Below are 71,610 nucleotides of genomic sequence, written 5' to 3'. Positions count from 1 at the left end.
AGTGAGTGTACTCAGTCTCTGTTTTGGTTCTTAGGGTCGTGTGAACACGAAAGAGGTCTTTGGATTGCCTAACTCGGATTTGGTTCCTGGAGTCTATGAAGGTAATCTATCATCTTCTTGATATGGTTTATGTGATCTGCATCATTGCAGTATCCTCAAATTCGATTTGATAAAGGTGGGCTTAAGCTTTGGGAAGGATCTATAGATCTTGTCAAAGCTCTTGAGAAAGAAACACAAACTGGGAACGTTTCATTCCCCAGAAAACGGGTCCTCGAGGTAACCCTCATTGCTTCTTCATCCTGTTTTTGTTTCCCATGGAGTAGGCTGTATCACATGTTCATGTTTATTGTAATTCACACATAAGTCGTTTAATGTATGGTTTCAGCTTGGATGTGGTCATGCACTTCCAGGAATCTATGCGTGTCTCAAGGTAAGCTGATGCTTTAGAGCTCTGTTTCTAAAACTACCTTCTTAGATCTTTCTAAATTATTTTTTCTATTTGGTGTCCAGGGTGCAGATGCAGTTCATTTGCAGGACTTCAATGCTGAGGTCCTTCGATGTCTCACCATTCCCAATCTGAATGCTAATCTGTCCGAGAAGCCTCCGTCTGTCTCAGTAGGTGATAAAGAAGTACGCTTCTTTGCGGGTGAGTGGAGTGAAGTTCATCAGCTTCTTCCGCTAGTTAATGATGGCGAGACTGGTAAGAAGGGTGGTTATGACATCATTCTAATGGCTGAGACAATATATTCTATCTCCGCTCAGAAAAGTCTCTATGAACTGATTAAAAGGGTACAATCTCGTTTTCTTCTAGATAGCAAAACTTTTATGATCACTCCTTAAAGATTCGTTGAAGGTTTAATTCTTGATTCTCGTTGCAGTGCTTGGCCAATCCTAATGGAGCAGTGTACATGGCTGCAAAGAAGTACTATTTCGGGGTTGGTGGAGGGACAAGGCAGTTCCTGTCTATGGTTGAGAAAGACGGTAAGAATGATCTGGGTTGTGTTTGTTAATCTTCTGCAATGGTAATACACCCGTTTACTAATACTGCATCAATTTAACTTCATTGTAGGCGTTCTTGCTTCAACCTTAGTGTCTGAAGTCACAGATGGCTCTTCCAATGTCAGAGAGGTATGGAAGCTTTCGTACAAGTAAGTCAAAGTTCTACCGGGATGCAATGTCGCCTTCTGATCCAAAGATTCATCGAGTTTAGTGGGTTTTGTGTTCAAGAAAAACAAGAAAACTCAATATCTCATTTATGTTAACCTTACAGATTATGTTGACTTTATCATCAACTTGGCATCGCCTTAGTTTTGTACTTTGATGCAGGCTCTGGCTAAACAAAACGCTTATGTGTTTATGCCCTTGATTTCAACCGGATCAAAGTACCAAATTATGGGTCCAAGGACCAAGCTAAGGATAGTTGGTATTGATGGGGTTTACTCATATTATCTAATTTTGGTCACTCCAATTGAACTTGAGATAAGAGGCGTAGCAGTTGGCGTCGACTATGTCAAAAAGGCATCCTCCCGACACAAATATGGCAAAATCTTAAATCAGAAATTTGTTTTTTCACCCAACACTTACTTTTATCTAACAAAGGAAACCCCAATTTCTTAAATTACACTTGAAACCAAAACGATTCAAACTGACAAACATCAGATTAAAAGAACATAAAGAGTCATCATAATGATGGTGAGTGGTCAAGAATCACCCCTGCAACGGTAGTGCTTAGAGCAGCCTCTACTGTAAGGATTAGACGGCGGAGGAAGACATCTGTTGGAGTAAGACTCGCCGCGGTTGCCACCGTCGCAAGCAGGCTGATTCCTCCTCAAAGCTTTGTATGAAAGCGTCTGCGTCTGCTCCTCCGTCAGTCTCTGGCTTGACCATGACTCCATTATCACCGTCCTTTCCTCAGTCTCCTCCAAGCTGCTGCACTCTCGCACCGAACCATTGCACAGAGATCGTGATGCTGATGATGATTCCTTTGACATGACGTGTCCAAGAAGGTAGAGGAAGATGATGGTAATGGTCAAGAAGATCTTTAAAGGTTGTGTCTCCATTTCTTTGAATAGAGAAGAGAGTGAACCCTGCAGGCGGATCTTGGCTTATATGAGTACTAAATAAGCATGGAATGCCACATTGGGACTATTCTTCATAAATAGTATTTCAAGATAAAACTTAGTGGGAGTAGCACTGGTGAGGGACCGCACTTCACCTAACACACTGCTTTACTTAATTGAGTACCAAGTATTATTTATGTCGGATCAGTGTATCTCTATGCATATGTTATAATTATTCAGACTTATGCATCTCTTGTTTTTCTTGTATCTTATAATGTTTTTTGTTTAAAAAGTTTGAATCCGGATTATTAGTGGACACACTTTTCTCAGTAGAGACAAAATAAAAGGTACTATATGACAATGTAAACACCACATGTATAAAGAAATCTAATCACGAATATAGGGAATTTTGTGATAGGATTTTTTTTTTTGAAACACAACTTTCATTAAAATAAAAAAAGTTTTAAGTAAGAGCGAAATCCTCACTAGACACATTCAATACATGTTTTGCAAGCATATCAATTGCACTGTTATCTTTCCTAGAGATCCAACCAAAAGAGATAAATTCAAAATAGTTCGCAGTGCAGAGAATATCTGCCACCACTCCACACAACTCTAGTACAGTGTTTCCATTCTTGATGCTATTGATAAGAAAAGATGAACCAGCTTCACATTTCAAGTTTCGGATACCCAAGTCTTTGCATTTTAGAAGAGTTGATCTTAGTGCCAAGTTTTCTCCCATCAGAGATGAAAACACATGCTGCTCCAGTATCGCAAATTGTAGCACTTTTTTCTGTCTTGTGATGGTCCATTCTAATTCAGCCGACGACGATCCAGGGCGCCAAGCTGCATCAGTTCTTAGTACCATTGATGCCAACATCTGAACATGAACATCAATCTTCTTTTCTTGGTATACCCGGTAGTGGAAATTCTTCGAAGACAAGTTTGCTTCGGGCCGTCCAAAACTGCCATACAATCGCCGGTGCCAGATAACATGTAGTAATACCTGTGGGTGGTAAACAAGGTAAAGAAACCACATTTGACCAGAAAACTACCAAAATCTACCCAATCCACTATTATCAGAACCAACAACAAACAGGGCTGTGCGCCAAACGTCTTGAGCATATTGGCAGTGAACAAATAGGTGATTGATAGATTCGGGACTACCGCATCGTTTACATTTTGGATCAGCATCGATGTGCCTATCCTCTAATCTTGTCCCCACTGTTAGAGTTCTCTTTAGAGCCTTCCACACGAGCATTTTAACCTTAGGTGCAGTTTTAAGGCTCCATACTTGTTGGTTTCAGTTGATTGTTTTTTCTTCCAATTCTTCTACGATATTTTCAGAGACTGTAGTGATATATCTGGACCGTACTATGTATTCCCATGTTTTTGTTCCCATCCAGCAGCGTCTATCTGGAGCCTCGGAAAGACTACGACGAATTTTCAGGATTTAATCTTCATGAGCTGGACAAATAAGCCTTATCTTTTCTACATCCCACTCAGTGGTGTCGAGGTGCATGAGGCTTGAAACCTTAAACGCTGACGTTTGCTCAGTAGATGGTCCAACCAGCAATTCACAGCTAGAGCTGCTCAGCCAAGGGTCAGACCATAAGTCCGCTGCATTGCCATCACCTATTAGCCACCCTGTGTTTTTCTTCAAGAGCTATATACCTATTAAAACTCCTTTCCAGCCATTACATTCTGACCCTCTATTCGGCCTAAGAGGATGTCCGGATTGTTGCTCAGTCCCCATGCCAGTTTAGCCAAGAAAGCCTCATTAAAGCAGTCGAAATCCAGAAATTCGAGACCTCCTTTACTCTTCGGCTGAGTTAGTTTTGTCCAAGAACTCCAAGCCAACTTTTTGTGCCTAAGCGATCATCCCAATAAAACCTTGTCATCGCTGACTGGATCCTTGTTTGTACGAGATTCAGTTGATTAGAATGATGAACTTCAAGATGGGGTGACTAAAGACGTTTTTATTAGAATCAGACAAGGGATTATAAGGGACTTAGGCAGTTTAAAACAAGTCATAGCGTGAGATGGGATTGCCGAGAGTACACTTTTCAGCATAATTCTAACTTCCCGGCTAGGGAAAGACGTCTTGTTGACCAGCTAACTGCATTTTTCTTGATCCACTCCACTATAGAAGTAATTAGGTCTATTTTTTTCTTCCCGAAGTTTTTCGGTAATTCCAAATACTTATCCAATCCTCTTTCGTTTTGGATTTGCAGGACTTCTTTAACCGCTAATTTCAGAGAATAGTCCAGGTCAAAGACCGAGAGCCCTAGATCCTAACATGTGCCACCATATGAGGGCTGGAAACATTATGCTTTCAAATGATCACACTGTGGAATCTTATATAAGTGGATAAAATACGCATAATCATAACTTCTTAATTATATGAAAAAAATCTGCAAAATTGAATACTACATTTGTATTTGGTAAGATCTTGCAAAAGGTTATGCATTAAAAAATCTTGCAAAAAGTTATAACTATTGTTATGATTGGCTGAAGTTTTAATTAGTAATTATGCAAAATTGTAGAAATAATGACGTAAAAGTTGAAAATTTTGGGGTTTGTAAACTACTATTCTCTCTGTTTCATATTAAGTGTCACATTAGTTTTTTTTTATTACATAAAAAGTGTCGTTCTACAATTTCAATGCAATTTATACACTTACTTTTACCTCAATATTAATTGTAAAATGCCTTGATTTTATAAATAAACGTATTTATTAGTTAAATAGATAACATTAATGAAAACATAAATATATTTCAATCAGTTTCTTAATATATGTGAAAAAATTTAAGTGACACTATCTTTAAAGTTTTGTTATCCTTGATTATTTGGAGTATTCACTAGTTCATTTAGTTAAGTTTTTGTGCAATCTACAGAGGTAAATCTATGATTCACTAGTCCAATCAGTTAATTTGTAATGAGTATGTAGAGGTGACAATCTATGATTTATTAGTCCAATTAGTTATTTGTAATGTAATGTTTGTAGCTATGAATATGATGCATGGAATAAGAACGGGTATTTTTAATGTAAGGTGACACTACATGTGTTCACTCGAAATGTAGAAAGTTTTTATTACAAACCATAGCAACAAGGGATCTCTTATTATTGGCTTTCTATTCAACTCGCAAATAACAACTTTTTTTTTTGAGAAACACACAACAACTTAAAACATTCAATTTAAACGTAACACAACAAACTCACTCTTCCAAATTTAAATCCAGATATCGGAAGTGCAGTCACCACCTGGATATCTCATCTCATGGGCAAGCGCAGGACCATCTGGTTCATCACCAAAGTCCACAAAGAAATCAGGGTTTATGGATAGACCACCTTTCTCTGTATCAACATCAATCTGAATAATGTGTGATCCTTTATCCATGAGTTCCGGGTAAAACTGACGGTCCCACGCACTGAAGAGCGAGTTTGTTGCATACAATCTTTTCCCATCGAGGCTCAACTGGATCATCTGAGGTCCTCCTCTTAGAGATTTCCCCTGCAAACATCGACATTTTAAAAGAAGAGGTTGTATAGAGTTCATATAAAATGAAACTCAAATGCTCTTTCCGCGGGTACAACATACCTTGATCTGAGGAACATCGAACTGGTAAGTGCTACCATCTTCTCTAACAGCCTTAACAGGACTGCCCTTCTGTAGCAGTCCTCCCACCCAAATCTGTCCGGTTAAGACAGGGTTCTTAGGGTCTTCGATGTTGTACTGGCGAACGTCTCCATGAAGCCAGTTCACAAAGTACATGAACCGGTCATCTAGTGAGATCAAGAAGTCAGTGATAAGCCCTGGCATTTCTGGCAGAAACCAGTTCTCTACTTTGAGGGGTTTAACATATATAACCACCTACAAAAATAAATAAAAAACAGATCAAATTGCAGATAAATTAGAGAACAGAAAGGGTTAAATGAAGAAGATTACGAAGCTACACTTGCCTCATGGCTCCAGGTGTCATCACTGTTCTTGAAAAATCTTATCATATTACTTGATAAAGCACCCCCAACAAATCCTGTGTCTTTAGAGGGATCGTGCAAGTATCTAATCTGTACAACAAAAGTATATATCCCTTCTAGAAAAAGACAGATCAAATATTCACATTTAAGTTAGATGTTTGGTTATGTTACCTCCAAAGGTAAGAGACCAGTCTCTCCAAGGTCAATTAATTGTTTCATTTCACCTCCTGGCCAACTATAAACATGTAGATGGCTTCCGTACAAGCCATCAGCAACGTCTTGGAGATCAAAACCTTTGGTGAAGGCTTTAGGTGCTCCCCAAGAGGTGCTGATCATTGTCTTGTGACGCGGTTGGTACCAGAAATCATAACCAAACAAGGGACTATGTCCTTCTTTCTCCCACCTAACCATACAAATCAAAGTCCATTAATGAAAAGCTTCTAACATTTACTGCATTGTATATGTTCACTCTCCTTGTCTATCCCTTACTTCATTTTTTCTTACAATTTGTATATGACTGATAACTGATTGGAAACTAAAGCATGATGATTTAGTTTTGTAATAAGATACCTAGTCTTGATGTTGAAATCAGAGTCAAGGAGGAGAAACCCATTTCCCTTGGCGTTTCCCTCTTCGTCTCCAAGACAGGACACCATGATTTCACCAGAGGCAAGACAATGAGCTGTGTGTGGATACGCCAACCCAGTCTTTTCAGCAATCTCTTTAGGATCAACATACTTATACAAAGACGGTGCCCTCGGGTCTGCCTTTGTGTCAATCGCATAGATGCGACCAGATCTTCAGAAACAGCAAAAAAAAAACCATCATCAAGACAGAGAAACATATTAGAGATATGACTAAGAAAAATGTACAGGATGAAGGATTCTTACACAAGGGATGGTAACACGAGATAGCGTCTATCAGCAGAAGCATCACCATGGCAAGAGCTGCATGAGTTCCAACCAGAATGATGAAGCTCATCCCCCACAAAAGGCATTGGCAGTCTGTGAATGACGCTTGAATACGTTGGTGAGTTTGGATCAACATCCACCGTTGCCAAGTAATCCGGCTTCTCTCGTCCCGTTCCTTCAAACCAAATTACAAATGAATAAATCAGAGGAGACAGGATGTTTTGTCAACTAAATGAATATTATACAACCAACACAAAGATTTTCACTACCAACTTCTGGTTAACGGATCTAATGCGGAAAATGAAAACAGAGAATCTCAAGGGTATTGTAATTTCTATCTAGAATCTTTGAGAGTCTATTCCCTACCAAATCTTGAACCAAAGTTATAAGAAGTAAGGATTCTGTCTGAAAGTACCTTTCAAAACATTTGATCTGGACTCTATAACTTTAGAAAGAGATTAAAAACATACAAACTAACACATATACGATCAAAAGTGTACCATTGTAGACGGCAGTGACGTAGATGAGCTTTTCCGATGGTCCGGACATGGCGGCCAGTGGCGTAGCATAACCGGGACCTGACTTGCAACATCCCCTGCTTCTATTAAGGGATATGTATCCCACATTGGAAAATCAATGGGACATTAAGTAATATATAAAATGTTAGGGCCAATCCACTAATTGCCAATTGGTTTTGAGTTGGAAGCCTATAATAAACCCGAATCTAACATGGTATCAGAGCGATAAGATCCTTTGACCTAATTTACTACAACTACTACTACTATACCGATGGTGGGCCCTCTGTGGATGTTATTCCCACATTATCCACGCTTCAGACCTAGATGTCTGAGCGTGAGGGAGGGTATTGATGAGAAACATCCCACATCGGATATATAAGAATTAATCTACTATTATATAAAGGGTTAGGGCCAATCCACTAATTGCCAATTGGTTTTGAGTTGGAAGCCCATAATAAACCCGAATCTAACATGTCTAACAGCTTCCGCCCTTGCTCACCGGAGCTATAACTTCAGCTTCCGTCGCCATTTCTCTTTCCGTCTCTTGAAATCAAATACCGTAGTTATATTTATATGGTAGTCGTTATCGCAAAGACATGTGATTTTGGTTTATAAGTGAGAAGTTTTTGGGTGTACTAAAATGCTGACTTATCGTTCATTATATTTTATTTAGAAGTCTGTGCCAGGTGAGGTATACGTGAAGGAAACCAAAATTTTAAAATATACATCTACTTTGGCTGTTAATAAGCGTTGACCAAAATATGGAGGGATGTATTTGAAACAAAGGATGAACTAGAGGAATAAAACATATTAGGGGAAAAATTCACAAAGTAATTAGGGAGTTTTTAACAAATAATTCACAATTTGATGTCAAACACAAAACTAACTCTTATTTTGTCAATACTATTTAGCCATGAACATTTCATACCCTCCTTAATTTTTTGAAATATTTACAAAATTACCACTATAATTCAACTTCATTTTAATTTCGAAAATGGCAAAAAACCTAAAACATCCTAAACATTTCTTTTTATTTACAACAATGCCACAATCTTCAAATTTTTTTCAACCACGATGAACAACCATTTTTTGAGCTTTTAAAACGTAAGAACTCAATTTATATCTACTATTTTTTTTCTCATTCTACACCAACAAATCTTCATTTCCTTTCCATTTTCATCTTAAAAACTCTCATAAGTTTCATTTTCACAAACACAAGTTTCATATTTTCGTGATTCTTTAGTAAAGAATCGTCAAACCTGTTTCTTTTTGCTCATATTTGGATTTTGGACAGCGGAATAGGTTGGAAACACGCTTTACACAAGAAAATGTAACTATTTAAATAGTTTTCGTCAATTTTCAAATCTATGTCGCGATAGTAGACTGTTTTGTATGTCTACGTATATGTGTAAACTTACGATGTGGTATTCTTGTCAATGCACATGTTAGTTTTGCAATTGACCAAAATTATTTTTTGCAACGAAGTCTACGTCTTAACCTTTGAAAAAAAATCGGTAGACTTACGAAGAAATCTACATAAAAGAGGTTAGTTTTGAAACTGACCAAACTTTTGACTTTAACAAAAGACTTCATCAGAATTCTGCATCAAGTAGGCTAAGTCTGCAAAATGGCAGTTTTGCATTTGACCAAAATTTTGACTTCTCTGAATAGATTAATTTTGTGTTTGACTAAAAAGTTAAGAGATTAATCAAAAATTAATTAAAGTGTAGACTTCATATGAAGTTTACTAATCTTAAAAAAATGTATACTTCATATGAAGTCTACAATTTTATTTTGGTCAAACACAAGACTAACCCATCGGATTTGAGAATAGACTTCATATGAAGTCAACACATTCGTAGACGTCCATTTAAATCTACTCTAGAAGGTCAAACTTGTTCCATTGCAAAACTAACCTCTTTCAAAAAAAAAAAAAAATGTAGACTGAAAAAAATTAAAAAAAAAACTTATACTGCATATGAAGTCGACTATTATTATTCATCATGTTTTTCATGATTCTATTGTTTTACAATGTACGTTAATGAATCTTAATGGTCTTGAATAAATTTCAAAATTAAACGTGTTACAATTATGGAACTAACAAACTTCTTGTTTAATTAGTTTCTTAACTAATAAGTGTAATTACTTAGGAGTCTGCTTCTGTATTTTTATTGTTTGAAGTATACACTTGAAATATATTGGAAAGTTTTTATGATTAATTTTACTCATGAAACTTCTTGAGAAGTTTATATAGATTTTTTTCTTACACATGTGTGCTAGTTATTGTTTTACCTTATGGTGGATTTAATTGTTTGGTTGATTTGAATATCTTGTGAAAAAAATTGATAGCTAACAAAAATTAATAATATCATACAAATGAAACACAACTAAAAATGAATATAATGTTTATAGATTATGCATCAAAACAATGATTTACAAATGAATATTTTATAATGATAAATTATTAAAAGAAATTTATTAAAATATAGAGTTTGTTTATTATTCATAATTTTGATGGCTAAAATGAAGTCTTGGAAAAGAGTACCTGCAAAATAAGATTAAATTATGAGAAAAACATAAGATAAAAATTTAAATAATATTTCAGTAGACTTCTTATCAAGTCTACTAAACTTTTATGGATTATTAGACTTTATTTAAAGTCTATTAGCCTTAATTTCTAAGAAGTCTACACTAACGAAAAAAAAAACAGATCTAAAAATGTATATTTATAAAATTTGAAAATAGTTTCTTTTAAAAAATTTCAAAATATCTTTTAACCTAAAATAGTAGCAAAAAAAACATATAGTTTTAATCTATAAATTTAGTTCAATATAAACACAAAATATAGATTTAAAATTGATAGATGTAAATTTTACATTTTTGAGAAGATAAATTGAAAACTTTAGAAGATAATACCTGCAAAAAAGATAAAATTACTAGGATAATATATGAAAAAAAAATTAAAAAATATTTGAGTAGACCTCATTTGAAGTCTACTTTATTGGATAATATTTAATCTGAAAATATGTATATTAAAAACATGAAAATAAGTTTAAATCTGAAAAGAAATAGAAAATATAATTTATAAGATAAAATAGTAGTAAGGTAAACACATAGAGTTTTAATATGTAACTTTTATTAAATATAAATATAAAATACACATTTATATATATATATATAAATATATATATATATATATTACATTTTTGGGAGGATGATTCATTGAAGAAAATATCTGAAAAATAAAATAAAATTATGAAAAAACATAAGACAAAAAAATAAACTCATATTTTTGTAGACTTCTAATGAAGTTTGCTTAAACTTTCTGGTTTAGTAGACTTTGTTTGAAATCTACTAGATTTAACTTATAAGCAGACTTCATTAGAAGTCTACTCTATCATATTCAGACATTACATTTAGAAAAGAGAAAATAGTTATAAATTTGAAAACAATTCAAAATATAATTTATAAGATAAAATTGTAGCAAAATAAATGCACACAGTTGAATCTATAACTCTATTTGAATATAAACATAAAATATACATTTAAAATCTATAGATCTACAACTTACATTTTTTTCTTTATTGTTTTAGAAAAATTAATATATAAATTTAAATTTTTCAATCTTTATTCTTCTTATAATTTTAATATATGATTTCAAAATTTTTATAAAAAAACTAAATTTAATTTAAAAATATTTTTTGTACTCTCAAATCCTAATAGACTACAAAATACATCTACTATACCATAAAACTGAGTAAACTCCATTATGCATCTACTATACCCTAAACCACAAACTCCAAAACCTAAATGTGTACTTGATAAGAAAAAAATCTCAATTAATCATTGTATCAAATACCAAAATATCTAAAATATAGACTACTCAACACTGGTATGTAAATTTACGTCAATAAAGTAAAAAACCATCTAAATTAGAAATATAACCCTAAGAATCTAACCCAAAGAGACCTTACATGTTAGAACCTTTTGTAACTAAACCATAAGTATTGTCCAATACATGGTTAGCAAATTAATATATATATATATATATTAATTTTTTCAGTTATATTAAATTTTAATTTATATACCTCGTATTAGTTTTTATGTTGATATTTATAAAAAAATATTCACAGAAAATATTTTTACACATTTTAAAATTAAATTATTAGTTTAAATTATGATATAAACTTCAGAATAAGTCTACGGAGTAGACTTCTTACGAGGTATACACCGTATAGATTTCTATATATGAAAACTTAACTTTTGAAAGATGGAATCGTACAATTTTCTAGTTTTTTGTTTGATCATAAGGAGTAAATAGCAATTTTGCTATCATTGTATGTTAATTTTGCATTTGATTGAATAGGAAGTATAATTTTATGTGTCACATGAATATATAGGCTATATTTTGCAAATCCCCAAATAATCATGTAACAAAATAATTTTTAGATATGATAATTTCTCATGAAAACATACATAATTCTCTTTCTCCACGTGTGGCCGTAAATAAATTGGGAGGTCTATAATCTACCAAATTATAATATAGTATATTTATTAGAAAATAGTACCAAATAATCAAATTTTATTAATGAGCTACCAAATTATAATATACTATATTTATTATAAAATAGTATAAAATAATTGATTTTTATTAATAACATGACAACAAATATAATATATATTAAAATTAAAAAATATTATTTCTTAAAATTATTTAAGGCCAGTGGCATTCAAATGTAAATATTAGAAAAAATTAAGGTTAATTTTTATTTGTACTTCACTTTTAATAGATTAGAAGTATCACTACAAGAAAACAGTGGTATACTGAGGGAAAAAATCGTCGGTATGTCGTCGGAATAACGCTATTCCGAGGACATACCGACGAAACAAGTCGTCGGAAATATCTCCTTGGAAAATCATATTTCCTCGGAATTCCGTCGGAAATATCCGACGGAATTCCGAGGAAACAAAATTCCGAGGAAACTCCGAGGACACAGAGTTCGTCGGAAGGTTCCTCGGAATATACCGAGGGACGTCTTCCTCGGAATATTTCGATGGAATTCCGATGGCCCAATCCTCGGAAGTTTCGACGAAATATTCCTCGGAATGTATATCGGAAAATTCCGAAGAACTTTTGTCCCTCGGAAAATTCCGAGGAACTTTAGTCCCTCGGAATATTCCGAGGAATTTCAGTTCCTCGGAAAATTCCGAGGAACTTTAGTCCCTCGGAATATTCCGAGGAATTTCAGTTCATCGGAAAATTCCGAGGGACTAGAGTTCCTCGGAATTTTCCGAGGATCTGCTTTCCCTCGGAATTTCGAAAAAATTAATTTTTTTAAAAATTATTTTTATTTTTAAAAATTAAAAATTTTAAAATTTAAATTTGAAATTTTAAAATTAAAATTTAAATTGAATAAAACATAAAACATTAAAACATAGTAGATAATATTCAAAGTTAAATAAAACATTCAGAGTTTTTGGTAAAAAAAAAAAACTACTGGTCTGGAATGTTCGGGAACACCTCGTTCGGGTACATCCTCTTCATCATCTCCATCATCTGCTCGTTCAGCCTCTTCTGGGTCTCATAGCCCGCCTGTTGAGCTGCCATCTGGGTCTCCAACGCAGATATCCGATCATCCTTGTCCTTCAGCTGAGCCGTAAGAACTTCTGGATCAACATATGCCGGTGGTGCAGAAGAAGGAGCAGCCGACCGGGAGCGACGACCCAAACCGACCAAACGTCCCTTTTTCTTTGGAACCGACTGAAATATAAATAACCAAATTTAGATAATATAAATTGATGATAAAATAAAAATCAAGAAATAATTAAATTGAACTTTAAAAAAAAAAAACTTACCGATTCAACGATTTCGTTGATTCGAACCCGGGACAAGTTGGTCGAGGCCGTCGAATCGTCATCATCGGTTTGAAGCTGAGACACTTCGTCATACACCTGAGTTTGGACCAGGTCGGCCACGTCCCTCACAAGACCATCATCAATCTGGCCGGTCTTCTTGTTGGTATACGCCCTTTTCATAAGGGCGAGATCATCAACCGGGTTGCCCTCATTTTCTTCCGCCTTGAAAAAAATAAATTAAACAAACATTAGAAATATTGAAAAAATGTACAAAAAATAAAATTCTGAAACTTAAATAATTGAAGAAAAAGCGGTTGAACTTACCATGCGATCCGCCAGAGTGGCAATAGATTGAGCACCCAAGTTATGCTTGTAGATGCCCTTTCCTTTACGGTCGCTCCTGCGGTTGTTGGAGTTGGTGGAAGAAGTTTCTTTCGTCTCTTCTTTATCCCAATGCGCACACAACTCCTTCCAGACCGTGTCGTTCATCGACTTTGGGACCTTTTAATTTAAAAAAAAGTTTAATAATTTTAAAAATAATTTAATAAATTAAAAATTGTTAATAAATTAAAAACCAACTTGTTTACTTCCCACTTCTTCTTCCACTCGTACATCTGCTTCCCATAGTTGTCCATAACTTTATGGACAAAATGGTGATAGATAGAGAGCGTATCATCGGAATTCCAGTTGAATTCTTGCTGAAATAGTTTAAAAATAGTTTTTAAGCACAAAAATATAAATAGTTTAATAATTACAAAAAAAAGTTTTAATAAATAAAAAATAGTTTAATAATATAGAAAATAGTTTAATAATTACAAAAATAAGTTTTAATAAATAAAAATAGTTTAATAATTAAAAAAATAGTTTAATAATTAAAAAAATAGTTTTAATAATATTTAAAATGTCTAATAAATATAGAAAATAGTTTAATAATTACAAAAAATAGTTTAAATAATATTTAAAATGTCTAATAAATATAGAAAATAGTTTAATAATTACAAAAAATAGTTTTAATAAATAAAAAATATAAGTTAAAAATTTGAATACTTACCGCAAACTGACGAAACCACAGATGCTGCTTCTCGAGAGGGAAGTGAGTAAAAGTCGGATGTCCCCTGTCGAGGGCCGAGTACATCATACGGTTGATCCATGCGCTGATCCCGTTCCCGGATCGGTTGAACCTAATAAAAAAAACAAATTATTAATAAAAAAACAGTTTAAATAAAAAATAGTTACAAAAATAAAAGTTAAATTACCATGTTTGACCATGTCCATGTGGATACTCAGTGAGATAGGGAAGATGGTCACGACCGGGTTGTCGAACCAACTCCGCAACACTCATCACTCCCGGAGGACCCGGAGGAGCAGGAGCGGGTGCAGCAGCGGGAGCGGGAGCAGCAGGAGCGAGTAATGGAGAGGGAGATGTATGGTATGAGCTGTGGGGCGAAACGGAATCCTGAACATGGCTGGAAGAACCCCGAGACTGGCTCCCCATACCACCCCGGCTACGACGCTGGCGAGGCCGGATCTGATCATCATTAGACCTGTAAATTAAAAAAAAACATATTTAAAAATTAGTTCCAATAATTTTAATTAAAAAATAACAGTTTAAATAAAAAATAGTTAAAAAAATAGTTTTTAATCACAAAAATATAAATAGTTTAATAATTAATAAAAAAAAATTTAATAAATAAAAAATAGTTTAAAAGTTTAAAAAATAGTTTAAATAAATCCCAAAAACAGTTAATAATTACGAAAAATAGTTTTAAAAATATTTAAAATGTTAAATAATTACAAAAAATAGTTTTCATAATATTAAAAATGTTTAATAAATATAGAAATTTATATTTTATATATAAAATACATAAAACGTTTTATAACCACAAAAAAATGATTTTAAATATTATATATATGATTTTTAATCTTAAAAAAAGTTTTATAGATTTTAAAAATGTTTAATAAATATATAAATGAATTTAAAATGCAAAAATAGATTTTATATACAAAAAACGTTTTCAATATATATATATAATTACAAATTCGATTTTTATAACCACAAAATTAATAAAAACTAAAAAAAAAATTCAAATCAAGTGAAATACATAATCAAACTCGATTTTACACAAATCTACCATTCACCCTAACAAAATCTATAAATCTCATTCCAAAATCATCAAATCTACTTAAAAACCATACAAATCTAACCTAAAAGAGTGGGATAGGGTTCTTACATGATTATGGGGGAGGATTAGGGGAGATTCGCCGGAAATCGCGAGAGAGAACGGTGGAGTCGCCGGAAATCGCGAGAGGGAGAGACTGTGCGGCGCGGAGAGAAAGAGAGAAATGGGGAAGAAGATCGGGCTCGCCCTAATATTATGATGCGTCCGACGGAAATTATCCGTCGGAATTTCGTCGGAAATATTTTATATTTCCGTCGGAATTTCCTCGGAATTCTTTGATTCAATTTTCCCGAAATATTTGGCGGCTTGGTTTACCCGGTTAAATGAAAATATTCCGAGGAACCAGGATTCCTCGGAATACCCTCGGTAATTACCGAGGAAATTCTGAGGAACCATGGTTTGGGGTTTTAAAACATCGATTATTTTCGCCGTATTTCATTTATTATACAATTATAATGCATACCATTGAGGATTCTTTGTATAGATGATCATAAACCATGAAATAACACAATTTCAAAAATAATTGTAAGTATTCCCTTTACCGTTTATTAAAGTGTATAAGTGTTTCTCTTATGTTGTGTGGTTTTCGTTCATGCAATCGTAAAAGTGTTTGTTATTGGATAAAACACCAAAGTTCCTAGTTCCAAACATCATAATCTGGTTAAGACACTTAATGAAGGTTATATACGTGTTATTCAATCCGTAAAACGTTGTTTTCGATTTAAAACCCCAAGTTCCTCGGAATTTCCTCGGAATTTTTCGAGGGAATTCCGAGGAAATCTTTATGTTCGTCGGCATTTCCTCGGAAAATTCCGAGGAGATTCCGAGGAAAAAGAATCTATAATCAAATCCCCAAGTTCCTCGGAATTTCCTCGGAATTTTCCGAGGAAATGCCGACGAACATAAAGATTTCCTCGGAATTCCCTCGGAAAATTCTGAGGAAATTCCGAGGAACTTGGGGTTTTAAATCGAGAAGATCTATTCCGAGGAAATTCCGAGGAAAACCTATCTGTCCTCGGAATTTCCTCGGTATTTATATTTAAAAAAAAAAAAAAAAGGTCGACGCTAGTCTGTTTCCGAGTCGTCATCACCAGATGAATCTGAATCTGGATCTTGGTGAAACTCTCCAATCACTGGTTCATCCTCTACGTGAACGGCGGCTTCCTCTCCGAAGTCGGTTAAATCGACTACAAGGCCAACTCCACCTAAATCTTCTGCTGCACTTAAGTTGCCGGATGTGCTTGGTTGTAGTGGGTCTTCCAGCTCAGAACTTCCCTGAACTCGGCCTCTCGGGTTGAGTCTTGTAACAGTAACCCATGGATCATCTCTGTTCCTTACCCGGGGGTACTTGATATAACAAACCTGATCGGCCTGAGAAGCAAGAATGAAAGGATCATAATATTGCAGCTTCCGTCTTGAATTTACTGATGTAACACCAAATGCATCTGTTCTCACACCTCGATCTGGAGTGTTGTCGTGCCAATCACAATAGAAAACAGTACAGCGCAATCCAACCATGCCCAAATACTTGATTTCCAAAATCTCATTTATGTGTCCGTAGTATACATCATCTCCTGATGCAGAACAAACACCAGCATCGTAAGTCGTACTCGAACGTCTCCTCTTCTGAGTTGTGAATGCATATCCTCGAGTACAAAATCTCGGATATGACTTCACAACAAAGTTTGGTCCAACGACCATCTCGCGTATCCAATCGTCAAATGTTTCACCTCTGGCCAAACCATCACTCACATAAGTAAACATCCATCCACCAAATTCTCTCTGCTTCATTTCTTCTAGTTCGTCCTCTGTGGCGTATCTATATTCTAACCGCTTTTCTGCCATGAAAATCCTTTCATATTGAAGAACATCTTCGCAGTTGGTGAGTAAATATGTTTGCAAATGACTGCGCTCCTGATCAGTAAGTCGACGGTCCTTTGGTTTTCCGCTAAGTCGTCCAACGTCTGTGAAAATGTCTGGAACCTTCCAATGATATGTTGCCCGTTCGCCTCTATCATCATGCCGAGCAGGTCTTCTGTTTTTGGTCTGAACTTCTGCTGGAAAGTAGTACTCGGCAAAGTTTGAAGTTTCTTCATTGATCATCTGTGCGACTATAGACCCTTCCACCCTACTTAAATTTTTCACCATCTTCTTCAAATGGAACATATACCGCTCATACAGATACATCCATCTATACTGCACAGGACCACCAAGTTCCAATTCTCTTACCAGGTGAATAACAAGATGCTCCATAACATCAAAAAATGAGGGAGGAAATATCTTCTCAAGGTTGCACTGAATCACAGCTATGTTAGTCTTCAAATTTTCAATACCTTCAAGAGTCACTGATCTTGTGCATAAATCGCGGAAGAAACCACTTATCCCTGCAATTGCTTCATGAACATTTCGTGGTAATAGTTCCTTGAAGGCAAACGGAAGGAGGCGCTGCATCATTACATGGCAATCATGGCTTTTCAAGCCAGTAAACTTTCCTTCCTTTCTGTCGATACAGTTACGCAAATTAGATGCGTAACCGTCTGGAAATTCCACATCGTTTGAAATCCAATCAAAGAACGCATCCTTTCCCGCTGCATCAAGTCGGTATATGGGAAAAGGAGCCCTACCACTCTCATCAACATGAAGTTCTGAACGATCACATATATCGACTAAATCCAGTCTTGACTTCAAATTATCCTTTGTTTTACCTTGAACATTAAGGATCGTGTTCATGAGATTGTCAAAAAAGTTCTTCTCAATATGCATGACATCTAAATTATGCCTTAGTAGATGATCCTCCCAGTATGGCAGATCCCAAAAAATACTTTTTTTGTGCCAGTTATGTAGGTTTCCAACACCATCTACCGGAAAATGCTCATGTCCACCGACGTCTGGCGTCCTTTCTGCACCAAAATCTCTAAGTTGTGTCTTCAAATCTTTCCCACGAATTTCCGGAGGTGGACTGTCAAACACCCTCTTGTTCTTCGTAAACAAATTCCTACTTCTACGATATGGATGATCTGGTGGTAGAAATCTCCTGTGACAGTCAAACCAACACGTTTTCCTTCCGTGTTTTAGTTGGAAAGCATCAGTGTTATCTTGACAATATGGACATGATAGCCTTCCATGCGTTGTCCATCCAGATAACATACCATATGCTGGAAAATCACTTATTGTCCACATTAGTACTGCCCGCATTTGAAAGTTTTCTTTATACGAAACATCGTATGTTTCAGCACCTTGAGCCCATAGTTGTTGCAACTCATATATTAGTGGCTGAAGAAACACATCAAGTGATCTCTTAGGATGCTCTGGTCCGGGAACGAGAATCGAGAGAAACAAAAACTCTCGTCGCAAGCACAAGTTTGGGGGTAGGTTGTATGGTGTAAGAATGACTGGCCATAGAGAATACTGTCTTCCACTCTTGCCAAACGGGCTGAAACCATCAGTACATAATCCAAGGTAGACATTTCTTCTCTCATACGCAAAGTCGGGATACTTTGATTGGAAATGCTTCCACGCTTTTGCATCTGAAGGATGTCTGATCTCACCATCTGTTGAGTGCTCCGCATGCCATCTCATTGGTTGCGCTGTGCGTTCAGACAGATACAGCCTCTGCAACCTTTCCGTCAAAGGCAAATACCACATCCTTTTATATGGTACTGGAACTCTTCCACTCGTATCTTTATAACGAGGCTTCCCACAAAATTTGCATGAAACCCGCTGTTCATCCGCCCTCCAATAAATCATGCAGTTGTCTCTGCATACATCTATTACCTGATACGATAAACCAAGACCAGCTACGAGTTTCTGAACCTCGTAGTATGAGCCAGGAGCTACATTATCTTCGGGTAGAATACCTTTTACATAATCAGCAATCGCATCCACACAGTCTTCAGCCAAATTATAATCCGTCTTAATGCCCATCAATCTTGTAGCAGATGATAAAGCTGAATGACCATCTCTGCAACCTTCGTACAATGGTTGCTTTCCAGCATCCAACATATCATAAAATCTCCTAGCTTCGGCATTGGGTAAATCTTCCCCTCTAAAATGATCATTTACCATCTGCTCAGTACCTACACCGTAATCTACATCCGTTCTAATTGGATCTTCTAATCTAACCGCTGGCTGAGGTTCGCTAGTACTACCATGTTCATAATCAGTTTCTCCATGATGATACCAAATTTTGTAACTTCGTGTAAACCCACTCAAATATAGATGAGTCCAAACATCCCATTGTTTAATAACTTTTTTATTTTTATAATTAGAGCAAGGACATCTTAACATACCTGTTTTTGCTTCCGGTTGTCGGTGAACTAACCCCATGAATTCGGTTATACCTTGTTGGTATTCTTCCGTAAGCAATCTCGTGTTCGGATCCAAATGAGGTCGATCGATCCAAGAACGAAAATAATTTGAAGAAGACATGTTTTTTATGAATCAAATTCGTGTGTAAAGAAAGTGAGAGGGAGGATGAAGATATGGAGTGAATGAAGAGGAAGAGGGGTGCTTGTATTTATAGTTGAAATCCTGCCGACGGTCCGAGGAAATTCCGACGGAATTCCGATGCAAACGGCTAGTTCGTCGGAATTTCCTCGGAATTTTTAAAATCTCCCAACGGCTCTCTAACGTCTATAATATTTCCTCGGAATTCATCGGTTTTTTCCGAGGAATACTAGTTTCCTCGGTATTCCGTCGGAATATTCCGACGAGATGAAATTTCCTCGGAATTCCGTCGGAATATTCCGAGGAAATTCCGAGGAAGCCAAATTTTGTGTTTCCTCGGAATTGCCTCGGAAATTCCTCGGTATATTCCGAGGAATTCATTTTCCGTCAGAACGTCCGTCAGAATACCGTTGTTTTCTTGTAGTGTATGAAAAACGAAAACGCAGCTCGGGTTGACGCTATCAACAACAACAATAATATAAGTGAAACAACACCAGCAGCGACCACTCCTACGGCCAACACAAACGCTGCAGGACTCAAATCAAAACTCTTGTCATGGCTCTTTTCCAGAAGAAAAGCGACCAAGACAAGCTCGCAGAAAGCTTATTGTCGAAAAGATGTTGGCTCCCTAATGAGACCAAGATATCACTCACAGAAAAGGCAATGCTAAAATTTATCAAACCCCAAAAAAAATTATCATGTTATCAATCTAGAAAGATCTTGCCGCAACTTCCCATGCTTCCACTGTTGCTCATCGGAGCTATAACTTCAGCTTCTGTTTCTATTTCTGTCTCTTGAAATCAGATACCCTAGTTAGCCTGATTAACGGAAAATCTTATTTGATTACAAGCCCGATTCGAACAAAATTTCTCAATTCATCTGATACATTCCTAAATTTTTTCACCCACTAAACCCGACAAAATCCACTAGTATTTTGAATCCCCAAGAATCGGTTACCGTTCTTACCCATCGATGAGGACCATGGGAAAGTGATGTTCTCCTTGTTGCCTCTTTTTTTTTAACAACAAACATGTATTCTATTACTCAAATTTGAGGTGGTCTGGGTAACCAGATCAAAATAAAATAACCAATATAACAAATCTCACGATAAAAAGATCTTGCAGTCTTAGCTAAAGAGTCAGAAATTCTATTTTGCACTCTCGAGATATGAGATATCTTGGAGTCCGGAAAACATATCAGCAGCGTGTTTATCGTCTCCAGTTCGGTTGCAAAACTTTGCCAAGCGTGAGACTCTTTTATTATCGCGATCATATATTGCAATCTGTTCCGAAGCTCTGGCATGATAAATGTTGAAACATATTCTCCATTGCCCATCACAGTATTTCTATTTTTGAATGCAAAGAAGTCTCTCGCCATCTTAAGTTCCGTGTCCCTATAAGTTAATTTTTTCTCTAAACTAGTCATCCAAACCCAACGACAACCACTGAACTGTATTGTGAAAGTTCGGGAACCATCCATCCTACATATATTATCTAAACATATGACTTGGGATTCCTCAATATTCTGCTCTCGTGGAATGGCGTTACCATTTCATTTCGTTATTCCCTCGGTTACGCTAGGTATATAATATATGGTAGTTTATTGCAAAGACATGTGATTTTGATTTATACATGAGAAGTTATTGGCTGTAAGAAAATGCCGACTTATCGTTCGTTATATTGTATTAAAAGTCTGTGGTGAGGTATACGTGAAGGAAATTTTAAAATATAGATCTACTCTGGATGTTCATAAGCGTTGACTTTTCTATTAAAATAGGATTACATTAAAATTTGCAAGTTTGTTTGACCAAAATATGGAGGGATGTATTTAAAATCAAGGATGAATTAGAGGAATAAACATATCAGGAGAAAATTCACAAAGTAAATAGGGACTAGCATCCGGGCACCCGTTTGACTTCGGGTCTATTCGGATTTCGGTTTTGGGATTTCGGGGTTAAAGATTACAGCCCTATTCAGATATTTATAAATTTTGGTTTTGTTTGGATCATTGTGGGTTCGGTTTGGATTCGAATAACCCGTTTAAATTTTTTTAAAAAAATTTAAGTTCATATATACTTTAAATTTCTAAAAATTTAAAATAAAAATAATAGAGAATATATAAATTTGAATAATGTATACCAAAATACCTAAAGTTAACGTAAAAATTGGTTTGGGTTGAATATTTGGATGTAAAATAAGTAGATATTTCAAGTATTTTTGGTGTTTTGAATATTGCCTAGTTGTTTAAAATATTTACTTTTGATTATTTGATGTTTTCAAGTATTTTGGACAACTTTTAAATATTTTATATATTGTGGATAAATTTTTGGATATTATTGGGATTTTGCAAAAATGACTCAAAACTCAGAGTCAAATGCAAAACTAACCCATGAATGTTTTAGAACTTTCATTTGCCTTATTCACCTCCAAAAGTTTGGATTATTCACGTAAATGCAATACTTTTTTTATTGAAAATGCTTGTTTTACTTAATCATCCACATATTTCTCTTTTATTTACAGATTTTCATTATCATCAATACACCATCCACAATGAACAATTAATTTCAAGTTCTAAATGCAGCTAAAATCAACATCTGCATCTTCATATTCTTATTTCGTACACACAAAACCCCATTTTTCTTTCATTTCCGCGTTTACACAAATAACTATCTAAATAGAAACAAACAATTCATTAAAATCAAAATCAACATAAAAAGAGTTTAATATAAAAAAAAAATAAACATATATATGTCAAATTCTAATTTTTGCAGAAGAAAAAAAAATGTTAAGCTCCAAAATCTAATTAAACCTAAAATTAAAAACAATACTACAACATATGTTATCAGACCCTAAACCAAAGAATACCATGACTCACTACATTCACTTATATATGTTGAATACAATTCAATTTTACTAGATCTTAGTTTATATCACTCATCTATATTGAATACAATTCAGTTTTACTAGATCTTAGTTTATATCATTTACAAATGTTTATAATGACAAGATTTCAATTTTCCCTCATAAAAGTATTTTTTATAAAGTTTATAAATTATTTTTAATATCTACTATATGAAAAGACTTCATGGAAGTCTTCTCGCATAAAAATTACAAAACCACATAAGACTTGTAGGGGTTATATTCGTAAAACTTCATTCTGATTTTTGTTTTATCATAAGGGGTTGATCGTAATTTCACTAGCCTTTTGGATTACTTTTGTATTTGATTGAAGTTGGAATATATTTTTGCATTTAAAATCAAATTTTAGATCATTTTTGACAAATTCTCCTAATATATTTAAGTATATAAATCTGATCGGAGCTATTCAAATACTCAAAATATTTTTGTTCGGTTCAGACTCGGTTCCAGTTCTTTAGAGACTAAAATTTTGAACTAGTTCGGATATTTAACTAGTTTCGATTCGAGTTTGGTACTACTTTTACGAATCGGATTTGGTCCACTTTTTCGGATTCTGGTTTTTTCCGAGCCATGGTAATTATGTAGCAAATTAATTTCTAGATGTGATAATTTCACACTAAATCAGGCATAGTTCTCTTTCTGGTTTCTCCGCGTGACTGTATATCAATTGTGAGGTTTGTAACCTAAAAATATATAATATACTCTATTTATTAGAAATCGTATAAAATGATTGATTTTTATTAATAACATGACAACAAACATAATATACATTAAAAATATATAATTCTTATTTTTTAAATAAATAAAATTTTCAAAGTTACTATCATTATAGAACGTAAGAAATATTATTAAACAAACACGGTAGTATCCTGGATCCGAACTAATTAAGATTTTTTTTTGCACGAGCTAGTCATGCTCGTTAATCATACGCCCAGAAACGCGGAACAAGGTTGAGTTGTACAAGAAAATAGAAAACAAAAACAGCATTACATGTGGGTGACAAATGTAATTAAAAATAAAGAGATTCATCGAGTTCGGCTGCAACTTGCCAGCATTTATAAGTTTTTTAATAAGTGATGTAAGATAATATAGTTTTTAATAAAATACAATCTCGTTTTGCCGGCAATTAGTTTGGGTTAGACATGTGAGGGAAGAAACGGAGAAATAGAGTAGTAGTTAAAGCTCACAGGAACGGTTGTCATCTTTGATTGTTCATCGAGTAAATGGTCCAAGACTCCAAATTATCAGATTTTTATAAATTCTAGAAAAGGAGATAACACATACTGTAGGGTACACTGTACAACTTAATAACGTTTCCACGAAGGCTACAAGAAGTTTATATACAACTCCTTTAATTTAACTAGTCAGAAATTAAATGACTGTCAAGGACACAAGATGCGCCTCGCATCATGCTAAATATTCCTAACTTCTATATATACTGTTGGGTCAAAATCGTTTCCTAGCAAAATCAAAGGCTAAAATCACCCGAGATTTGTATCTAACCATGGACGTTTGGCTACCTATTGGTGCTCGGATCAGATATTTTGGATTTCGATTCTAATTTATTGCACATTCTAATTCTTCTTCGTACGGACCGAGTTCGGATATAACCCAACAGTTTCAGTGATAATTTGTATTACTTCTTTAAACCCATAAGTAACTAAATATCGTTAATACTCGGGTTATATTAGTTTGATTCGGATATACCTGAAACAAAATTTAAAATTTAAAAAAAAAACATAAAAATTTAATATTTTTTTATATATGATTGAGTATTAAAGGTGATTTTTTAATTTTAAATATTTAATTTTAAATAATTATTTTTAATTATCATATCAAAATAAATATGAAATTAAATATTGTAACTACATATTTATATCAAGCTCTCTCTCTCCCAGAAACGCGGAAGAACGTTGAGTTGTACAAGAAAATAGAAAAGAGAAAACAAAAACAGCATTACATGTGGGTGACAAATGTAATTAAAAATAAAGAGATTCATCGAGTTCGGCTGCAACTTGCCAGCATTTATAAGTTTTTTAATAAGTGATGTCAGATAATATAGTTTTTAATAAAATACAATCTCGTTTTGCAGGCAATTAGTTTGGGTTAGACATGTGAGGGAAGAAACGGAGAAAGAGAATAGTAGTTAAAGCTCACATGAACGGTTGTCATCTTTGATTGCTCAAAAAAAAAAAGAACGGTTTTCATCTTTGATTGTTCATAGAGTAAATGGTCCAAGACTCCAAATTATCAGATTTGTACAAATTCTAGAAAAGGAGATAACACACACTGTAAAACTTAATAACGTTTCCACGAAGGCTACAAGAAATTCATGTACAACTCCTTTAACTAGTTGGAAATGACGGTTGAGGACATAACATACGCCTCGCATCAATGCTAAATATTCCCTATTTCTATATATATTGTTGGGTCAAAATCCATCCTAGCGAAATCAAAGACTAAAATCCCCCGAGATTTGTATCTAGACATGGGCGTTTGGATACCCATTGATGTTTGGATCAGATATTTTGTGTTCGGTTGTAATTTGTTGCACATCCTAGTTCTTCTTCGTACGAGCCGGGTTCGGATATAACCCGACAATTTTAGTTCTGATTTGTATTACTTCTTTAAACCCTTAAAGTAACTATATGTCATTCATATTCAGATTATATCAGTTCGGTTCGGATATACCTGAAATAAAATTTAAAAGAAAAACATAAAAAATTAATATTTATTTATATATAATTGAGTATTAATTAAAGGTAGTTTTAAAAATTTTAAACACTTTTATTTAGATATCATATCAAAATAAATATGAAATTGAATATTGTAACAAGGAGCCGTCTCGTCTGCGGTCGTAATGCATTTCCACCAGTTCGGAATCCAGATCCGACGCCTCTCATGTTGCTCACCTATTGTACCCCGCCGGAATGGTTTACCCTTCCCAAGCTTCAGAACTGTGAGTCTTGCAGGAAGAGTCGGCTTCTTTGGGGTTCTCTGTATCGCCTCTTGCTCCTCAACCGTCGACCAACTCTCCACCTCTGGAAACTGTCCCACACCATCCAAATCTCCTCAATCACCATGTGCTATGCATCTTCCCCAGATCTCCCAGCACATTAAGCTCTTTGTGCTCTGCTCCGAAGGCGAGCCTCACCGAACATCAACAGCACATTGCCCCTTCGCTCTAGCAAATCGCCCGAAGGCCCTGATCATTGTTGGGCATTGCCATTATGACTCACAAGGTGTCGGTCCACACCACCCATTATCACGCAAAGTATCAATGGGCACTTAATGATGACGATCGCCACTCCTACTCAGGTACAACACTCACTCGTCTTTTGATATCTTGCATATTTTCATTGTTTTATCCATTCACCCATGTGCATTTTGATCATATAGACTAGGATTTAGCCATGTTTAGGTTGCATTTTGCATACATGAGTCTTTAGTAGGTATTGGAGTACCACATGGAGTTCTTGGAGACATTTGAGTGCATTTGGAGCTCAAAAGAGGTGATAAAGGTGATCATTGGACGAGCAGTGCATGGGAGCGACCTTACCGGAGCGACGCCATGAAGTCGCTGTGCCTTACCTCTTAGAGCGACCTTACCGGAGCGACGCCACGAAGTCGCTCGCCCTTTTATCGTCTGGAGATACAAAAAATGGACCCGGAGCGACCTGCCAGAGCGACCACCCCAGGTCGCTCCCGAAGCCCGGAGCGACGTGTTGGAGCGACCACCCGAGGTCGCTGTGCGTCGTCTATTTGGTCGAACTTATGATTTATTAAGGGCCTTTTGGTCATTTTGTTATGCATGTTTTACACTTTCTAAACCTATGTTTAAGTACCTTTTGTAAGTCATTGGAGGCAGATAATCTTTTATCTTAAGAAAAACCACCAAAAACCTCTTGGAAAGTTCTTCTCCTTGAATCAATTGATCATTTTGTTATTGCAATCCTGTTGTTTTCATATCGATTCTCTGCATTTCTCTACATGATTAATCTGAAATCCAATATGGGTTTAAGAGGAATCATGGAGATTAGTGAGTAATCACCTTTTGAATTCATGGGTTAGGGAGATTAAGGGTGATTAGGTTAGAGTTAGGATGTTTTAGTGTAGATCATTCTTACTCCTTGCTAGTAGTGTATTTATAATGCATCTTCTGAGTTGGCCTCTCAAAAGTTGATCTTTAGGTATTTCCCACCCAAAATGTGTTTGATGAAATGCCTGAGACAACTCTTTTAAGCTTTTAGCATACTTTGCCAAAGACATAAGTTGTTAGAGGTGCTAAGATAGCCATTAGACTTGTTAGTAATGATTGCTTTCATATTATTCAACCAAAGATATTTGATGTTTGAAATGTGTTAGTAAATGAACATTTATCTAGACATAGAGCTTGTTTAGAATTGTGTCTAAGCTTAAGGTTGATAGTTTGATTGATCGTTTGCCATCCTTAGTTCGAAACTTGATCACCCAAGGTCTAATCCCTATGCCCATGAGTTCTCTTTTCCCTTAGTAAAGAAAGTTACTTCATTTATCGCTTTTATTATTCTGCAACTGCATTAGCATTAATCACTAGTTTAGAAATCTTTTAAATCATCGGTTGCACTTAGATTAAGTAAGTACTTGCATTCTCAGTGCTTTGAAATCTCTTAGATTTGGTTCGACAATCTTTTATACTACATCATTTGTCTTAGGAGCCTTGAAAACTCCTAACATCAAATTGGCGCCATTGCCAAATACTGAGTAGATTTGAACATTGAGATTTAGTCACTTGCTTGATACTAAGTCATTTTTATTTTCTTTTGTTACTGATTCTCCTTCTTCACCTCCCTTTAACTTTCAGGTGTATGAACTTGAGGAGCAGGGGTCCATCAAACCTAGTTTCAAGAGTTGCAGACATCAGAGCTTTAGAGAGAGAGTGTGCTAGAAAGAGAAGAGAAGAAGAGCAACAGGCTCACTTGCAGAGATTGGATACTGATATGGGAGACCAACCTCAAAATGATGCGAACGCCAATGGAGCTAACAACGTTCCACAACACCCACAACGAGCAGCTCGACCCATTGGCACTTATGACCGCCCCAACATTCATGGTCATAGATTGGAAATCCGAGCACCTGCTGTGGCTGCCAACAACTTTGAGATCAAATCAGGACTCCTCAACGTGATCGAGAACAAAAAATATCATGGCTTGGCGGTAGAGGACCCGTTTGATCACTTGGACAGGATCGACAGCTACTGTGGGTTGTCAAAAACGAATGGTGTGTCCGAGGATGCCTTAAAGCTCAATATATTCCCTTTTTCTTTGGGGGATAACGCACGTCAGTGGGAGAAGTCTCTACCCAGCAACTCTATCACCACCTGGGATGACTGCAAGAAATCATTTTTGGAGAAGTTTTTCTCTACTTCAAGAACTGCTAAACTAAGAAATGAGATTTCCAGCTTTCAACAGAAGAACTTGGAAGGATTTACTGAAGCCTGGGAGAGATTCAAGGGCTACCAAGCTCAATGCCCACACCATGGTTTCTCTAAGAAAAGCTTGATGAACACATTCAGGGGTGCTCTTCCTAAGTACAGAGCCAGATTAGATACAGGTAGCAATGGGTTCTTCTTGGGAAGAACTGAGGAAGATGCAGAGGAGCTGGTTGACAACATGGTAAAGAGTGACGCAGTCTACAGTGGAGACCACGACAGAGGCAGTAGAACAGATGACAAGCAGACGAGGAAGGAGTTAAAGGCTCTACAGGATAAGATAGACATATTCATTGCTGATAAATCCATCCAAGAGCAGCTGAACTTTGTTGGTAACCCAAACCAAGAGACACTACCTGTTGTCCATGAGGTTGAGGGTTTGGAAGGTCAAGAAGAGCTGTATTTCATTAACAACAATGGTAGCTGGTACAAAAAAAGAGCCCAACTTTCAGTAATTACTTAGGATCCCTTCCAACTACCGATGTGGGACATTTTGTATCTAATACGCCCCCTCGAGATGATGGCTCTTTGAGCGTTAATCTCGGAATGCTCGGGCAAGGATCGATGGACAAACTTTGGGCCAGATCGATGGATCGGGTTGGACTTCGTGGATTGGGCTCTGATACCATGCTAAGCTAGATGGACTTCAAACTTAAAACCAATTGGTAATAAGTGGAGTGACCCATCTATCTTATATATTACTTAGGATCCCTTCCAACTACCGATGTGAGACACTTTCTGTCTAATAAAAGAAAGGTGAGCCCCTGCGTTTTCAAACTTTTTCCACAAGTTTATTCTAGTTTTGTTTGAGGGCAAGCAAAGGGTAAGTATGTGAGAGTTGATATACCTCACTTTTTACCGGTTTTAACCATGGTATACATTCATTTATAGAGTCTTCATGTTTTTTCGTATATGTTTTAAGGTCTTTTGGGTTTAGGTACGTTTTGAAGTATTATGGAGGTTTTGGAGCCATTTGGAGCTTGAAGTGAAGAAAACCCTAAGTGCCGAAGTCGGAGTTGATAATTGGAAGTAGTGTTGATCTATACTCCTGGTGTATTGGTCGACACTCATGCGGTCTAGCAAAACCCGACTCAAGTTTCAAAAATTTCACTTTGGCCTTGAAGTTTTCCTATTTGCAAAGAGACCCCTAGAAGTGTTTAACCTATATTTGTCTATTTTTAACCATTATTTAGGATAAGCATTATTTTATATTAGAGGGATTTTGGAGAGAAGATAATAGAATTTTTCAGAAATTGATTGGAACTCCAGTGTTGCTTTCTCTTATTATTTTATGCAATATAATCAGTTTTTTTATGTTTTGCATGATCATGTCTGAATAGTTCGCTTATTAGATTGAGAAATTTTCTAAGGTTATGAAGAACTTGTGATTTATAAAACTGATTGGGTATCTTATTGTATCCTTCATCGGGTTTGATCTTATTGCTCATTTCTAAAGTAATTAACTAGAAGCTTAATCGTAGGATAGTTGTGAGACACAAGACTGTAATCAACACCAGAACTGAATCTAGCTGAGCTAAGTTGTTAATCGCAACAAGATTTGGTTTAGGACTTAGTGAACAAATCAAATGGTTCTTAATGCTTGTCTAAAGTATATTTGATCTGCAACGAGAGTTGGCCTTCGAGGATTTAGACATCTGATAGTAATTGAAACGATAGTTGAATGGCTTATTTATGAATTTGAGTTTTAGGACTGATCTAAATAAAACCTTTAACTATTATTTCAGTTTTAGTGATCTGTTTGGTAGAGTCGGCGCCTACTTAGCCAAAGATAAAAGGTAGAATATCATTGAGTTCCTCAAAAGCAATATCTCGACATTCGCTTGGTCCACTGTCGACATGAGAGAAACTGATCCCTCCATTACAACTCTTGAACTGCACGTGGATCCAAATTTCAAGCAGATCAGACAAAAGAGAAGAAAACTCGGACCAGAGAGCAAAAGCAGTTAACAATGAAGTCGACAAGCTACTGAGAGCATCATAACCGAAGTGACGGGGGTAGACAGTGACCGGGGGAGGGGGGGGGGGGGGACAATGCCAAATGAACTAACAGACCAATAACAGATACTGACATAGGATTGTGGGTTGGACAGTGCCAAGTGCCAACTAACCAATGACCACGAGCGGATTTGGTCTTTGAGGTCTAGCTGTGGATTGTTGCATGGTAGGTGATATTAGTTTATAATTATGCTTGTTGTATTATTTGTCTTGACATGAGTCCGTAGGTTTTTAGAATGCCGTCACTAAATAATCCCAATATTCATCCTCCATTATTGCAGGTACTTATGAAAAATATGCAAGAGCAAAAGTCTTGGGTGGTACCAACTTTTGAAAAAATGGATGTTTGTTTTCTTCAAGTTTCGTTTAAGATATTTAAGACTTCGGTTTTCTATTGGAGTTAAGTTTAAATATAAGACGGTTCATTTTGGTTAAAAAAGCTAGTGCTGATCCATAAAGAAATTTTTGTTATGGCTGAATGTGATTCTAACGAACGGCGGATGTTACAGAATTGCTCAAAACACAAAGGCATGGACATAATTATAAATAGGGAAATTCCAAAAATATCCCAACTAAATTTTGTTAAATTTTTTAATACCCAAACTGTTTCGTTACCCAGTTTAATACACCAACTAATTATTTTGCTCATTTTAATATACAAACTTTTAAACATATGCCCATATTAATACCCAGACTTCTTTTCATTTTAATTAAATATACTAATAGATTTCAAACGAATTCAAAAAATCTCTAAAATTTAAAAATAATCTCAAAAAATTCTAATTTCATTTTTTGTTTGTGAAATAAAAGTAACTTAATTTTGTATAATATTCAATTTTTTTAATAAAAGTTTTAAGTTTTAAATATTGAATTTAGTTTGTTTTCTGAAACAGAAAACAACTTTATTTATTTTTCTTCAAAATTAAATTATAAAAATTTCTCCCTAATTGTTTACCTTTTTCTTAAATTTTAAAATAAAATTAGAAAATTTTATTTTTTCTTAGATTTTGTTTAAAACTTATTAGTATTTTCAATGAAACAAGTTTTGTATATTAAAAGGGGCATAATTTTGAAATTTTGTGTATTAAATGAAAATTTTAATTATTTGGAGTATTAAACTAGGTAGCGAAAAAGTTTGGGTATTAAAAAGTTCAATAAAATTTAGTTTGGGTATTTTTAAGGAATTTTTAATGTTTTATAGTAACATATTAAGGCATGAAAATGTAGAACAACTTTTCATTGTCTTGATCGAAACACGAATCTAGCTACCTTTTCTCCTTTATATACTAAAGCACAAGTCACTAGAGCAATTAGATTTTGATACATGTAATTTTTATTTTTTTTTATAAAACCTAAGAAAAAAAAAAATTAAGCCACGGTTTTCTAATTCAAATATTTTCGTAACTGCAAATTTCAAATCCCTATTTTTTCTCATGGCACCATCCATCATGCTCCAATATTAATTCATTAACTTTCAACTGTTTTTTTCTTTTTTTTACATAACATTCAAACAACAATTATTTTCTATAGTTGTTTTCTCTCTTTCTTATTCTTCTATTCTCTTTTCTTCTGAAACGATTTTTTATGATTCTATATGCATGATTCAAGTAGAGGGTTTTATTATCATAATATAAATGGTAGAAAATCAGAGTTTTGTTCCAGTATTAATATCAGAAACATGAAGTTATTTTCAACTTGGAAAATTATCCTCAACTTTTCTTGGAAAAAGGTAAAAACATTTATATTTTAAATTATACAGTATCTAAAATCTGTTTGAATAGATGAAATTCAGCTTTGTATACGATTGTTATATAGCAAGGAACTATGATTCAAGCTTCTGTTAAACATAAACTGATAAAATATTTTTTATTATAAAATAAATTTTAAAGGGAATTAGAAAAAGAGAGCGTGAGTAATCCATTATTCCTTATATACTAAAGTGCAAGTCGCTTGACGAATCATGTTTTGACATTTGGCAAATGTTTACCAAAAAAAAATTAAAATAAAGACAAATTTTCGCCATCTCCCATTTTTATGCAATCCTCAACTACCTAAAAAATTCCTTATTTTTCTCTGAATTTTAATACCACGTTAGTTACTTTTTTATGAAACTGTTTTCTTCATCTCTCCAATATATAATCTGTAAGTGTACTGGCTTTCTTCTCTACGTTTTATCTATTACCAAAAAGTTTTAAATTTGTGATTGAATTATCAAAACCAGGAGCATCACATTTTAAAAGGAAGAAGTAAGTGATTCATTGTTATTATAATGATGGCAAATTATGAGAAATCCGTTCCATGTTTTACTGCAACTAGAAATCTCCTTCTTTTTTTTGTCACCACAACTAGAAATCTCCTAAAGCACAATATCAATCTATAGAGGAAAAAAATAAACAAATGAAGAAGAATATATTTTGATAAAAGGTAAACGAGTTCCTACTGTTCAATAGGTTTTACACCAATAGGTAGATTGAAAACATCCTCAACATTCGATGGTGAGCAATTTGGTACTTTTTCTATAGTTATAGTCTTTCAAATATTCAAAAATACAATTGGTTTATGTACGTTTCACATTTGTAGGAGCAAAGATCAGCATGACGCATCGAAGATGGCATAATCAATGCTGCCATGGGATGATGGGAGACAAAATTACCAGAGGTATATATTAGCAGCTACATATTTATATTACTGCAGTTTTTTCTTTTTTCTTTTTTTTGTCAACTACTGCAGTTTATTCAGTACACAATATTCTTTCAAATATTTGATATTTCAATAAACAACAATAAGAAAATTTAATTTTTTTATTTTCAATTCTTTGGTAAAAAAGAACTGAATCCCTAAATTTTTTCATGTCAATGTCAACACGTTTTTTTTTTTTTATCAACCCGTTCAAATTTCTTAAAAGAACTGTTATTTATAACTAAAGATCATGTCACGAGTCAAACTGTTTAACTAGAGGGGGTGATTGGTTGGGTTTTAGAAAATAAGATTTTTACAATCATTTTTTGTATGTTTTTGCAGTAACTTTAGTTTTTTTGTTGTAGCTTTAAAAACTAAGATAAGGTATGATTAGTAGTATTTAAGGTTGTAGATGAAAATTAAAGCTAAAGTCACTTCCTACAACCCAACCGATCACCCCCTCTGTTTTTTTTTAACACCAATTAACTCTTTTATAAATTCAAAAAACTTATTTGTTCTCCCTACCATCTCTTTCTCTACCATCGTTTCTAATTCTTCTACATCTTATACAAGTTTTTATTTCAGATTTAATTTGCTTTCATTTTCAATTCAGTGTTCTCTCATTTTTTTTAATTCTTTAGGCATGATTGAGGTTGAAGATAGTACTTAAATATACTCCAGTTTCAAAGCTTTTTTCAAACAAGAAAAAAAATCAGAATTTTGTCAGCAATTTTAGGTAATATATAGCAGATACAAATTGAGTATTTACTAATCGGTTTGTTTTTTACAAATATGTTTTCTATAACAGAATATACTCAACTAACAATTATACATCTGTCTTTGTTTTACCCTTGAATTCAAGGTTAGTGATGACTAAAGAAAGAAGCTATGGAGAAGAAACCCAAAATGTAAGTTCAATGCACATGTTTTTTTTTTTGAAAAAAAGTTATCAACGAAATTGTTGCTTCCATAGATGTATCGCTTTTTCGAAAATTCATAATAATTGTTTTTTTTTGTAAACAGTAATTGTTTTACCCTTCAAAATGTTTTGCTTCAAATGTTACACGCCTAATTTCTGGTCTCCATTTAATCCAGCTACCAAATGTGACTAAAATAGTATTTAGTTTTGATATTAAAAATAAATAAAACACTATCATTTGATTAAAACAAAATAATTTAAATGTAAACAAAAGCTGGTCCGTGCATAGCACAGGGTGTATATACTAGTTTCTAGTAATACATAGGTCTGATACAAGCTATTAATACATATGATTCAAGCTTTTCTGGTATAAAATATTAGATCTGACACAAAAATATATTTTTTTAATTATATTGAAATTCGGTTTTATTAGAATATTCAATCTGATACATTCGATTTTATTTTTATAATCATTACAATCTTATGATCGTGCGATTTGGAAGACATTGAAGCTGATCCGTGCGTATCACAGGAGGTATCACTAGTTTATTATACTTTACAAAACACAACGATTAAATTTCAGCATTACTCTTTCATAGGTGCAGATTCAAATCCAGATATCGGAGGTGCAGTCTCCCCCAGGATATCTCATCTCGTGAGCAAGGGCAGGACCATCAGGTTCATCCCCAAAGTCAACAAAGAAATCAGGGTTTATTGAGAGACCACCTCTCTCTGTATCAACATCAATCTGAATAATGTGTGATCCTTTATCCATGAGTTCCGGGTAAAACTGACGGTCCCACGCACTGAAGAGCGAGTTCGTTGCATACAATCTTTTCCCATCGAGGCTCAACTGGATCATCTGAGGTCCTCCTCTTAGAGATTTCCCCTGCAAACATCGACATATTAAAAGAAGAGGTTGTATAGAGTTCATATAAAATGAAACTCTAATGCTCTTTCCGAGGGTACAACAAACCTTGATCTGAGGAACATCGAACTGGTAAGTGCTACCGTCTTCTCTAACAGCCTTAACAGGACTGCCCTTCTGTAGCAGTCCTCCCACCCAAATCTGTCCGGTTAAGAAAGGGTTCTTAGGGTCTTCGATGTTGTACTGACGAATGTCGCCATGAAGCCAGTTCACAAAGTAGAAAAACCGATCATCGAGGGAGATCAAGAAGTCAGTGATAAGCCCTGGCATTTCTGGAAGAATCCAGTTTTCTACTTTCAATGGTTTTACTGATATAACCACCTACAATAATAATCAATTCAAATAACCATAGATTGTGTGTAACATGTTAATCATAGATTTGAAAGAAAAGGAAAAACAAAAAAAAGGAAATGAAGATCATTTAAAAACTCTACTTGCCTCATGGCTCCATGTATCATCACTGTTCCTGAAAAATCTTATCATATTACTCGACAAGGCACTCCCAACATACCCTATATCTTTGGACGGGTCGTGCAAGAATCTAATCTGCAACAACCACATATCACACTAGATTATATTCCTTGATAGAAAAAGATCATCACGTTTAATGTAACATGTTGGAGTAATGGTATTACCTCAAGAGGTAAGAGACCAGTATTACCAAGGTCAATAATCTGTTTCATTTCACCTTCTGGCCATTTATAAATATGTAAATGACTTCCATACAAGCCATCAGCAACATGCTGGAGATTGAAACCTTTGGAGAATGATTTAGGTGCTCCCCAAGATGTGCTGATCATCGTATTGAACCGAGGTTGGTACCAGAAATCATACCCAAACATTGGACTATGCCCTGGTTTGTCCCACCTGCTTTTGACGTTAAAATCAGAGTCAAGAAGGAGAAACCCGTTTCCTTTTGCGTTTCCTTCTTTGTCACCAAGGCAAGAGACCAACATATCCCCCGTGGCAAGGCAATGAGACGTGTGGGGGAAGGCCAGTCCGGTCTTCTCTAAAATCTCTTTAGGCTCTACAACTTTATACAAGGACGGGGCCTTTGGGTCTGTCTTTGTGTCAATGGCATATATGCGACCAGATCTTCATAAAAACAAAAAAAGAAAAAACATCTATTAGTTCATCATTTAGAGATGTGAGGTGGTTCAAACAAGGATCTTACATTAAGCCTGGTAATACGAGGAAACGTCTATCAGCAGAGGCATCACCATGACAAGAGCTACAAGAGTTCCAACCAGTGTGATGAAGCTCGTCGCCTATATAAGGCATCTTCAGTCTATGAATGACGCTTGAATATGTTGGTGAGTTTGGATCTACATCTACCGTAGCCAAGTAGTCCGGCTTCTCTAGCCCCGTTCCTTTGTAACCCAGTTCAAAAAATGTCAAAAGTTATTTAAATACAGAGGAACCCACAATTAAAAGACACTAAACTTTTAATTAAGATAAACATGTTTTAATCTTTTTGGGAAACTGAAATGTGTACCGGAGTAGAGGGCGGTGACGTATATGAGCTTTTCCCGTGGACCGGACATGGCTGCGAGAGGGCTTGCGTAACCCGGACCGGACTTGCAACAACCTTTCCCTCCGCTATTGCTCACCGCCGTCGCCAATACAGTCCCTGTCGACATCTTTCTATATGTAAGTGTGTGTAAAGTCCTCAAGCTAGACGTCTCTGAGTAAAACGCAATCACTAGCACGCATGTTAACCTTATCAGTTTGAAGCTTTTGGCTGTATGCGAATAAGGACGATATGACTTGTGTCGTTATTACTATTATTTATGTCTGTATATAGAGCATGTGACATCAAACGGCAAAAGAGTCTATTCCAACTTCACAAACTTTTGTAGTGTCTTTTCCTACAACTTTAACATTGTGCCGATTTCATCTTAAACTAACATTTATTTTAAGTAAACTATTAAATATAAGCCAAAATTAACTTTAACCAAAATAATGGTCAACCATGCTTAGTCAAATATTTATTTTGGTTGAGTTAAATGAAACATGTCTAATTTCGGTTGACGTCACATGTAATTGTAAAAAAAAATTACCTAGAAAACCCAAAAATTGAAAAATATAAAAATACAGTTCAAAAATAAAAGCAAAACTCTAAATATACTTGTAAATCCGAAAAACTATAACTACCTGAAAAACCAAAAATATACTCAAAAACTATAAATATATTTTAAAAAAAAACTAAAATATATTCAAAACTCAAAAACACTAATCCCGAAAAAATAAAACCGAACCAAAAATCGAGTGGATACCTGAATGGGAAACTAAACCAAATTGAAACCATAATTTTATCGGATCTTAGCCGGTTCCTAATATTATTATTCGAACCACACCAAAAATCAAAATAACCAAAAATTAAATGATACCCAAAAGTCCAAGAGTACATGACCTGGGTTTTTAAATTGCTATTTTAATCGATGAAATAAATAAATAATCTAATATGTTACTTATTTATTTTGGTATCACTATATATTTAACAATCTCTGATTTTTTTTCTGTTATTTTGAGGTTTTGGGAATATTTTAGAATTTGATATATTTTAATTTTCTGGCTATTCAATTACTTTTTGGTATTTATAAAACTCCCACGGCTCCAAGTATATTTTTGAGTTTTCAGGTATTTATAGTTTTCGGTTTTTTGGTTATATTTTTATATTTTAGTTTTGTATTGGTTTTTATTATTTTAGTTTTTTGTATTTAAGAATATTTTAAAACTTTTGATACATTTTTGTGTTTTCAATTTTTTTTATAGTTACATGTGGCAGCAGATTCATCATAAATTAGACACATGACATTGGACTCAGTAGAAAGTGTATATTTGGCATTTGATTTAGTATGGTTGACTAATCTCATTTTGGTCAAAGTCAAATTCGCTTTGAATTTAATAGTTTAAGTTGTTTTTTTGAAATAAATATTACTTTTAAATGAAATTAGCACAGTAACAAAGTTTTGGTAGGAAAAGGCACGATGGAAAATGCTGAAGTTAGAATTGACCATTTTCCATTCACCAAACAATTGACCATTTTCCATTCACCAAACAAGAAAAGACAAATGATTTTGTTATTAACAAATAAATGACTCTTGATAAATACACATTTTCTAAAAACACTTCTGAAAGACCACAAATTGGATACCAATTTTCAGCAATTCTTTTAAATACAAATATAATCTAACATTTGAGTTAATAGTATACTGATTATTGTTGGACCCAAATCCACTACAGAAACCAGACATATTTATGGCTCAACTCCCGCATATCTGGAGCACGAGTAGGAAGAATGAAACGACGACCTCGGTCTCGAATAAGACCATAACGGAGCTCGATCCTGAACGATTCAAAGAAGCTAACACCGAGTCAAAAATAATATTCTGAGGAGACTTCCAGAATTCGCACTAATTATAAAGTCTCAGAGATCTTCGGGATTTCAACATAACAACATGACTATAGCGGAGGTTGCTAACAAGATCCACTATAAAAAAACAAAGAGAGGATGAAGGAAAGAGACGCTTTTTCCAAACCTAGACTATCACCATAAACATCGAACTCCTAAGCTAGATTATCCTGAACTCGACCTTTTCTCCCTTGTTCAGTTATTACTTAGTTCAAATTGATTGTACTCGTTGTCTTCTAAAGATATAGTTGTCCACGAAATTATCCTTCCTTAGTATTTACAAATAATCACTACTAAATAATTAGTGTGTATTTTAGGATCCACAATTATTGTTTAGGGTTTAGTATTTAGGGGGTAGAATTGTGTTTATGTTATATAAATCATTTTTAAACATTTATAAATGATTTATGAGAGTTATATCTTTTTCATCACAAATTTAGAGCATTTATGAAATAGTTGTCTTTTAAAGGTAAATTAAAAAAGTGATATAAGTTTGTGACAAAATTAAAAATTTTCCCCATACTTAATCACATGTATTTAACTAATTACTAATCTTAACTAATAAAATATGTATATATGGCTTAAGTTTAAGATTGTTAAAAGTAAAATATGGGACATAGTAAAAAAGTTATTTTTTAATACCAGAAGTTTTGGAGTCGATGCATATAATTCTTTTAAACCCAAAATCAAAGCATGTAATATTAATTTCGTCTCAAAAGATCACTTGAATCGGAGAATTCTAACACAATTGTCAGGAATTTTTTTTCTAATTAAGTTAATGATTTCTGGTAAAAAAGTATTTATTAGTCAATTATTAATTTACAAATTAAAAAAAATAAAATAATAAAAAGCTAAAAAGTTGTTACTACTCATGCAGCAAAGACGAAAAGGGATCCCCAACCAAGGGTGGAGGACTTAACACTACCTCAAATACCAGATAAATGGTGTTTCGTATATAGTTCATGGAAAGAAAAGGATATTTATTCGGACCAAGGATGATTTAGTATATTAGAGGGTCCTGATGGGCTAATGGGGAAACAAATGCAAAATCCATCCTTTCGCTCTTCAACTCAGAATTTGAATCTCTCATTTTGGCAATAGAAAGTGTGAGAAATCTAAGACAATTTCATGTAACGTTCGCAACGGATTATTCTCAATTTGTGAAGATGGTTTTAGAACCAAAAGAATGGTCTATTTTTGCAACATGCCTAAGAGATATTCAGCTACTAAAAGTGAGTTTCACTCACTCAGAGCTGATTCATGTATCACGAACGCACAACACAAGGACGGGGTAGTCTTGCACGCAGTGCTAAAAATAGTCATCTTTTGTTATCCACATGGGCACAGAGTTATCTGTTTGGTTTGCAGAATCTTAATTGAATCTATTATTTTGCTGGAAAAAAAAGACTGTTATCTTTGTTCAACTATGTCACAAGTTATATTTTCTAATTTTTAGGTTCAAAAAAAATGTCACAGCAAAGATTAAGTGACTTAGCTATTTTATCTACCACAAGTTAATTTTTAAATAATGTTAGTTTTTAAAGTTTAGTCAATGAGTTTGTGAAACGTAAAAAAAAATTATATAATTAAAATTATTATTCAGTTTTTTAATTTTCTTTCAAAATGACAATGATATTGCTAAGATATCTTTCTTATTTTGGTATGAATGAAGGCATATTTTTTTATTCATCATGTATGTTATTAGTTTTCGCATGGCTTTGGCTGGGGACAGGGATGAAGCCATAAATGTTTTAGTGGTGACTCAAATATTAAATAATAACTAGAATTTAATCCGCATGTCTTTACGGGTGTTAATTTTTACATTTTTATAAATTTTTTAATGACATTTCTAAACATATAATTTATTTGGATATTTTTAGATGAACCTGGAAGGATCCGAGTCCGAACCCCGCCCAAAAATTTATAATATCCGAACAAAGTTTAATTTTAACCCAAAAATCTGATACCTAAAAAATGATCGGGTACCTGGATGCTCATGTCTAATTGATTTTGTAAACAAATAAACAAAAAGTTATTAACCGGTTGAATTCTTGTCATGAATTAATCAATTTTATTCGAACTTGTGAAATTATTTTAGTTAACAGTAAAACAAATGCTGTCGAATGATTACGGTAAATATAATTAATGAAGTAATTAAGAAGAGTGAAAAAATAAATGTAAAAAATATAATCAAAACACTTAAATTAGGGAAGTTCTATTTTGTATTTTGTGATAAATAAGATCGAATTATTTGGAAAAGACAATAAATAAAGTGGTTTAAATTCTTTCAAAAAGAAAGAAGAAGTAAGAAATCACTTAAAAATAGGTAAATATTGTTTCGTACTTCAATTTTAATATAATAGATTATTAAAATTTAATAAGAAATATTATATACAATGTTAATAAATTGTGGATGTACTAACAAAAGCTTTGTATCTAGGGCAATTCCATACTCTTACTGCCATACTAGTAAGATAAGATCATGAGAGTTTCACCTAGCTTCACTACATCATGAGGAAAATACTAATCTGTAATAGTCAGCTAAAGCGTTACCTCGTTCCATAGTTAATTATTTGTATAATCTGGGTTACTCTATTTAAGTATCATCTTGTACAAAGTAAACATCATTTTGTACATTAACTTGCAACTAACGAGAAGACCTTTTTGTCCTAACAAATTCAATATTATAAGGGTGGCAGATTCGGTTAACCATGCGGGTTCAGTTCATGTATTTTGGGTTTTCGGATGTTTGAGTGTAGCAGTATATGCCAGGGCGGACATACAGCCAAGCAAACGGGTCACATGCCCCTATCTGATTTTACATTCTCCTTCAGTAATTAGTGTAGTGTCTATGAAATGCCCCCGATTGAAAGATAGACATGATGTATGTGCCCTCACCAAAATACATTCCTACATCTGTCCCTGCGTATATGGCCTTTTCGGGTATTTTATATATTAAGATCAGGTTTAGTTCAGTTCATATCTTTTCGGACTCATGATGGTTTGGATACTTGTTCGGATATTTTTATTTGAAATACTCATTATGTTCAGGCCCAGCTTAACTTTATATTGGGTCTTTGGATAAATTTAATTTACATGCAATATAATTGATTCACTAGTAAAAATCCAACGCATAGCCACTACAAAGTTGTGGCTATAGAGCAAATTATCGTGGCTATAAAAGAAACCAGCCACGCTTAGATGTCCGAAAAGTAGCGTGGCTATAGCCTCGTGGCTAGAAATAAGTGTGGCTTTTCGTGGCTAGTAGCCACGTTATTACCACGCGCGTTTTCGTGGCTATAATAGCCACGATATAATATTAAGACGTGGCTATTGCTAGTGGCTATAATAGCCACGATATAATATTAAGACGTGGCTATTGCTAGTGGCTATAATAGCCACGATATAATATTAAGACGTGGCTATTGCTAGTGGCTATAATAGCCACGATACTGCCACTTATTCGACGTGGCACTATTAGCCACGGTTTAAAACTGTTTTTCAGTGGTTATTATAGCCACGATTTAGCTACTAAGATTCAACATTTATAGTATCCACTGTTTTGAAAAACATTCGGTTTGATTAGTTTTAATTAGCCAATTTTCATATTAGAGATTCATTCAAATTATTAAAATTGCACATTCAATAAACACAGAGCTTAATATACAAAATAGTCAAGGTTCAACATTCATAAAAAGTTACATAAGACAAGGTTAAAAGTTTTGAGTCTAAGAAGACTATCAAAAGACCTTGTTACAAAAGAGGTTATAAAATAAAGTACCAACTTCTAAATGCCATTGAGAGGATTAGGCTGACCAGTTGGTGCTTGAGCCTGATGATCAGAAGTCTGTCCAGTAGGTGCTTGCGGGGGCCTAAGTGTTTGGAGGAGCTGATTGATTGCTTCCCTTGTTGCTGCAAAGTCCTGCCTCATGTCTGAGACGTCCTGTTTCACCCCAGCAACATCAGAAGTGACACTTTGGAGGGTTGTCTCAAGACCGCCCACACGCATCTCCAGGTCCAGGTTGCGGGCAATACCATTGGGGACGCGTGAAGAAGGCGCATGCTCCCTGAATTGTTCACTGCCCAGTCCGTAAACATATCCCCTCTTACTCTTAGCATTCTGTCAAGAGAAATGGAAAAATATTCAAAACCAAGCAAGAGCAAACAGAAACTAACATAAGGCTATTTGATCAACTCAGGTAACACATGTAATGCAATTGTCAAAACAGAACAGAAGATTAAAAGTGTCTGAGAATAAAAATGTTAAGCTATCATACCTTCAGATAAGCCTTGTTTAACATGAGGCGAGAAGGAGCAGATGATGCACTTGGACTCCCTGGTGATCCTTCAGTGTTAGAGAGCTGTGTGGCTTCCATCTCGGCCTGAGTTACCAGTTCTTCAGCCCGATAGTCCACAAAAGTCCCATCTGGTCGGGAGTGTGTCTCCCTGACAAGGGCAGTGTAGGATGGTGGTTCACCAGAGGCTTGCGTCTGCAAAAAAAAGAAATTAGGAAGACAGATTAGAAAAAAAATTATTTATAGTACAGACATGGAAGATACCATGTTATACGCTATCCTTGCAAAACACCTAGGGCCTGCATTATGCTTGTGGCACCCTTTACCCACAGGATCAGCCTTGCGGCTTTTAGCAGCCTTCTTGCTTTTCTTTTTAGCTTCATCAGTCGCCCAATACTCCAGAAGCAGTGTCCAGTCGCTATCATTGATGTACTTTGGCTTCTTGTGTTGCCTCTTCTTCTTACTAATCCTTTCACCAACGGTTGTCATCGTTTCCTTCTTCCACAGACCGTAGACCAAATCATTAAATTGAGGCTCCCAGTAGAAATTTTGCTACAACAAAAAACAAAACAGTAAGAGGTTTAGAAACAGGAAATAATAACAGTAAGAGATTTAAAAAAAAATGAAATTTTTGATTACCACAAACGTTTGCCACCAGGAATCCTTCCTTTCCTCAGGCACCTTATTCCAACTCTTCCAAGGACCCATGTAGTATCCTTGCCAAGTTGCACGGATGAAAGCATGGATACATGGGTCAATACCAAACCTAAGATGATAACAAACATCAGTAACTGAAACAAGACTATGACAAAATCCTACCTAAAATTTCACAAAACAATCCTAACAGAAACAATCCTAACCAATCAAAGACCCAATTCAAATAACAGAAACATTCAAAGATGAGGAAGTGATCTTACCATAAAGCTCCATTCGGCTTATCAGGATGGAGATGTGGCTGTGAGAGCCTAGCAGGTGAGTTGAGCATCGCATTAAGGGTCATCTGCGGGTAGCTGTTTGAACGAGATGAGGAAGCAGCATGGTTTGGAGCGGCTCCAGTAGCACCAGGAGGCATAGGAGGTGACCCAGCATGGTAAACAGCGGGTCCAGTAGCACCCGGAGGCATAGGAGGAGACGCAGCATGGTAAACAGCGGGTCCAGTAGCACCCGGAGGCATAGGAGGAGACGCAGCTTGTGTTCCAGGTGCTCTTGTTGAGTTCATCTGTAAAAAACCAACAAGAACACATCTTTAGAGTCAAGAAAGAGAGAAAGACAAATCTAAACGAAGAACAGAAAGTAGACAGACAAAACCCCTAATCGAAACAGAAAGTAGACAGACAAAACCCCTAATCGATACTCTAAAATAAACAAAACCCTAGATCGAAACAGAGAGTAGACATGTAACAACCAATCAAACAAGACAGAGAGAAATCGAAACCCTAGATCGAAAACCCTAAAACATCATATCGAATCGAGAATCGAAGGGTTTCATCTCCGAGAAAGGAGAAGAGAAAGAGAGAGGGTTACCATGAGAGGTGGGAGATGGAATCGGAGACGGCGAATTGAATCGGAGACGGCGAGATTGAACCGGAGACGGTGACACAAGAAACGGAGAGGAGAAGAACTGTTCCGTCGCGAGTCGAGAGAGAGAGTTTGTCTTTTTTTCTCTAAGTGTTGAGAAGAAAGAAGAAAACTGAATTATTAAACCCTTTTCTAAAGCCACGAAAAATCAATGGCTAAACCGTGGCACTGAACCGCGAAATTAAAAACAATTGGAGCCAAAACCAAATCAATTGGAGCCAATCCAATTGGTTTACCAAAATTTTGGCATAGCCACGATATAGCCACGCAATTACAGTGGCAATATGTAATATCTCGCGGGAAACCAAAAAAAATTCGAGCCAAACCAATTGGTTTTTTCTATTTTCCTTATAGCCACGAAACAGCCACAAATAAACCGTGGCTCTATCTAAAAACGCGTAACCACAAACACCCAACCCCTAAAGCACAATCCCTAAAACCCAAACTCTTTTCCATCAAACCTTATACCCATACAACAACTACAATTCAAACCCTTCATACATTCATATATTACATTCATATATTTTACATAATATAATTTTTCCAACAATCTCACAACATATTTTACAAACCTTATAACATATTTTACAACCTTACAACATATTTTACAAACCTTATAACATATTTTACAACCTTAAGCATATATTTGACTACTCTGAATCACCGTCTGATTGTACCTCAACATCTGATACATATTCATCGTTTGGAGGATTCACCGGGGCAAGATCATAATCAGAAACATCGTCAACAACATGTGTTTCCACCCGTAACAATGAACTTTCTGCAACTTGGTCACGTCTATCATCCTGCCACGCAGTTAAAGCAATTTCGGACGTTTCTCGGATTCCTCGAGGAATAATTTTTGCGCATGCCCACCAATCATCGGCAGAATGTCGGCGTACCCGTGGATAAGAAATAAAACATGCTTGATCACAATTACCTGGTCATGATACAATAACATCGAAGTTTAAAATTATGGATTTTCATCAAACATTAAATCTCAAGCACATATATATTTCACTTACCAGGTAATACAAAAGGATCATATTTTGCATATTGTCTTCGTGGTGAGACATCAACAAGACCAGATGGATGTATTCTCATACCGCGATTTTCCGTGGTGTCAAACCACGAACATTTAAAAATCATGACCTTCAAGCCAACATCACCATGATACTCCACCATCATAATCTCCTGTATGAGGCCATAGTAGTCTGTCTCATTGGTTCCAGGAACACAAACACCATAATGTTGAGTTTTTCTATTTTGACCGTGGTTATGTGTGTGGAAAGTGTATCCCCGGGTGTGATATATTGGCCAAGACCTATAATTGCGCCTAGGACCTTGTACAAAATCCAACATCCACATAGGAAATGTGTAAAACTGAGTCGCATCATTAATCTGCAATAGAATAACATTGTTATAAATTACATCATAAAATAAATAAATTGTGGAACTTGATAATATTAAAACAAAAACTCACATAGTCTTTGCACCACTCTGCAAAGTTGGTGTCTTTCGCTTTTTGCATTGCAACTGGAGTAATATCAGGAATACTCCGTGTCATATATTCTTCAAACATCCTGCACACATTTAAAATATTAGTTATGTAACTAGAAATATGTATTTATATTATATTTTCATAATATTAAGGTACCTTTCATATGGAGCAAATGTTTCACAGTTGAGCATCATAAATGTCTGAAGAACGGTGTTATCTTTATCATTTAACCAACCAGTTGAGCATTGACCACTGATTCTCCCTTCGTGGTAAAACAAAGGTGGTACATCCGGATAATTGTATGAGAAACGAATATCATTTGGACCTTCTGGAATGCTCATGATCTCAGGATGACCAAAATAATTTGAGGATGCTCTTGAAATCTCCTTGTTTATCCATTGTGCAACTATCGAACCCGCAATGCGTGCTTTGTTTCTGACCATCTTCTTCAAATGGTACATGTATCTTTCAAATACATACATCCACCTAAAATGGACGGGCCCACCTAAGGCTACCTCATCTGGAAGGTGCACAAGAAGATGTTGCATAACATCGAAGAACGATGGAGGAAAAATCTTTTCCAAGTTACAAAGCTTCACACCGATATTTGCCTTTAAAAGACCAATATCTGATTCTTTCAAAATCCTCGAAGAGATATCTCGGAAAAAGAGGGCAATATCTGTAAACAAAACATTAAAGTTATAACATCAATCATAGTAATTATTAAGATAATATAAAAAATAAATACCTCTAATTGCCGTATGAACATTTTTTGGAAGAAGTTCCGCGAATGCAAATGGATAGAGTCGTTGCATAATGACATGACAATCATGACTTTTCAGTCCATGTAGCTTTAAATTGCTTTCGTCAATACATCGACTAAATTTGGAGGAATATCCATCGGGGAATTTTATATCATTTTTCAGCCACAGAAGGAATTCTCGCTTAGCCGCATTTGACAGCCTGAATATTGGCACGGGCATCGTTCCATCCTCTTTCATCTCTAAATCACGCCTTTTGCATAGACCTGGAAGATCCAATCTGCTTTTGACGTTGTCTTTTGTCTTTCCAGGAGCATTTAACAATGTGTTCGTGAGGTTATCGAAGAAGTTTTTCTCAATGTGCATGAAATCAAGGTTATGCCGAAGAAGATGAGTTTCCCAATACGGCAACTCCCAGAAAATACTCTTCTTAACCCAATTGTGAGTAACTCCGTATTCAGATATTGTCTTGGATGGATTATCATGTCCATTCCCTCCACATTCAACGGACTTTGATAAACCTTTTATATTATTTATCCTCTCACGCAATATTTCTTCTCCCGTCAACCATGGTGGAGGAGGATCCACAACTGTTTTTCCCCGTGTAAATGCTTGAGTGTTTCTCCTGTAAGGATGATCTTCATCTAAAAATCTTCTGTGGCAATCAAACCAACTATGTTTCCGTCCATTACGTAACCAGAACGCACCTGTCTCATCTTGACAATATGGACACGATAACCGACCATGTGTCGTCCAACCTGAAAGCATCCCATACGCTGGAAAATCGCTTATCGTCCACATCAACACTGCTCGCATTATGAATCTTTCTTTCCTTGAAATATCATATGCCTCCACTCCATCTTTCCATAAACTCTGTAACTCTTCAATCAGCGGCTGAAGGTAAATATCTAAGCTTTTTCTTGGATGTTTGGGTCCGGGAATTAGCACCGAAAGGTATAAGAATTCTCTTTTCATACACATTCCCGGAGGCAAATTGTATGGAGTTACAATAACTGGCCAAAGGGAATGTGCTTCGCCATTCATACCAATCGGATTAAACCCATCCGTTGATAAGCATAGATAAATGTTTCGGCTTTCAGCAGCAAATCCAGGATATAACTCACCGAAGTGTTTCCACGCTATGGCATCAGATGGATGATGTATTTCTCCTTCCGGAGTTACATGTTCCTTATGCCACCGCATATTGGAAGCTGTCGCCTCAAGTTGGTATAGACGTTTCAGACGATCTGCTATTGGGAGGTAAAACATTCTCTGTTTCGGTTTGTTTTTACCTTTTCCGTTCTTCGGGTAGTAGCGATCTTCTCCACAAAACCGACAACTGACCAACTTCGCATCGTCTCCCTTCCAAAATAACATACAGTTCTTCACACATACGTCAATCTTCTGTAAGGGTAACCCAAGCGACCGTGTCAGTTTCTTTGTCTCGTAATATGTTGCTGGAGCTTTATTTGGCTGCGGAAGTATGTTTTTAAATACTTCAGATATCTCATCTACACAAGCTTCTGGTAGATTATAATCTGTCTTCACTTTCATCATCCGCGAAGCAAGAGACAACTGAGAAATTCCTTCTGCACATCCTTCGTAGAGAGGTTGAGTCGCTGCTTCAAATGCTTCAAAAACACTATCATGATAGGGTTGTGCCATGTCTGTCTCTTCTATAGCTTCCGGCATGTAAGCTGGCGCAATGTCTGCGGGTACCTCTGGAATATTCAGGTGGTGATCTTCATAAGCATTCCAAATAGGAGTCTCTAACATTTCTTCTTCACCCGTCGAATGATTCGCCCCAGAACTCTCACCAAGATCGTTGAATTTCTCTCCATGACTCGTCCAAAAATAATAATTTCCCTTGAAACCGTACAAGAATAGATGTCGTGCGACAACTCTTGCTTCACGTTGCTTCACATTTTTGCATCGAGCACACGGACACAACAAAGTTTCTCTTTCTTTGTAATCTTCTTGATTACACGCAAATTGAATAAATGCATCAACACCTCCAAGAAATATTTCAGAAACCTGATTACTCTCAGGATCAATTCTTTGATCCATCCATTCTCTAGATTGAAAGTAGAAAGACATTTTGTTCTGAAAATTTGAGAGAAGAACAAAAGTTCTAAATGTCACGGTTATGAAGCGTATATATGATACGACATAGCCACGACCAGGCCACGAAATTTTCGTGGCTCTCTTAAAATATCATTGCCAAACGAATATTTCTCTGCCATAACCAGAATAAAGACTCAAAAAGCATGTATAGCCACGAAACAGCCATGAAACAACCGTGGCTAGATCCCATTTCGTCAAACGATTGGACGTAACACTTCCTTTTTGATGTCGGCACAAAAAAACAAAATGGTGCCACGTTTTATTAGTGGCAAATTCGTGGCTAATTTATACAGCCACGAAAATTTCGTAGCGGTTCCGTGGCTTTTAGTTGCCACGCTTTGTTTCGTGACTGGGTCGTGGCTTTCTTAATTTTACCGTGGCTTTTTACGTCTCGTGGCTTTTACGTGGCGGTATCGTGGCTTCTTTTAAATAGCCACGGTTTTTAAGTGGCACTACAGTGGCTATGCGATAGATTTTTACTAGTGATTATATATAATATTTTGGATATTTATTGCAAAAATACAACAAAATTTTGGACTTTTTTTATTATTAAATTTATTTGTTTCAAAAGTGGGTCATGGACGTGTGTCTCACTTGCCTATTCCTAGAGCTGGCACTGCTAAAGTTACATAAGACTCTAAAAAAACTTAATATAATATATATAAACTTAAACATGAATGACCAAATTCAAATATAAAAACGAGGTTGAGTATTTGATTTTATTATTAGGTTTCAAATACTGAACTCATTTGGATTTTTAAATAATTATTCTGGTTTGGGTACAATTTTTTTTCGATTTTGTGAATGTTTCAGCTATTTTGGCATTCATCCTAATTTTGATCAGGTTCGAATTCGAGTTGTTCGGTTCGGTTTGGATTTTGGATTCGGATTTTTTACTCGGTCCCAATGTTATTTCATTAATTATTATATCCTAAAATTGGTGATTGAAAACTGATTGAATAAATGCATGTTACTATACCCTGAGTTTGATGGAGTCTGTGAGAGCGATCAAACAACGACTCTTTTGTTTCCCCACCCCTACAAAGACGCACTCGCGTAGACGTTTGACATCTCAAATTTACAATCGCTTGTTTCGAAATCTTCATTGGTTGGTTCTTAGATATAGAAATGATTAGAAATAATAATAAAAAATTACCAGCTTTTTACTTGTTTAATTGTTAATTTATTTGCATATTCTTAATAGAGTATGCTTTTATTGTTATAATAGTTACATCAACAAAGGAACAAGACTAATCCAACTGTAGTTAATTGTAAAGTTGATTAATCTCGTCCTTATACTTAGCCACGACCTTGTCCCTTCTAATCTTCATCGTTGGTGTCATTAAGCCATTGTCTATCTGCAATGTTGTGTCATAAAACAGATATCTTGGTAAGGTTTTCAATTTTTTTAAACCCAAAATCAAAGCATGTAATTTTAATTTTGTCTCAAAAAATCACTTGAATCGGAGAATTCTAACACAATTGTCAGGAATTTTTTCTAGTTAAGTTAATGATTTCTGGTAAAAAAATATTTATTAGTCAATTATTAATTTACAAATTAAAGAAATAAGATAATAAAAAGCTAAAAAGTTGTTACTACTCATGCAGCAAAGACAAAAAGGGATCCCCAACCTAGGGTGGAGGACTTAACACTACCTCAAATACCAGGCAAATGGTTTTTTGCATATGGTTCATGGAAAGAAAATGATATTTATTCGGACCAAGAATGGTTTAGTATATTAGAGGGTTCTGATGGGCTAATGGGAAACAAATGCAAAATCCATCCTTTCGCTCTTCAACTCAGAATTAGAATCTCTCATTTTGGCAATAGAAAGTATGAGGAATCTAAGATAATTTCATGTAACGTTCGCAATGGATTATTCTCAACTGGTGAAGATGGTTTTGGAACCATAAGAATGGTCTGTTTTTGCAACATGCCTAAGAGATATTCAGCTACTAAAAGTGAGTTTCACTCACTCGGAGCTGATTCATGTATCACGAACGCACAACACAAGGACGGGGTAGTCTTGCACGCAGTGCTAAAAATAGTCATCTTTTGTTATCCACATGGACACATAGTTATCTGTTTGGTTTGCATAATCTTAATCGAGTCTATTATTTTGCTAAAAAAAAGACTATTATCTTTGTTCAACTATGTCACAAGTTATATTTTCTAATTTTTAGGTTCAAAAACAAATGTCACAACCAAGATTAAGTGACTTAGATATTTTATCTACCAAAAGTTAATTTTTAAATAATGTTAGTTTTTAAAGTTTAGTCAATGAGTTTGTGAAAAGTAAAAAAAAATTATATAATTAAAATTATTATTCAGTTTTTTTTATTTTCTTTTAAAATGACAATGATATTGCTAAGATATCCTTCTTCCTTTGGTATGAATGAGGGCTTTTTTTTTTTATTCATCATGTATGTTATTAGTATTCGCATGGCTTTGGCTGGGGACAGGGATGAAGCCATAAATGTTTTAGTGGTGACTCAAATATTAAATAATAACTAGAATTTGATCTGCACGTTCTTGTGGGTGTTAATTTTTACATTTTTATAAATTGTTTAATGATATTTCCAAACATATAATTTATTTGGATATTTTTAGGTGGACCAAGACCTGGAAGGATCCGAGTCCGAACCCCGTCCAAAAGTTTATAATATCCGAACAAAGTTTAATTTTAACCCAAAAATCTGATACCTAAAAATGATCGGGTACCTGGATGCCCATGTCTAACTGATTTTGTAAACAAATAAACAAAAAAATTATTAACCGGTTGAATTCTTGTCATGAATTAATAAATTTCATTCGAACTTGTGAAATTATTTTAGTTAACAGTAAAATAAATGCTGTCGAATGATTACGGTAAATATAATTAATGAAGTAATTAAGAAGAGTGAAAAAATAAATGTAAAAAATATAATCAAAACACTTAAAATAGGGAAGTTCTATTTTGTATTTTGTAATAAATAAGATCGAATTATTTGGAAAAGACAATAAATAAAGTAGTTTAAATTCGTTAAAAAAGAAAGAAGAAGTAAGAAATCACTTAAAAATAGGTAAGTATTATTTTGTACTTAAATTTTAATATAATAGATTATTAAAATTTAATAAGAAATATTATAGACGATGCTAATAAATTGCGGATGTACTAACAAAAGCTTTGTATATAGGGCAATTCCATACTCTTACTGCCATACTGATAAGATGATATCATGAGAGAGAGTTTCACCTAGCTTCACTACACCATGAGGAAAATACTAATCTGTAATAGTCAGCTAAAGCGTTACCTCGTTCCATAGTTAATTATTTGTATAATCTGGGTTACTCTATTTATCATCTTGTACAAAGTAAACATCATTTTGTACATTAACTTGCAACTAACGAGAAGACCTTATTGTCTTAACAAACTCAATATTATAAGGGTGGCAGATTCGGTTAACCATGCGGGTTCAGTTCATGTATTTTGGGTTTTCGGATGTTTGAGTGTAGCTGTATATGCCAGGACGGACATACAGCCAAGCAAACGGGTCACCTGCCCCTATCTGATTTTACATTCTCTTTTAGTAATTAGTGTAGTGTCTATGAAATGCCCCCGACTGAAAGATAGACATGATGTATGTGCCCCCACCAAAATACATTCCTACATCTGTCCTTGTGTATATGGCCCTTTCGGGTATTTTATATATTAAGATCAGGTTTAGTTCAGTTCATATCCTTTCGGACTCATGATGGTGTGGATACTTGTTCGGTTTTTTATATTTTTATTTGAAATACTCATTATGTATCTAAAGTTACATAAGACTCTAAAAAAGCTTAATATATAATATATAAACTTAAACATGAATGACCAAATTCAAATATAAAAACGAGGTTGAGTATTTGATGTTATTATTAGGTTTCAAATATTGAACTCATTTGGATTTTTAAATAATTATTCTGGTTTGGGTACAGTTTTTTCCCGATTTTGTGAAATTTTTAGCTATTTTGGCATTCATCCTAATTTAGATCAGGTTCGAATTCGAGTTGTTCGGTTTGGATTTTGGATTTGGATTTTTTACTTGGTCCCAATGTTATTTCATTAATTATTATATCCTAAAATTGGTGATTGAAAACTGATTGAATAAATGCATGTTACTATACCCTGAGTTGATGGAGTCGGTGAGAGCGATCAAACAACGACTCTTTTGTTTCCCCACCCCTACAAAGACGCAATCGCGTAGACGTTTGACATCTCAAATTTACAATCGCTTGTTTCGAAATCTTCATTGGTTGGTTCTTAGATATAGAAATGATTACAAATAATAATAAAAAATTACCAGCTTTTTACTTGTTTAACTAGGTATTCTACCCACACATGCGGGCATAGTATTCTTATATATATTTATCTGTTTATAACTATTAAATTAAAGCCAACACAATAAATTATTAATTTATGTTTTTAAAAAGATAAAACATTAAACTTTGTATTTTATAGTAAAAATATTATTTCAGATAAAAAACACAACATATTTAAGAATTTATCTTATGTTTTAAAAATATATTTTATTTTTGAGAATTTCATTATATTATCAAATATAACATATAAATAAAATATTATTAACTTATATTCATTAGTTTTTATCAAAATATATATATGCTTATTGTTGTGTTAAATTTTAAAAACATTCACATATATTTTAGAAAATATATTTATTTGATTAGCATTTAACTATAAATTGTTTTATATCTAACTATAAATTTTATAATAAAATATTATTTAAGATAACAACAGAATATATCTAAGAATTTTCTTATGTTTTAAAACATTTTTTATTATATTTATTTATAGTCATCTAATATAAATATATAAATATAATAGTATTAATGGAAATTTATTTTTAATTATTTATATTTTAGATAATTCTTATTATTATTATTTTAATCACTTATTTAATCATATATATTTTAAATTCATTTTTATTTTCGACTAATTTATATCATTTATTTATTAAGGGTATAAATGATTTATTATTAATTTTAATCACTTTTTTTTAATCAGATTGATTTGAAATTCGTTTTTATCTTTTGACTAATTTATATAATTATTCATTAAGGGTATAAATGATATTAACCGCTCTAACTTTTAACGTGGAAGCTCTATTGCAAAAATTTACTTCGCAAATAATAGTATAGATTGTTAATTTATTTGCATATCTTTATATATATAAAAGGGTTTGAATCCCTCCTGGGTGTGCCACATCAGATTCCACCTAGGAAATTCGTTGAACGACATGCCAACACGTGTCACGGTAATTAAACTTACTGTTTCATCTAATTAGAAAGTCATCGTTTATTTTTTGTGGGCTTGCTATTGTTTTGGGCCTAATTTTAAACAAACCAGCTTCATAAGTTCAGGTTCGTCATTGTTCTTCGTTTCATCGCGACCTCTGAACTTCGTCTTCACCACCGAAAACATTATCACCACCGAAACGTTTTGGAATCTTCGTGTTAAATCTCTTATTAATTCAATTAATCATGATGTAGCCTTCAATGCGAGATTTTCTTCAGCGAGGTGGTGTACCTGCGACTATAAAAAGGTAAGTATTCCTCCTCTCGAAATCATCTTATCAATCAGTTCAAACAACGCAATAGATTTATTTTTTGTGATGTGATAATTTTTTTTTTTTTTGTGAAATGGCTAACTCTAAAGTTTTTCTCGCTGATATGAAATCAGGTAGATGTTCTTCCACAGTTGAGGTTAGATTGCGGTGATTCTGGGAAGCGGCGGTGATGAACTCATATGTCCGTTGATATGCTATTACTTTGATCCAAAAGTGAGTCCTTTCTTAAGCATTTGATAATAGAGACCTACTGTCAACATTGCTAGCTGTTCTATATGATTTTTTATTCAGCATTTAGCTTCCGCTTCTTGATTATGAAACCTTCTCAATTCTGTTTCAGGCGAATTTTTATTCCAGCCACCGTAAGTGCTAATCGGGTTCGAACCTTATCTTCAAGCGGCGAGAAACAAATATGGTCCGAGCCGGAATATCATCAACCAAGGAGTTCCGATAAGGTTCAACTGTCAAGGAGGAAGCGGCTGGTTGGAGGGGGTCTCAACCGACGTGAGTTCGAAGAGAGCCAAGAAAATCTATAAACAAGATGAGAAATGAGATCAAATTTCAAAAGACTTTTTGGTGAGAAAGATGAAATTGTTTTTCTACAAGGTATAATTGATTACAATGGGAAGAATCCACTAGAAGACAGGCGCTCACTCTACAATTCCATGAAGGGTTCTCTTAGATTTGATGTTACCTTGAGACAGTTCAAGGAGAATCTTCAGACTATGATAAAGAAATATACAACTACGAAAATGACAGGGTGAACAAGCTTCTGCTTCGAATCCTCACCAACAAAAGTGATATTAGTTGTCAAAGGCTGTTTGGGGAGCTGAAGGGATAGCTTTTCAATCTGCTAATGGGAAATCAAAGGAGAATAAAAAGAGTGACAAAGAAGCATGAGTTGGTGTCTTCACGTAATGCTAAGAATGCCTAACACGGTAGTAACAGAGGATATATGGAGAATTCATTTTTTCTTGGTATTGAAGGGCATAAATGAAGTTACCTCTTTGATCATGGCAGCATTTTAGATATATAATTATTAGGTTCTCTTTTTATATGCAATGGCTATGTGATCGCATCATTTTCTTCTACAGCTGTTTTTGAACTTAAATCTTAACTTTCTGGTGTCGTCTATGTGCATTTGATTAGCTTATGAATGTAAATTAAAACGAGCAAGTACTATAGATCTTTGTTTCAGTTTATGCAAATGTTTAAAGTTCAAAGAAAAAAAAGTGACATTTTATGTTAGTTTACAATATTGTTTTATTTACTTTGTACGTGCGATTATCCACAAGGAAAATAACAATTAAATATCAATAAATAATCAAAAAAGTTTTCAACAAAAAAAATCTGAATATCTCTATATAACAACTAAGTTTGATGAAAATATAACATAGCCCTAAATACGTAAAATAACAAAAACACATAAATATCTAAAATAAATAGGCAACTTAGAATAAAAATTAGGAAAATAAATTCCTTTTCCTGAATTTCTTTTTATTTAATATATTTGTATCCTAACAAAAAAATGGATGTTACGATTAGTTTCAAATTTAGCCAACAAAATTTATTAAATTTCACAATATGATATTTTGATAAAAATATGTTTATAATTATAAATTTAAAATAATTTTAAGAATTTTATATAAAATTCAAATAATTTTAGTAAAAAATATTTATTTTATAAATTCACCAACCCGCCCGTAGGCGGGCCAACCCTAGTTCTTAATAGAGTATGCTTTTATTGTTATAATAATTACATCAACAAAGGAACAAGACTAATCCAACTATAGTTAATTGTAAAGTTGATTAATCTCGTCCTTATACTTAGCCACGACCTTGTCCCTTCTAATCTTCATCGTTGGTGTCATTAAGCCATTGTCGATCTGCAATGTTGTGTCATAAAACAGATATCTTGGTAAGGTTTTCAATTTTTTTGGGTCGTAAATATAGCCAAAACATCTATAAGAACAGTTTAAAGATATATATAATTACCGTGAAGGGCTCGTCCACGATCAAGACTGGTCCAACTTGGAACGAGCATTCTGAAGTCCTGCAACATTGTTTAAACAGAGTAAATGTATCAATTACTTTTAAACCTGAAGTTAAAAAAGTAATGTTTTGGTTTTTACCATTTCCTCAGTTCTTGGTAAACTAAGCTCTTTAATTTTTCGTCGCTAAGTTGGGATGTTTCAGGATCTAGCTTTTCTGCTTCCTCTTTTTTTGGGATTATGATAGCTCCAAGGCGTCGTTGATCCTGTGAATGAGATGCATGTTATCAATAGCAGATACTGAGATCTTTGTAATTCTCTGAAAGAGAGTTTAAGCACCTGTCCAATAACCACGATTTGATCAATCAATCTGCTTCTCATGGCAGCTTCTTCAATCTCTAATGGTTCCACGTTTTCACCTATCAATAATCCATTTTGTGTTTCAGTTGCAGCATTTAAACATGTTTGTGCATTCGGAATATACCTGTGGAGAGAACAATTGTGTCTTTGGCACGGCCTTCAAGAACGATGAGACCTCCACAGCGGCGACTCCTTCCTGTTGAGTGATGAGGAGCGATCCAGCCCATATCTCCTGTGTTGAACCATCCACTTTCATTTAGAACTTGTTTTGTGGTTGTTGGATTCTGATGCCACACATCAATTCAGAAATACGAGTTAAAATAAGGTTTAATCATTCAGGCAAAATCACTTACATAATAACCATACAATAGATACCTTATAATAACCTTTCATAATCTGTGGGCCTCTGACTTTGACAATGCCCTTTGAACCAGGACGGAGAACAGTATTAGTCTCAGGATCTACAATTTTGAACTCTGTACCATGCATTGGATATCCAGCTGAGCCAAGAACCTTCATAAGAAAACAAAAAGACAAAACAAATTACAATATTAAGTCGAAGAAAAAGGCAAATGATTAAATCATAATGCCATGACAGTTAAGAGCTTGTAATGCCATACAAGGAAAAACAAACCAAACCAAAAAGAGTTGGAGGCTCAATGGAAAGAGATAGAATCAACTATAGCTCGTCAAGTTAGGTGTTAAGCTTTCCTTTGAAATTAATCAGTGGTGGGTTCAAAACAAAATTACAAAACGGATGCAGGAATGACTTACGTTACAGCTAAGGGTCCGTGCACAGATAACCGGGGATGTCTCTGTCAAACCATAACCATTTTGTAGAATCACACCGATGGCCTGCAAGGAAATTGAAACCAAGTCTTTTTACTTGTTCAAAAGAAATTGATCTCAAGTTTTCCAAGAGAAATCACAGATGGCTTAACCTCAAAAAACTTGTCAATGTGAATGGGTAAACTACCACCTCCGCTGATACCAGCCTAGAGAAACCAAAATCAAATCAGTATTAACTAGAAATAGTTTTGGTTAGAGATCTAACAAACATAATAGAAGAACATAAAAAGTTGTGTTATACTACCTTTGATATCCCAATAGAGGCATGTATTTTCTTGTAGATTAGTATTTTGGCCAACATGTGTAACGGCCACAATAAAGCAGCAATTACTCTCGCTCGCAACCAATCAACCAAAGATACAATATACATTGGAGGTTTTTGCTCTTTTGTCAGACACATACCCTGTAAACCAGACCAGAGACCATAAAAGAACTTCAGGCACCACAAGAAGGGAACAAACAGAAAAAACTTCTTAAAACAAACTGTAAGGTAAAGACAAATGTTAAGAGGGCATCATATATGTCATGAAAACCTCATAAATTCGCTTCATCTCCATATAAGCGAGACTGATTTTGATCAATGTAAGTGCTAGAAATTTACGGGCAGCTGAACTTGTGGAAATCTGCTTTTGAATACCACTGCAGTTCTCAAAGAGGAAACAAAGAAAAGAGAGAGGAAAATGATGTTTAACAACCAACTCATGTTTAGAAATAATTAACTACAAGAACACCTTAGCCATGAGAAACAGAATTAAGACATTAATACAAATGCATATCGAGCTTCTATATTTATACAATCCATCATTAAGATAATATGAGTACTGTACTACTGTGCAAACTATTAACGTGAAAAGTGACAAACCTGTAAAGTGTCTCATAAACCAAAGGAACGGATATAAGATAGTGTGGTTGATACCGCTTTAGATCATCCTATACCACAAACAAAAAAACGAATTAAACCCAAAAGGAGCAACGTCGAATGATATACTCGAATCCTTCATCAGTTCAAATTTTTCATGGCACAATGATATGAGTATTCAAAATATTTTCTTCCCATTGATAAAATATTAAAACAAACGGAAGCATCACATTAAAAGGGAACAACCCAACTTGATATAAGTACAACGACTGCAAAAACAAATACTGACTGAATAAAAACTGGAGGATGAGAATCACCTTTAAGAATCTTATAGACGTATACATTTGCTCAACTCCACATGTGAATATGAAGTATTCGCAAGCACGTTCGTAGGCATGCCATGAAGGCAACATGCTTAGAAATCTATCGCCAGCTTCAGCAGGTACATATGCAGATAAATGTTTTATCTGTAAAGTGTTCAAGAAAAAAAAATTACAAGCTCCAAACCTATTCTTGGTAAGAAGAGGAACATAGTCACCAAATAAACGCTTGCAAAGAAGTATTGTGCCTATTAGCATGAACCTGGTGTAAGAGATTCCGATGTGTAAGCATAACGCCTTTGGGATTTCCGGTGGTACCACTGGTATACATAATCGCGGCTGTGTCATCTGGATTGATGGGTTTCCCTACAGAGTAATTCATTTATTAGCATCAGGATAATCTTTTAGGGGCAAAAAACTTAGATCCTCAACGTACTTGTATCGTTGGATCCTGCACGTTTCTCCTGTCCTAGGTTTTTAATGTCTGTGTAGCTGTAAACTGGAATCTGCATCCCCTGTGTAACCAATGATGACTTCTCACCCCATAGAAGTATCAAAAACCTCAGAGACGCTTTGGAAGTAAATGTATCAGCGATGCGGTTGAAAAACTCAGGATTGTCCACAACAAGGGCTACACTGCAAAATACAAATCACTTGAAATTCTTGATCTCTGTATTGCAACCAAATCTTCAGCCGATAAATGAAGAGACACATTATGATCAAAGATCTTATAGGAGCTCAGATGGAACAAGATAAATGGGAACTAAGCCTAATCTGAAAATTAATTCCTAAACAGGAACAAAATTTGTCAATCATTAAGAAACCTTAGACTCAGTAGCATACATGCAAAGATATAGAACTGAAACTGATTCATACAAACAAGATAAGAAGAGGATGATACAAAACCAGGTTAGTATATTATGATACCTTTCAGAATGTTGGTATATCTGCAGTAATTCTTCAACAGAGGACCTAGATCCTCTGACTACATTGACTGCTCCTGTGGACATTATACCTGACATGAAGTGATAAACAGTACGTTAGGAAAAGAAGGAGAGCAGTGAACATTAGAACTAACTTAAAATTTCTACAAGACTTGCTTCTTTGGACAAAGAAAGGAGAGTGATTTTCAGTTGAAACCAATCTCCCTAATGAGTCAAGCTCTTCATGTACCATATTAACAACCACGTACCTTGATCTGAGACAAGCCATCTACAGGAATTATCAGCAAAAAGTGCAATCTTCTCATCTGCTTTCACTCCAACAGCTCGTAATCCCTCAGAAAAGTCCAGAATCTCTTGTTCCAACTGAAAAATGAAGCAAACAAGGTGAATGAACTCCGTTGCTCACCAAGGAATTAAATATCTACAGCGACAATAGACATATACCTGGTTGTATGTCAATTTCAAAGGCGGATCATGGTAAGGATCTACAAGAGCAACTTTATCACCATACTTATCTGCAGAAGATCTCCAGATATCTGGGACAGCCTTCCACTCATTAGAGCGTAAAGCAGCATCTCCTCCTGACAGTGAAGAGCTTTCAATGATTGGCGTCACCTCCTTTCCCTGAATCATACACAGTTTATGCATATCAAACCAACTGTACAATTTGAAAAGACTTCTCAACCACTAGATTTGTAATGATTTAACACAATTAAATTATTTTTTGTTCTCGATCACTATTGTTTATCAATTCCCAAAAGATGCCCAAAAGCGAAATTACATAACCCAAAGAAGAAATCTGAACACACCTTGGACACGCAGTGAATCCGAAATCTCCGGAACGAAGGAACTCGAACACGAGGACCCGAAATCAATCTGAACCGGAGATCATGAAATTCGCGGGAAGAAGAGCCGTACGAGAGAAGCATCGAAGGTCCCAAGGAAGTCGACGTCATCGCTGATGAAGGAGAGATGAAGAAGGAACAATCAGGTTTCAGATGAAGTGGCATTTGCACATAGGGAGAGAGAGAAGATGGGGGGACCTCTCTCACAGAAGAAGAAACAAAACAGAGAGAGAAATCTCGAAGCAGCAGGTAAGGACACTAAGCGACGCTAATCATATCGTTTTCGTCATTACATTACAATGGAGGAGATTAAGAAAGATCATGTCTGCTCTCAGTGGAGGAGATTTGTTTCTTCATTTGTCAACCTGTGGAGAGGAGATTTTACTCATTCCATTTTCTTCCTAATTGTGTTTAATTTTACTTTTCTGTGTGTTTATTTCTTTAAACATTTTTTGTTTGCTATCCCTGTAAAAACTTCGGTGTTATTCAATGCAATCACATGACATGTGACTCCACATACGCTTCACTATTTTATTTCTTAAGATTTGTTTTGGTGATCAGATTCTTATGATCAAACCATGTTTTTGTCGATGATCATTGTTTCAAAAATATGTAAATCATTTTCTCTTAAAAAACTTGGCTTTAAGTAAAGAGCTATTTGGCTGGAAATACATAGAAACAAATTTATTTAGGTGACTATACATATAACTTTTTATTTGGGCATCAGGATAAATCGGTGAATGAGAACTTACCATTCTGTCCCCTCTAACGATTGTACAATAGAACATGCTGTCTCAGAAGTGTAAGACGACAGAGACGTTTTGTCGGAAAAACTTCCCACTTGAATTGATTTAGAAACGCCGAGAGATAGCGCGTGTGGAGCGTGATAGAAGCAGCAATAATATTCAATTAAAACTAAATTGATATTTGCACTTTTATTTGTAACTATTTTACGCAAGAACTTAAATGTATCATTAAAATTCAAACTTAACATTACGTTTGCTATATTACAGTAACAGAGGTGGAGCATTTTTATAAGGATAGCAAGAAATAGAACATATTAATACGAATAAAGAACAACCGATCTAGTTTGAGAAACTACTGAACATGATATTTAGTAGATAGACAAACAAATTTAAAACATGAGTTAAGAACAGCAAGTCTTCCCAAGACAACTACTTTTTCAGACAATAGACGAGTAAGGTCGCAGCTAAGGCAAATCCCCCACCAGAATATAGTATAAGTTTACGGACCATCCTCTCTGTCTCATTGATATGTACTGTGACGTGATCTTCAATGGACTTCAAAGTTTCATTGATTGGGCCAGATGACCGAGAAATCTCTAATGCAGCAATTTTAGCATTTGCTTGGCGGAGGGCAGCACACAAAGCTTTGATTTCTTCGGTCTGCGTAAGGATTTTTTCCCTTGCCTCCAATAGACTTTTCTTCTGCCAAGAGCATGATTTCTCCTTGTCATGCCAAACCACAAATCCATGTTCTTCGCATTTGTAAAATCGCCTTCCCGGATTGTCATCGCTCCATGCTATCGTCAGAACCGTTGGCTGTGAGCAGTGGCACTGTGGACCTTGAGAGGTGGCAGTTGAACCAAGCAGATGCCATTGTCCTTTGATGTTTATGAAAAGATGCAAAGAATGTCCAGGTTTTATGTTCTCCATGGAAGATTCGAGATAATAGCACGTGCAGTTATGGTCGTCCACTTGGTTGAGAAAAATTATATATTAATTATGTGGACACAAAGCATACAAGAAGGCTGCTAATCCCGGTTTGAACAAACCGTTTGAGATAAAAAGAAAATAATTTGGTTCTAATAAAACCAGATTGCTTGCAACCGGAAAACAAACCGGTAAAAGATAAGGATAGTAATATTTAAATGTATATTTTACAAAGATTGAAAGCGTGTCAGAGATTTTTTTTCACCCTAATCATGAATAGTGATGGCAATGTATAGGTATCCGGATGCATTTAATGCGCTTTGGGTTAACGTGAATTGATGTATAAATGTATGTATCTATTCCCAATTTGGCTATAAATTGAGACTGCCATCTTCACCAACGCAGTCAGAAAAGCAAACTACCTTTTCCGCTTTATGTGGGAGATTCCGGATACGTTTCTGTGAAAACACGTTCGAAGGTCTTTTTTTTCTCTCTTTCTAGGGTTTTTTATTTTTTAAAAGGCAGACTGTTAGAATAGGTGAAATATAAAGTTTTTACGTTCTTGTAAGTTTCAATTCATGATAAAACCTTACGCTTTTCTCTCTTTAATCCCCAGATGGGAACTTTAGTACGGATTGTTCAAGGTATTTGGGAAAAGACGCTGGCCGAGGAGTGGAGGTTTGATGAAAATCCAGCTGCTGAAGAAGATACTCTTTTAATCAACCCCCACGACTCTTTTGAAGGCTTGGTGGAGATGATTCGTATAAGGCTCGATCTTGGGGTTCTAACTCCAGTCGCCTTAACATATCAGCTCCCTGAGTGGATGCTCCTTCCTGAGGGTACAACGACACCACCGGTTACTTTGTCTACCGATAGAGATGTGGAGGTTATGTTGACTGTGAGGGAGTATATGACAGAACCAGTGATGTATGTGACTAGCGGACCTGAGCTAGTTGCTAAGTACCAGTTTCTATGTCGATCCCCATTCAAAATTGGTGACCGAAGTTTCCTAGGAGAGGGGATAACAGAAGAACAACATCACGAAGCCATAAAAGGTTGGAAATTTTTTTTTAATACAAACTGCATAAATTTTTCTAAAACCAACAGTTCGAACTTGTTGCATGATTACCTACACTTATTTTTTATGTTAATGACTGGCGTGCCTTATAAATAATTCTGGTTCAGAACTAGGGATGTTAAAATGGGTGAAATAACCCAGTCCAGCCCAACCCACAAAAAACCCGACCCAGTTTATGCCCAGTCCGCGAAAACCCAAAAACATTATGGTTAAATTAAAATCCATAAAATAACCCAGTAGGGTATAGATTAACCCATGGGTACCCAAACTATTTTATTTGTTGTAAAGAGTTTATGTAAAATATTTATATCTTTTTGCATACATAATCAAATTATACATTTTATATACTAATAAAAAGATAATTTAAATATCTATGCATAAATATTAAAATCGCAATTATAATAAATTCATATTTGATTCAGATTGAAACAAATTGTAGCTTGCAACATTTGTAAAAAAGTAGCAAAAATATTTTTATTCAGATTAAAATAAATAGTAGTTTGCAACATTTGTAGCTTCTTGAATCTTGAATCTCTCTCATACTCCTGAAGAACTTGCAACATTTGTAGCTTCCTCATCGAAATTATCTTCAATATCACCTAGAATACCAAAACAAACAAAGCACCAAAGCATTAGTCACCAAAGTTGGTGGTGAAGAACAACAAATTGTCACCAAAGGCACATCAATATGCTCTTTACTAATGCTTCAACAACACCAGAAACTAGTAGTCTTCAAAGAATCAGATTCTTACAACTGCAGTGACTAATCATGAATGTCCAAAGCCAAAGAAAGACATAATATTATTACTGCTGTCTACGTTTACGGCCAATGACGAGACACAGAGAGGAATATTAAATCGCTGTAGCTAATATCTAAGTCAAGGCACCAAAGACAACGAACAATGAATGCATGAAGCACACACATGGATGCACATACGGTAAAGTTACCTTCAAGTTCTGGATAACCACGCAACCAGTTACGAGTGCAAAGCAATGCTTGCACATTGTCTGGAAGAAGGCGGTTTCTGTATGGGGTCAATACACGACCACCGATGCTGAAAGCGGACTCTGATGCAACTGTAGTTATTGGGATACTGAGAAGATCTATTGCTAGCGCAGCTAAGTCACCATGGCGATGCCCATTTTCTTTCCAATAGCTCAAAACTTCTATATCTGCAAAAGCTTTTAACTCAAGCCTCGGCTCTTCCAAATACAATTCCAAACTCGTCTTTGTATTATCTGAACCATGGTGAATACTCCTTTCAAGTTCAAAAAGATCCTATATTGTAATCAGACAAGAACATCAATATAATCAGACAATTTCAACTATACTCATCAAGACAAGAAAAGAAGTAAATTAAGTAATCTTACAGCGTTCAAATCATCATCAAGGGGTGATTCATTAAGAAGGTCATCTGGTGTTGATGAATAGTTAGAACTAGAAGATGAACCCGTCACATGCTTGCTCGTATACTCTTCGTACAGATCCTTCAGATTCTGCACTATAACCTCAACTTTTTTTCTCGGAAGTAGTTGGATCTAACCTATCAAAAGCTTTTTTGAGTATCTGAGTCTTGAACCTTGGATCCAACATAGCTCCCATCGCTAAAACTATGCTATAATCATCCCAGTACTTTGCAAATTTGATTTGCATCCTCCTAGCCATTAACCTTAAATCCTCATCATCACAATCTGCGTATTTCCTTAATAGCAATTCGATATTCCAAACTTGAATGAAGTATATATTCGCAGTTGGATATTTCACACCTGAGAAGTATGTTGTGATGGTACTGAAAGGCTTCAGGAAGTCACAAATTTTCTGCCCACGTTCCCATTCTTCCTCTGAAGGCAGCGTGTTATAGCTCCTATCACAAACTTTATAACTAGCAAACTCCATACGGAACTTAAGAGCCCTTGCGAGCATATCATAGGTTGAATTCCAGCGAGTAAATACATCTAAAGACAATCCTGAGCTACCCGTAGTCCCTGAACTTTCAATACAAGCAGCAAAAGCATCTTTCCTTGATTGAGAGGCTTTCACAAACCTCACGCTCTCGCGGATATTCTCCAACAGACTATTAGCTAATTCTAATCCTTCCTTCACTATAAGATTTAGGATATGGGCACAACACCTCACGTGTAAGAACTTTCCATTACATGGCAATCTATTTCCAGCAACCATCTGAAGACGATGTGTAAGAATCTTTTGCATACTAGTATTACTAGTAGCGTTATCTAAGGTGAAGGAGAATACCTTCTTTTCCAAGCCCCACTCCTTCAAGCAACCCAACACCTTTTTAGCTATTTCATCACCCGTGTGAGGAGGCTTGATTTCACAAAACGCCAAGATCTTGTTGTTTAAGGTCCAACCATCGTCAATATAATGGGCAGTCAAACAAATGTACCCCATCACCGTGCGAGCTGACCAAAGATCTGTCGTAAAACACACTCGAATTTTGAGATTTACAAAAAGTCTTTTGAGCTTTGCTTTCTCCATCTCATATTTCCTGAAGACATCAGCAGCAGCGGTTTGTCGGCATATAGGCACACACTTTGGGTTCAGATATTTATCTCTTTCCCTAACCTTCTCGTACTCCACATACCGAAAAGGCAAATCATGATAGATAATAAGCTCACTAGTCATTTCGCGATTTACTTTGTGATCATACTTCCTTTCAGCATTGCCATCACTTTCAGGCTTCACTGGACAGATTTCTAAATGCCGTTTCAAAGATGATGTTCCATTCTTAACTTCTATTACTAACTCCTTACAGCAATAAATGCAACGCCCTCTGTTCTTTCCATCTATCCCTACACCTACCAGTATGTATTCCTTCCAAACATCAGCCTTTAAGCGTTTGTTAGACTGAAATACCATTTTTGTTGGTTGAGTCACTTGAGTTTCACTGTGGGCTCCTTGAAGTTCAGCTTCATTCTCCTCTCTGTCCATATCCAGTTGCTCTTCAAGTTCTGCAAGTACTCTCACTGACTAGGATTCCATCTACATATACAAAGAGAAGTTGATGTTTAAGTACATATGCAAAGAGATCAAGCAAACACAGTAACATACCATAACATTCTACATATACTTTAGCTTCTACACTAAAAGGGTCTTCTTTCAACTCTTAAAAAATGTAAATTTTCCACAATTTTTTCAAATGAACACGAGCTAATTTTCTACAACTATGCTTCAATAACGAATTGGGCAAAATAGTTTTATATAAAACAAGAGAGATTCTCTTTGGGACATTTCGACGAACACATTCAATAATACCCAAATTTTTCATCAACAACACTAGTTTTCTTTCACTATCAAAAGAAGCTAGAGAAGAGAGTTAGAGAGGAAACCTGATAACGGGTTTGCTGCAGAGACAAGCGAACAATCAGAATCAAAACCTGATGATGTTTCTTCCCTGAGACAAGAGAACAATCAAAATCAAAACAAGAGAGATAGAGAGAACGTGAGAGAGAGAGAGAGAGAACGTGAGAGAGAGAGAGAAAACGTGAGAGAGATAGAGAGAACGTGAGAGAGAGAGAGAGAGAGAACGTGTGAGAGAGAGATAACCTGAGAGAGACGAAGAGGACGCAGCTTAATTGAGATTTGAGAGAGACAAACTTCGTTTTCCAGATTTGAGAGGGACGACATAACAAACGACGACGTATTTTTTTTTTTTAAGTCTGTGGGTACCCAATTACCCTATTGGGTTTACCCAAATTAATATATTCTCTAAAATTAATAACCCATACTAAACTCATCTATCTATTTCAGGGTAAAAACCCAGCCCAATACTTATGGGTTTGGGTAAACCCATGGGTACAAACCCACTGTAACATCCCTATTCAGAACTCGTTGGAGGACACCCGATCGTCTGTAGCCAGTCTATGTTGGAGTTGTTGTTCAATGAACCTCAACTACTCATTGTCTATCGTGTTGCTCTTGAGATAGATATGGTATATGCCCCAACTCCTGAAGAAAGGGCTGCACTTCCACGTTTGACTGTCGATGATATGATTGCCATACAGGATGGTGATACCATCTATATTGACGAGGGAAGGAACCATGCGCCAACCGAAGAAGGTATTTCTTAAAAACTCAACCAACATTGATCATTTACACCGTCGAATATATTAAATATGGATATGTCTAACAGATTAGAAAGTGAAGTCTACCGAGACAGTAACACTTTAGAAATCAAACATGCGGCCAAAGAAATGTTGTATTATGACCAACACTATTATTATCCAACTGTTTTCTAAAAAAATTGGAAAACGTATGAGAAATTACACTTATGTTGCTGACGCTATTTCATCTTCACTTTCAGTTTTACATGGTGAACCAATTGATGTTGATAATCTCCACCGTGCTTTTCCCAATTTAACACCTCGGAATGTACAACGCCATGGAATTCCCCTGGAGGTTGAACCTCTTAACCAAATCCCAAGTTTACCTCCTATAGAGGAAGAGGTGACAGAGGAACACTTTGATGCGAATGGAATTTCGGAGATGCAGCCGAACTATGAAGTGAATGTGACGGCAGCCCCGCCTCCAACTAATGGTGCGTTAGGCCTTCCCATTGGTCCAAATCTCAGGGTGAATGCACCAACAACACCAACGACTGTTCTAGTTGTTCATGATGATGAGGCTTCTTACACAGGATCGTCAGATGGTTTAAACAACGTTGACAATAACCGTGGGGTAGCTCCACCGATACCAATAGGAGAAACTGTCATCAACATCTCCCAAGCACTGGAGCAAGGTTGTAGTAAGACAGAGTTACATAACTTTGTATATATCTCCTAAATTTGTATAAATAATTATTGTTAAGTGTATAGTTTTCATTGACCATGCAGGAGAGGATGCTGCACCCATACAAAACCTTAGTTCAGCACCGTTAACCCAACAGGGCGATGGTGGCACACGTACAACGACACGTAACCATGGCGATCCATGCCTCGATCTCACACTTGGGCTTGGAATGAATAACACCTCTGCAAGCAAAGCTATCATTGAAATAGAGGACTCGGACTCAGAGGCCGACGGGGACAGCGGCGGGTTTGGGCCTGATCCCTTCTTTTAAAATCCTATAAATAAATAAGTTGTCTGAAGCTTTGTAAAATAGCTGTAGTGGGTGATCCCTTTTTTGGTTTAATCGTCAATGAACGATGCAATGTTTAATATCTGCCATCTTTTGTAATGTAAAATATCAATGTAAAATATGTTTGAAATATTTTTACTTGACCACCACTAATTTGCGAGACACACACAAACTTTGTAGGAAACCAAACAATTGCACTGGACGATCTATACGAAGGAATCGTGTTTAAAAATAAGGAACACTTCAAACAACATATGGTCGTTTATGCTTTGCGAAAAAAAATTCAGGTTCAGGAACACACGCTCTTCACCAGAAGGAATGGTGATGGAATGCATAAGTGGAACATGCCAGTGGCGAGTCTATGCGACGAAAATGAAAACTCTCGAGAAGTTTGAAGTCCGAAAAGCACAATTACAACACACCTGTTCCGTAGATGATCGCGTTGGTAAATATTAAAATAGCCTTATCAAACATTGAACTTTATTCGCTACATGAATAATCTAGTTTGAATATAGAATTACGTTAAAGAAAGGGAGTGAAGTGTAAACTTGTTTTCTAAAGCTTTTTATGAATTTTGCCCTTATATTTGTTTTGTTAGAGATCTTAGTCCACAATAACGTTAATAGATTACGCGTGTTGCTTCCTACTCCTTATCTTAGCAATAATTGTTTATTATATGATAATATAGACGCTTGTATTTATGAATAAATTGACATTGCAGGATATGAACGACAAGCCACTCATGGTGTCATTGGAGAGTTGATGAAGTCAAGATATGTTGGAATTGGAGGTGCACCAAGGCCGAAAGAAATTATGCAAGTTATGCTAGGTGACCATGATGTTAACATCTCTTACTGGAAAGCCTGGCAATCAAGAGAGGTTGCACTGGATTATGCGAAAGGATCGTCATGTGCATCTTATATGATGTTGCCGGACTACCTTGACAGACTAGTTCTTGCAAACCCGGGAACCCTTGCTGAAATGGTAACCGAATTCGAAGGTGGAGTTGGTCACATGTTCAAATACATGTTTTTGGCGCTAGCGGCTTCTGTAAGTGGGTTCAAGCAGATGTGCAGTGTCATTATAATTGATGGAACACATATGCGAGGTAAGTATGGTGGGTGCTTACTCACTGCTTCTGCCCATGATGGTAACTATCAGGTGTTTCCACTAGCAATGGGTGTTGTCGATAGTGAAAACGACAAAGCATGAGAGTGGTTTTTCAAAATGTTATTGCAATTCATTCCAAACAACGAGGACGTTGTATTTGTTTCTGATCGGCACTCCTCTATTTACTATGGGATATCGAAGGTGGGCCTTTCATTTTGCTCATTTAAAATCTGTCCGGCTAGTCGAGATACTATAGGAAGTGATTATAAAAACATCACATGTCTTTAAGAGACAAAGTTAGACGGGAGATGCATATTACTTACGCTAATATAATACTGCTTTTACACCTTATTTATATAAGATTTAGCAATGTATTATATTGAGACAATTTTTTTTCCTGTCAATGCCCAGGTTTACCCAGGAGCTCAACATTGTGCATGCATTTTGCATTTGAAGCGTAACATACGTACTTATTTCAAAAACAAGCATCTTTCGTTCCTTGTCGGGAAAGCCGCCCGGGCATTTTGTCTTGCTGATTTCTATGGTGCGTTCAACGAAATTAAGCTAATGAATGCATCCTGCGCTGAATACCTAGAAGGTATTGGTTTCGAACATTGGGCCCGTGTGCATTTCAGTGGAAAGCGTTACGACGTAATGACAAGCAACATTGCAGAAAGTTGGAACTCTGTTCTTCGTGAAGCAAGGGAGTATCCTATACTAGCATTAGTTGAGTTTATAATATCAAAACTGATGAATTGGTTTTCGGAAAGACGTAATGTTACCAACAATGGAAGCGGCAGTTTCACCCCACGTGTGCTTGAGATAATAGCTGGAAATTTTGAACAAAGCGGAGGAATGCTTGCAAGCAAGATTAATAATTTCAAATATGAAGTGAGGACCAAAGAAGGAGAATCTTTCCACATTTACCTTTCAGTAAAAAGTTGCAGTTGTAATGTGTTCCAAACACTCATGATCTCCTGTTCACACGCCATTTCTGCGGTAATTAAAAGCAAAACGAGGGTGGAAACACTGGTTTCAGGAGTTTACAGTTTGGAGTGTCTTGCAACTGCTTACAAGGATGAAATATTTCCAATAAGCAACAACATGACCGGAGAACATCGGAACATTGGAGCAGTTGATATGGAAGTCCTCCCGCCAGCGACCAAACGCCCACCAGGCCGACCACGTAAAAGCCGCATATTATCAACCGGCGAAATAAGGGTATGTATATGTAACTAAATAAATGTTACTCCCACTGAAATTTTCTAATAACGTGGAATTTTTGCAGATGAAAGCCCCGAGGAAGAAACATGTTTGTAGCCGTTGTAAGGGAAGCGGCCACAACCGAGCTACATGCAATGTTGCCATATAAGAAGATAATGAACTATAACCATGTTTGGAAAATCTCGGATGATGAAGGTGTTTGAAAAGCAAGGCGGAATGCAGCGAATCAGAAATCTTACTATATAAATGATGTAAAATATGTTGTAAGAAATGGTTGGAGGCAGAATTGTACTAAGCCCGAGATTGTAATATAAATAAGAAAGCCAAGCTGGTTATAACTTACAGAGCATTTTGCAGGTTTTCGAACAAGTAATATGTACTTATAGGAGTGGGTAATAAGACTTGCATGACTTAACGTGACGTTAGGAAATAAAAGAACGAAAACCAAGTCAGTTAATGGAACATAAGTTGTTATATTGATGACAGCTTAAGTGACAGAAGAAAGAGGGAGTAAACTGCATTAGAGTGATATAACGATATATATATAACGATATAGTAGTTACGTAGACAAAACTGGATACATTAAAAAATATCTGGTTTCTTCAAACTTTGTGTTAATATATATATATATATATATATATATATACAAGGAAGGACAAACCTATTATAATGACTAAAGCGGTTAAACTATATCCCGTTATAACTAAAAATAATGGTTACGCTAATATCATCTTTAGAACGAAAATACATGATAATTATATACATTATTCACCAAAGAAAAGTAGATAAAACGTCTGTAATAGAATATCAGGTACAAGCATAACTAATAAGAGGAGGATTCAAATCCAAGTTTTACAAACGATAAGCAAACAGCATCGCACGGCCTTATTATACATAAACTACATAGTCTCCTTATATTCAAAAGCGAGAACCACAGCACTCTTTCCTTCTTCCACGAGACTATCAGTACTGATATTCTTGCATGCTTCAATACCATAAACAGCATGGCTACACATAAGCAGAACAGACATCAGTCCGTCGTCACATGGATTTTGGATTTGACTCAGATTTTTTGGTCGCTCAACAGAAAAACGCTT

The 71,610-nt window shown here is 35.3% G+C and overlaps 6 protein-coding genes, 1 long non-coding RNA gene and 1 other non-coding gene across 11 annotated transcripts in view; 3 read left to right on the top strand and 5 right to left on the bottom strand.

Annotated features, from left to right (window-relative positions):
• Positions 1-1,366, top strand: part of LOC106445781 (histidine protein methyltransferase 1 homolog) — a 2,897-nt gene extending 1,531 nt beyond the window's left edge. For all 3 annotated transcript variants that reach the window (XM_013887414.3, XM_013887413.3, XM_013887412.3), the window contains 6 exons: positions 35-101; positions 176-276; positions 386-430; positions 511-789; positions 879-981; positions 1,070-1,366. In XM_013887414.3, the coding sequence (XP_013742868.2) occupies positions 35-101; positions 176-276; positions 386-430; positions 511-789; positions 879-981; positions 1,070-1,152 (678 nt within the window). In that variant the 3' untranslated portion in view covers positions 1,153-1,366. The remainder of the gene's footprint in view (positions 1-34; positions 102-175; positions 277-385; positions 431-510; positions 790-878; positions 982-1,069) is intronic.
• A 170-nt stretch (positions 1,367-1,536) lies between these two features.
• On the bottom strand, positions 1,537-2,256 carry LOC106445782 (protein RALF-like 32). Its single transcript, XM_013887415.3, has one exon. The coding sequence runs from the start codon at positions 2,058-2,060 to the stop codon at positions 1,701-1,703; it is 360 nt and encodes a 119-aa protein (XP_013742869.1). The 5' UTR covers positions 2,061-2,256; the 3' UTR covers positions 1,537-1,700.
• Positions 2,257-5,085: 2,829 nt separating this feature from the next.
• On the bottom strand, positions 5,086-8,098 carry LOC106449425 (selenium-binding protein 1-like). The gene is made up of 8 exons (XM_048778062.1): positions 7,958-8,098; positions 7,454-7,555; positions 6,933-7,128; positions 6,613-6,840; positions 6,214-6,445; positions 6,025-6,132; positions 5,663-5,935; positions 5,086-5,575 (listed from the first exon to the last, which is right to left on the bottom strand). Exons 1-8 carry the CDS (start codon positions 7,998-8,000, stop codon positions 5,294-5,296), a joined length of 1,464 nt encoding a protein of 487 aa, XP_048634019.1. The 5' UTR covers positions 8,001-8,098; the 3' UTR covers positions 5,086-5,293.
• A 20,190-nt stretch (positions 8,099-28,288) lies between these two features.
• Positions 28,289-28,395, bottom strand: LOC125608490. Its single transcript, XR_007339381.1, has one exon. It is a non-coding gene; the product is annotated as a small nucleolar RNA R71 (small nucleolar RNA).
• A 5,944-nt stretch (positions 28,396-34,339) lies between these two features.
• On the bottom strand, positions 34,340-36,640 carry LOC106445784 (selenium-binding protein 2-like). The gene is made up of 6 exons (XM_013887417.3): positions 36,379-36,640; positions 36,058-36,253; positions 35,519-35,978; positions 35,322-35,429; positions 34,932-35,204; positions 34,340-34,844 (listed from the first exon to the last, which is right to left on the bottom strand). The coding sequence occupies exons 1-6, from the start codon at positions 36,521-36,523 to the stop codon at positions 34,563-34,565; spliced, it is 1,464 nt and encodes a 487-aa protein (XP_013742871.2). The 5' UTR covers positions 36,524-36,640; the 3' UTR covers positions 34,340-34,562.
• Positions 36,641-49,686: 13,046 nt separating this feature from the next.
• LOC106445786 (long-chain-fatty-acid--[acyl-carrier-protein] ligase AEE15, chloroplastic) lies at positions 49,687-60,676 on the bottom strand. Of its 2 annotated transcripts, none has more exons than XM_013887420.3 (18): positions 60,297-60,676; positions 59,932-60,111; positions 59,736-59,850; positions 59,471-59,558; positions 58,980-59,179; positions 58,806-58,909; positions 58,541-58,690; positions 58,227-58,294; positions 57,898-58,003; positions 57,609-57,767; positions 57,457-57,510; positions 57,290-57,370; positions 56,891-57,028; positions 56,640-56,799; positions 56,495-56,574; positions 56,297-56,421; positions 56,160-56,217; positions 49,687-49,915 (listed from the first exon to the last, which is right to left on the bottom strand). In XM_013887420.3, exons 1-18 carry the CDS (start codon positions 60,495-60,497, stop codon positions 49,823-49,825), a joined length of 2,160 nt encoding a protein of 719 aa, XP_013742874.2. In that variant the 5' UTR covers positions 60,498-60,676; the 3' UTR covers positions 49,687-49,822. The 2 variants fall into 2 exon arrangements, with proteins under 2 accessions (XP_013742874.2, XP_013742873.2); XM_013887419.3 differs by lacking the exon at positions 49,687-49,915 and adding an exon at positions 55,825-56,050.
• On the top strand, positions 53,775-55,417 carry LOC106445787. The gene is made up of 3 exons (XR_001288555.3): positions 53,775-54,140; positions 54,278-54,377; positions 54,505-55,417. It is a non-coding gene; the product is annotated as an uncharacterized LOC106445787 (long non-coding RNA).
• A 9,180-nt stretch (positions 60,677-69,856) lies between the features above and the next one.
• On the top strand, positions 69,857-70,661 carry LOC106448146. Its single transcript, XM_013890069.2, has 2 exons — positions 69,857-70,510; positions 70,578-70,661. Exons 1-2 carry the CDS (start codon positions 69,857-69,859, stop codon positions 70,659-70,661), a joined length of 738 nt encoding a protein of 245 aa, XP_013745523.2.
• Positions 70,662-71,610: the final 949 nt, after the last annotated feature.

This window comes from Brassica napus, chromosome A4, assembly GCF_020379485.1.
Source record: "Brassica napus cultivar Da-Ae chromosome A4, Da-Ae, whole genome shotgun sequence".
NCBI lineage: Eukaryota > Viridiplantae > Streptophyta > Magnoliopsida > Brassicales > Brassicaceae > Brassica > Brassica napus.
This window is presented reverse-complemented; position numbering and strand designations above follow the sequence as displayed.

Coding starts and splice junctions, on each gene's coding strand:
- LOC106445782 (XM_013887415.3), bottom strand. CDS start 2,060: ATGGAGACACAACCTTTAAAGATCTTCTTGACCATTACCATCATCTTC.
- LOC106449425 (XM_048778062.1), bottom strand. CDS start 8,000: ATGGCGACGGAAGCTGAAGTTATAGCTCCGGTGAGCAAGGGCG. Junction 6,133..6,213: donor CTGGTCTCTTACCTTTGGAG/GTAACATAACCA, acceptor TTTGTTGTACAG/ATTAGATACTTGCACGATCC. Junction 5,576..5,662: donor TCGATGTTCCTCAGATCAAG/GTATGTTGTACC, acceptor CGATGTTTGCAG/GGGAAATCTCTAAGAGGAGG.
- LOC106445784 (XM_013887417.3), bottom strand. CDS start 36,523: ATGTCGACAGGGACTGTATTGGCGACGGCGGTGAGCAATAGCGGAGGG. Junction 36,254..36,378: donor CGTCACCGCCCTCTACTCCG/GTACACATTTCA, acceptor TGGGTTACAAAG/GAACGGGGCTAGAGAAGCCG. Junction 35,979..36,057: donor CTCGTATTACCAGGCTTAAT/GTAAGATCCTTG, acceptor GTTTTTATGAAG/ATCTGGTCGCATATATGCCA.
- LOC106445786 (XM_013887420.3), bottom strand. CDS start 60,497: ATGCCACTTCATCTGAAACCTGATTGTTCCTTCTTCATCTCTCCTTCA. Junction 57,511..57,608: donor CCTCTATTGGGATATCAAAG/GTAGTATAACAC, acceptor TGGTTTCTCTAG/GCTGGTATCAGCGGAGGTGG. Junction 56,575..56,639: donor CACAATTGTTCTCTCCACAG/GTATATTCCGAA, acceptor GATTATTGATAG/GTGAAAACGTGGAACCATTA.
- LOC106448146 (XM_013890069.2), top strand. CDS start 69,857: ATGAATGCATCCTGCGCTGAATACCTAGAAGGTATTGGTTTCGAACAT. Junction 70,511..70,577: donor TATCAACCGGCGAAATAAGG/GTATGTATATGT, acceptor GAATTTTTGCAG/ATGAAAGCCCCGAGGAAGAA.